Source organism: Stenella coeruleoalba (assembly GCF_951394435.1).
Source record: "Stenella coeruleoalba genome assembly, chromosome: 3".
Lineage (NCBI taxonomy): Eukaryota > Metazoa > Chordata > Mammalia > Artiodactyla > Delphinidae > Stenella > Stenella coeruleoalba.
Genome location: NC_137148.1, coordinates 171116876 through 171170269, shown reverse-complemented (window position 1 = coordinate 171170269; position 53394 = coordinate 171116876). Strand labels below are relative to the sequence as shown.

The 53394-nt window shown below is 56.1% G+C and overlaps 3 protein-coding genes across 4 annotated transcripts; 1 reads left to right on the top strand and 2 right to left on the bottom strand.

The window, feature by feature from the left end:
- Positions 1 to 9921: 9921 nt before the first annotated feature.
- Positions 9922 to 14263, top strand: NMRK2 (nicotinamide riboside kinase 2; the record flags this gene model as incomplete). The annotated part of the gene is given in 8 exon segments (XM_079917494.1): positions 9922 to 9957; positions 9960 to 10045; positions 11822 to 11912; positions 12479 to 12527; positions 12612 to 12768; positions 13120 to 13191; positions 13566 to 13672; positions 13945 to 14263. Coding segments are annotated over 8 exon segments (684 nt in total). The 3' UTR covers positions 14031 to 14263.
- An 11182-nt stretch (positions 14264 to 25445) lies between these two features.
- On the bottom strand, positions 25446 to 40566 carry DAPK3 (death associated protein kinase 3). 2 transcript variants are annotated; one of them, XM_079916289.1, is made up of 9 exons: positions 40444 to 40566; positions 39290 to 39447; positions 32408 to 32768; positions 31993 to 32122; positions 31698 to 31746; positions 31034 to 31060; positions 29767 to 29919; positions 28778 to 28823; positions 25446 to 28304 (listed from the first exon to the last, which is right to left on the bottom strand). In XM_079916289.1, exons 2-9 carry the CDS (start codon positions 39349 to 39351, stop codon positions 27768 to 27770), a joined length of 1365 nt encoding a protein of 454 aa, XP_079772415.1. In that variant the 5' UTR covers positions 39352 to 39447; positions 40444 to 40566; the 3' UTR covers positions 25446 to 27767. The 2 variants fall into 2 exon arrangements, with proteins under 2 accessions (XP_079772415.1, XP_079772416.1); XM_079916290.1 differs by having other exon boundaries at positions 40428 to 40541.
- Positions 40567 to 43228: 2662 nt separating this feature from the next.
- Positions 43229 to 52917, bottom strand: EEF2 (eukaryotic translation elongation factor 2). Its single transcript, XM_079917516.1, has 15 exons — positions 52786 to 52917; positions 51563 to 51777; positions 50472 to 50653; positions 50169 to 50380; positions 49490 to 49668; positions 49290 to 49395; positions 48664 to 48777; positions 48276 to 48414; positions 47961 to 48156; positions 47065 to 47323; positions 46512 to 46619; positions 45359 to 45712; positions 44939 to 45121; positions 44724 to 44856; positions 43229 to 43953 (listed from the first exon to the last, which is right to left on the bottom strand). The coding sequence occupies exons 1-15, from the start codon at positions 52786 to 52788 to the stop codon at positions 43760 to 43762; spliced, it is 2577 nt and encodes an 858-aa protein (XP_079773642.1). The 5' UTR covers positions 52789 to 52917; the 3' UTR covers positions 43229 to 43759.
- Between the last annotated feature and the right edge of the window lie 477 nt (positions 52918 to 53394).

Sequence of the window (53394 nt, the reverse complement as noted above, 5' to 3'; positions counted from 1 at the left end):
TGGCCGGGTCTGGATTCCTTCTTGTGCCTTTCCTGCCAGAACGGCCCCCGCAGCCCTGGGCATCTGGCCTGGAAACTCAACCCCCACCCCCAGCAGCGCCGTGCCCCCCGAGCACTGCCCAGCCTTTGAACTCACAGCTTTTCCTTTGAATAGCCCTCCCCTTGCCTCTTATAACTTCCACCTTCTTAGGGAGCATCGGAGCCCACAGCGCCAGTGAGGGCCGCTGATAATCATCCTTGTTCTACAGTTGTGAACCTGCATCCCCCTCAATCTAGAACATTCTCAAGCCCCTTGAACGCAGAGGCCACGCCACAGGGCAATCCCGATCAATACCTCCTACCGAGGGAATGAGCCTCCCCACTTCCCTAATCTCCCCAACAACATGGGGTTGGGATGTGCCCCCTTGGGCTCCCACCAGGAACAGAGGCCGAGAAACCAGTGCTGAAATAAGCTCATCCCAGAAACGCAGATCGAGAAAAAGGAAGATACAGGGTACTGAACGTTCGAGTGTTACAAAGGTCACTGGGGAGAATTAAAACCAGTGGCCTGGATGCTACGACCACCTGCATTCAAAGGAAGAAGATATCCTTAGGACAAAAAAAAAATTTTTCTAATGCAGTTGAAACGCCAGTCAGCTCGGAGCTAAAGGGAGTGAGTTCCCCATCTCTAGAGGCATTCAAGAAAAGGCTGGACGGTACTTGCACAAAGTGGCCCTCTGCGGTCCCCTCCAACCCTGAGAGTCTCTGTTTCTATGAATCTGAGCAAAAGTTGAGCAGGTGCATCGTCCGGCCCCTCTTGCTGGCTCTGTAGCTGGCTTCTTAGCGGGTGTCATCCAGGTTTGGTTGACCCTCCCTCCCCCAATAATTTCCCAGTAGGAGATTCTTGGCCTCAAAGGAGATGTTGAATGCTTCTCCACCTGGGATCTCAAGGGGGTGCGTTTGGGGTTATCCCAATGGCAGGAGGGAGCCAGTGGCGTTCAGTGCTGAGCGAAAGGGACAGCAGTGCTTCCTGCATGTCAAGGAATTGTCCCACCCCAAATGCCAGTGGCTCCTGCCTTGGAAAATTCGGGGTTTCTAAGCAGCCTTGGACCTGCATCTTCTGGAACCCAGCACTGCTCCGGTGAGGCCAGGGCATTTGGGCGTCTGGTGGGGTTTTTAAATTTGTGTTTCTGCTCTGTTTCCCAAATGTCTAATAAAGGACCGGGACCATGTTCCAGGCGCAGATGAGTTACCTGGAGGCTGAGGCAGGAGAGGCTGGTGGATGGGCCTCTGCAGGCTGCCCTCCGAAAGGCCACTCCATCCTGGGCCAGCTTGTCCCCCACCCCTGCCCAGAGCGCCTCCTTTTCTAAAAGGTGCCTGGGCATCTGCCAGGTCACCTCGAACTCCAGGTTCAGGTGACTGGCTCTGCTCAGCTGAGAGGGACACGTGACCCGCGAGGCCCGCAAGTCCACAGTAGATGCAATAACTCCTGGAAAGCCAGTGTTCCACTGGAAGAGAAAAAGGAGCCCGGAACAGGAACAGATGCATTCCATCTAACCCGACAATTACTGAGCGGCTGCAGAGGCGACAGAAGGACGAAAGAGGCAGACCCATCCCACCCTCAAGGAGCCTGCAGCATATAACAAGAGATTCCAGCACGGACCCCCTGGTTCACCGTGGCCCACCGACCACCCCCTCCGGACCACCAGCAGCCATAGACAACGGGCAAGTGGAACCAAGGACCCCAACCCAACCTCACAGCCCCTCCAGAATAGAGAGAGACCCCCGGGGTGGCTGTCTCCAGGTCGGCCACCTGTCCACAGGTGTGTGAAGTTCTGAGGCACAGCTCCGTCCATACGGGGCCACTGTGTCCTCGGTAGCACCTAGGGCTGCTACCCACACCCTCTGAAATCGGCTTTGAGAAAGATTTGTATCTGCGGGGCAGTTTTTGGCTGAAATGCAACGGATGTCGAGCCCTCCTTGTAAAGGAACATTGAGTTTTCCTCTTGTGACACATGGGATGCATCATAAGTCCCTCCCCCAAGTCGTAGTTCACACACCCATCCTTCCGACGACGGCGCGAGTTTTGTGGTTTTTAAAAACAAAAACAATTCATTCTGATTACTGTCGTGATATGAAGGCATCATTTCCATGAGCTTTGGGGGATTTTTATGTGAAATAAATAAACTATCACTGAGAAGGGAGGTTTGTGACTTTTGTCCACGTCCAAGGGATGTGGCACTGGTCTTGGTCGCGGTGCAGAGGAAGGAGCTTTCACGGGATGGGAGGGGGCACAGCTCAATGCCAAGCGACCTTGGGCAACCTTGGGTGACTTTGGGCCATGGCCTATATCCCCTTGTTTCTATCTCCCATCTGCAGCATGGGAGCCCCGGCTGGGTTTTTCCCGAGGCCCCTTTTGGCTCTGCCTGTCTGTGATTCAGGTTCCTTTCCTGTCCCCATTCTTCTCTGGAATCAAACTTAGTCAACAGTTAATAATATTAATTACTAGTCTTAAGCAATTCTCTAATCCCCGGCAGACACGAGCTGGGTATCCTACAATTTATCTCAATCCTAACACTACCGGTTCGGGCAGACCTTACAGGCTAAGGGTTCAGCCCCACAAGACGGCCCCGACTTCAGACACCAGTCAATCTCAGGTCCTAGAATAGGGTACAATTCAGCAATAGTCAGATGGAAGAGATGCACAAGGCGAGGTGTGGGGAAGGGGGTGGAGCTTCCACGCCCCCTCTGGGCGCCACCCTCCCAGCACCTCCCTGTGTCCGCCTAGTGGAAGCTCTACAAAAAATGTTTAGGGATTTTCATAGAGGCATGATGGATTACACCACTGGCCATTGATGAAAGTTCCATCCCTCTAATCCCAGGGTCAGTGAGGTCCCCTGGCCACCAGCCCCGATCCTGTGGTTATAGGGCGTTTCCAAAAGTCACCTCGTAGCATAAACTCAGGTGTGGTTGAAAGAGCTTGTTATGAAAGCAAAGGATGCTTCCTTCATCTTTACTATCTGGAGCCATTTCAGGCACAGAGGACGTAAGACCAAATGTTATCATAAAAGGGACTTCCCTGGTAGGCCAGTGGTTAGAACTCCACGCTTCCATGGCAGGGGGCACGGGTTAGATCCCTGGTCGGGGAAGTTCCACATGCTGTGCAGTGTGACAAAGAAAAGAAATTTCCCAAAAAAAAAATGTATATATTATAACAAAAGATGTTCCCTCTTCTGACGTAGGAAATTACAAGGGTTTTAGGGGCTGTGTGCCGGGAACTGGGAACTAAGTCCAACTATGTTTCTTATTATAAATCATAATATCACAATAATAATAACAGTAGCAGTAATAATAATAGTCTGAGTCCAACCTAGCACAGGCCCCATGTTACTGAGAGGGGGGTCTGAGGCAGAGAGAGGGTATGTGGCTCACCTGGGGTCACCCGGACCCTGAGTGATTGGTCTGAGGTCTGATTCTGTGCCACCCCCGGCCACCCCATTGCTCGGCTGGAGACCCACAACCCTCTGCCAGCTGCAGGACATTGGGGGCTGTGCCCCTCAAAGGGTCAGAGTGGACCCTCCCATGTCAGGTACAAGAGGAGTCCTCCCGTTGTCCCCGCCCAGGATTTTGGGACCTGCTGGTGGCAGGGATGCCAGGACAGGTGTGAGGTCCACACAAAAGTCACCATCAGTTTGATGGCGGGAGCTGGCAGGTGCCAGCCCACCTGCCTCTGCCATCCTGCCCCTCTGATGTCCAGTGAGGTGCCCTTCACAGAGAAGGTCGCTTCACGGGGGCTGGGAGGGGGCCTCAAGCAGAGGGGGCGAGCTGGCACGAAGGCGGCGAGGAAGGGGTGTTGAAGATGGCAGAGCTGGCTCTGGGATCAGGGGATGCCCTCTTTGGAGGGGATGGACCCGCCCCTCTTTCCCACCCCACCAAGTCTCTGATTATCCTAAGGAGGGTCTTGCGACCCTCATTCATCCATTCGTTCATCCATTTGCTGAGCACTGGGGATCCCACAGGGCCCAAGCACCCCTTATGCTGCTCCCAGCCCAGTGGGGGAGTTTGACACAGGGAACCAGGGCCTCACTGGAGACCAGGAGGAAAGTCCAGGAAGGGTCCCTGGAGGGAGGGTCCACGGTGACTGGAGACCAGAGAGAGAAGTAGCAGTTAGCTAGGCCAACGGGCGGGCGGAGAGGTGTCCCCGGCGGAGGGCTCGGCAAGGGCAAAGTCCTGGAGGCCAGACAGAGCTGGGTGAACCAGAAGCAGGAAAATGAAGGGCGGCGGGAGTGCAGGGCGGGCGCCGGGGGGAGATTTTTACTATTAGTGGCATCCAGCACATTCACAATGTTGTGCAGCCATTACCTCCGGTCCAGAGCTTTTCCATCCCCACAAAAGGAGACCCCATCCCCATTAGCAATCACCCCCCCCACCCCTCCCCTAGCCCCTGACAACCAGGAATCCACTCTCTGTCTCTGTGGATTTGCCTGTTCTGGACGTTTCATACTATGGGACAGGATGGTCACTTTTTTTTTTTTTTTGCAGTACGCAGGCCTCTCACTGCTGTGGCCTCTCCCGTTGCGGAGCACAGGCTCCAGACGCGCAGGCTCAGCGGCCATGGCTCACGGGCCCAGCCGCTCCGCGGCATGTGGGATCTTCCCGGACCGGGGCACGAACCCGTGTCCCCTGCATCGGCAGGCGGACTTTCAACCACTGCACCACCAGGGGAGCCCAGGATGGTCGCTTTTAATAACCTTGGACCAGTGGGCTGTTTGAGGATCAGCAGGTCTGCACTGGGAGCCCATGTGCCAGGGTGAGCCGACCAGGAGGCCTCCCAGCAGTGCCCTGCCAGGGCCTCTATCTGGGCATGTCACCATCACCCATGGCTTGGGTGATGAATTTCCCAGGAAATTCTTGCCACTGAAATTGCCCAGGAAATTCTTGCCACTGAAACTGAGCCGGAGGTCACACCCAGAGCTGGCTTTCCCCTGCCTACGGGGCAGCTGATGGAGCTCAGTGGCACAGGGCCCGCCACGCTGAGTTGCCAAGAGAGGCAACTGAGACCCAGAAGGGGCTGGACGGGGGAGAAGGGGGTGGGAGCCAGTGGACAAGACCCCTGTCTTGGCCATTTGCTCACTCTGCCCCTGGTGGCCACCTTTGAAGTGAGGGTCACTGCTCCCAGTGATCTCTCCTGACTTCTGTGCCAGGTGAGTCCTGCCTGAGGCCACTAGGTGAGTCCATTAACCAGTTATCAACAAGGTCCATCACTTTCTGTCTCCACCGCTGGTTGGTCCTCAGCAGCTATCTTGGCCACAGCGGGTCCTGCCGGTGGAATCGGGGGGGTGTGGTGGTGAGGGAGGTCATGGCGGTCCAGACAGGGCAGGGCCTGGGCATGAGGACAGTGGGCTTCTTTTCTTTTCTTTTCTTTATTTATTTTTAGTTGTGGCACGCAGGATCTTTTTCTTTAGTTGCAGCATGCAGGATCTAGTTCCCTGACCAGGGATCGAACCCGGGGGCTCCCTGCATTGAAAGCGTGGAGTCTTAACCACCAGACCACCAGGGAAGTCCCTGTGCTTCTTTTAAATGCAAATAAGAATGGGGAGGCATGTGGCAAAGGAGAGTTGAAACAGAGGAAAGACAGCCCCTGGTCTGGGTTTTTACAAAGCTCCTCCCTCTGGCCATCATACAGAGGTAGTTGGTTTAAAGGAAAACCAGTGCCAGACAGTTCAAGCTGTAAAACCGATTGTACTCAGGAGCCACTGCAATGGCTCCATTCCTAGCAGCACAGGCAAGCAGGTTCACAGCGAAGGAGCCGGTGGGGTCGGTGGACAGAGAATCACTAGGAGGAGACATGAGGGGTAAGGGGGGGATTCTGGCTACACTGAATTAGCAGATTCTTGCTGAAACACCCTCGTGTTTCACCTGGCGGCTGGATTCAAAGATCTCCTGCCCCTCCCTGTTTCATTCATTCCCTCTGCTACCATTTAGGGAGCCTCTGCCTTTTGTGGACCCACCCTTGTTAGGCACCCGGGACACATCAGAGAACAAGACACATCTGGCCCTGCCTGCCCCGGAGGGAACTCACAGTGTGGAGGGAGGGAATGGGGATCCAGAAAGGCTTCCTGGAGGAGGGAACTGATGTCCAAGGTGACACAGGATGGCTTAGTCAAAGTTAGCCCAGGGGAGGAGGATTGGGTAAGAGGAGAGGGGTTCCTGGAAGAGAGAACAGCATATACAAAGGCCCTGTGGCAGCAGCTCTGGGTGCTGAGGGACAGGTAAGTGATGGGTAGGGCAGGGCATCCTCCCTTCATAAAGCCTCTGGAGGTGGAAGCCCAAAACCAAAGAGAGCCTCCCTCCCTTGGTTGGGGCCAGCAGCCTCCCTTTATAAAGATAAGAACAGATGAGGCACAGAGATGCAAGGGTGGGGCCCGAGCTCCCCCAGGTGGCAAGTGGCAGAACCAAGATTCAAATGCAGGATTCTTAACCAGGGCTTCTTAAAGTGTGTCCAGTTTGGGTGAGGGTGGTGGTTGCTGACACCCTTTCAGGGGGTCTTCAAGGTCAAAATCACACATGAGCAAAAGATCCATTCAAAGTGCAAAGACAGGGACTTCCCTGGCGGACCAATGGTTAACATTCTGTGCTCCCAATGCAGGGGAGCACGGGTTGGATCCCTGGTCGGGGAACTAAGATTCCACATGCCGCACGGTGTGGCCAAAAATTAAAATTAAAATAAAATAAAACAAAGTGCAAAGATAGACGAATGGCCTTTAATGGAGCAGAGAATGAAAGAGAACAGGCCACCTTCATAAACCTCTACCTGTCCAGTTCGGGTGTAGGACAAAGAAGACTACCCATGATGTCCTAAAAAGGCTAAAAATCCTCCTCTCTCTGTGTGAAGCTGGGTTTTCTTCCTATATATCAACCAAGACAACTATGGAAGTGGGCTGAATGACAAGCAGATGTGAGAATCCTTCTAAACCAGATATTAAAGAGACTTGCAAAAATGTAGAATATCACTCTTTTACCGAAAAATTTTTTTTAAATTTCAACAAGATGAATTTATTCTCTGACAGTTCTGGAGGTGAGGAGTCTGACACGGGTCTCACGGGGCTAAGATCAAGATGTGGGCAGGTGGGCTTCCCTGGTGGCGCAGTGGTTGAGAGTCCGCCTGCCGATGCAGGGGACACGGGTTCGTGCCCCGGTCCAGGAGGATCCCACATGCCACGGAGCGGCTGGACCCGTGAGCCATGGCCGCTGAGCCTGCGCGTCCGGAGCCTGTGCTCCGCAACGGGAGAGGCCACAACAGTGAGAGGCCCGTGTACCGCAAAAAAAAAAAAAAAAAAAAAAAAAAAAAAAAGATGTGGGCAGGGCTGGTTCCTTCCAGAGGCTGCACGGGAGCATCAGTTCCCGCCTTTTCCAGCTTCTAGAGGTGCCGCATCCTTGGCTCACAGCCCCATCCTCCATCCTCACAGGCAGCAGCAGGGTATCTTTCTGAACCTTCTGCTGTAGCTACATGTCCCTTCCCTGTGATTGTAGCTGGAAAGGTTCTCAGTTTTTTTTGTTAATTGAGGTGAAATTCACATAATACACAACTAGCCATTATTGTAAAGTATACGATTCAGTGACATTTAGTGCATTCACAATGCTGTGCAACCATCACCTCTAATTCCAGAACATTCTCATCACCCCAGAAGAACACCATATAAGTAATTACTCCCTATTTTCCCACTCCCAGCCCCTGACAACCAGGAACCCACTCTCTGTGTCTGTGGATCTGCCTGTTCTGAACGTTTCCCGTCAATGGATCCACACACTGTGTGTCCTTCTGTGTCTGGCTTCTCTCACTGAGCATCGTGTTCTCAAGGTCCATCCATGTTGCAGCGACTGTCAGTGCTTCACCCCTTTTCATGGCTGAATAATATTCCATGTGCGGATGGAACACAGTTTGTGTATCCATCATCTGTGGATGGACACTTGAGTTGTTTCTACCTTTTGGCGCCTGTGAATTATGCTGCTGTAAACATTCACGTACAAGCTTCTGTGGGCACATATGTTTTCATTTCTCTTGGGTAGACACTTTGAAGTGAAATTGGGTCATAAAACCGCCAACTGTTTTCCACAGCAACTGTTCCATTTTCCATCCCCACCAGCAACACACAGGGTCGCCGTATCTCCCCATTCTCACCAACACTCTTTATCGTCCATCTCTTTGACTATGGCTACCCTAGTAGGCATGAGTGTTCTCTCACTGTGGTTTTGATTTGCATTTCCCTGATAATCAGTGATGCTGAGCATCTTTTCATGTGTTTGTTGGCCATGAGTATATCTTCTTTGGAGAAATGTCGATTCAGATTCTTTGCCCATTTTTAAATTGGGTCGTTTGTCTTTTTGTTGTTGACTTGTAAGAGTTCTTTATATATTCTGGCTAGTAACCCCTTACCATATATCAATATATGACTTGTAAAAATTTTCTCCCACACCCTGCTTTGTCTTTTCACTTCCTTAATAACGTCATTCAATGCACAAGACATTTTTAATTTGATCAAGCCCACTCCCTTTTTTTATTTTAAAAAAATGTTATTATTTTTCATTAAAAATATTATATTTGGGGCTTCCCTGGTGGCGCAGTGGTTAAGAATCCGCCTGCCAATGCAGGGGACACAGGTTCGATCCCTGGTCCGTGAAGATCCCACACGCCGTGGAGCAACTAAGCCCGTGAGCCACAACTACTGAGCCCTTGTGCCACAACTACTGAAGTCTGCGCGCCTACAGCCCATGCTCTACAACAAGAGAAGCCACCGCAATAAGAAGCACGTGCACTGCAACAAAGAGTAGCCCCCGCTCCGTGCAACTAGAGAAAGCCCGTGTGCAGCAACGAAGACGCAACACAGCCGAACATAAATAAATTAAAAATATATGTATTATGTTTATGTGACCATGTAGTGATCAGTTGTCCTTTTTTTTTTTAGTTGCAGCATGTGAACTCTTAGTTGCAGCATGCGGGATCTAGTTCCCCCACCAGGGATGGAACCCAGGCCCCCTGCATTGGGAATGTGGAGTCTTACCCACTGGACCACGAGGGAAGACACTGGTTGTCATTTTTTAAAGTTAACAAACCTTTAATTTTTCTCAGTTTTAATGTATAACGTGGTAAATATTATCCGTGACGATAATCTATTTAAAGAAAAGCTCCCCGGGGCCTCAGTCCTTTTCAAGAGTGGAAAAGGGGTCCTGAAACCAAAAGGTCTCCTCTGGTGGGGAGGCGGGGTGGGGCATGTGGTCCCATCCGGTCAGTAAGGGGGCGGGGATCAGCAGGGCCCTGCCTACACCACCCCCTAGCTGCTGAGAGGCCTGAAGCCAAACGCAGTGACGCTAGCCCTCACGTGGGCGCCCGCTGAACAGCCACTGGTGTCACGCTGAGATTTCCTGGCGGCCAGGGTCACGAGAACAAAGCTTAAGTTCATCTTGGCATCAACCCCCTTGGAAAAGGAAGTCCCCTGTCGTGTGGTACCTCTGGGACTGGCCCGCTGCTGTCGCTGGAGACGGGGAAGGGGGGGTGAGTTCCTTTTTTCAGCCCCCAGAACCGGCCTTAATGTCAGGGTCAGGCGAGGGTACACACCGGGCTGGATATTTTTAGGGAGGGAGGAGGTGTGGCTGGTTATCTGCCCCGTGGGCAGTCTGGCTAGGAGGGGGCAGGCGGGGAGGAGGGGGGAAGAGGCAGCGGGGTGACTTCCACCCGCACCCCCCTGCCCGGCCGACCCGTGACTAATTTAGGCAAAAGACAGCGTGAAGCTATTTCCATCCAGTGGGAACAGGTGCGGCGTCCCCAGCGCTCCCCCCCCAACACTTCATCGCGCCGCCGGCCGCGCTCCCCATAGGCCGTGGGCCGCCTCCCTGGGGGCGGCCTCCGGGCTGCTCCAGCCTATAAAGGCGCAGGGTTTTCTCAATGAAGCCGGGACGCACTGCGGGGTCGGGCCCAGCCGGGTACCAGGGAGTCGGGAGTTGGCCTGCCAACAGCGGTCCCCGCCGCCCCTCCGCGCGGAGATGAAGTACATTGTGGGCATCGGAGGGTGAGCGTCCAGGGCCCCGGGCGGACCGCCCCGCGGGGGCAAAGGCGCCGAGCTCTCGGGAGAGGCCGGCCGGGTGCTCTCCTGTGCGGGCCGAGGTGGCCTGGGCAGGAGGCCGGGGAATGAATGGAGGGCTGCCTGGCGACTGGTGTCGCAGGGACCCGATGCCCAAGGTCGGAGTGCGGGGAGGGGTCTCTGCCCTCTGTTCGGCACAGGGCCGGGTGCGGGGCCCAATTAAAAAATTCCAAATGTAAGTCACTTCCCCATGCCGCACCCCTGACTAGATCCAGGGGGGGAATAGAAGACTTTATAAAGCCCAGGCCGACCTTCCTTAAGGCGCGCGGGGGGGTGGGGGGCGAAGGGGAGGAAGGTGGGGAAACTCCGACCCCAGGGAGGCACGTGGGCAGGTGCTGCGGGGTCCCCAGAATGGCACTCCCCTGGCTGTGTGGCACCTGCCTTTGCAGCCACTTCTGCTGACCCCAGGCAGGGGCCTTGCCTTCCCAGAGATTTATTACCAGTAACCAGGCCTTTTTAAGATGATGCTCGAGAAGCATTTAGCATAAGCAGGGCTGGCTTGGCGCTCCCACCCGGGAGGTCGCCCTGGGTCCTCCCCCTCTTGGTTTAATGCTCCATCACCCTCTTTAAATTCCTAATAGAGACCAGGGCCCTCCATTTCTGCACATTCTGTAGCCGGTCCTGAGAGCACCGTGTGTCTTTCAGCAGCAAGTCAAATTAACATCAGGCATGTTCTAACCTGCTCCCCTTAATGTATGGGGGTCACCTTTCCCATTGGCCCTTTTAAACGGCTGCAGGTCCCCCCCCTTCCACACCCAGCTTTCCACCCCTGATTCCTAGGAGAGGGACAACCAGGTCAAGGGGACACTCATTCCCAGAAAGGCCTGACAGCCAGCCTTCTCTGTCCTTCAGCGGCCCCAGTCCAGAGTCCTTAGGGTGACCATCCGTCCTGCTCTTCCTGGGACTGAAGGGTCCCCAGGATTTGTGACTTTGAGCACTAAAACCAGAGACATCCCGGGCACACCAGGATGAGGTGGTCACCCGGCTTTGCCCATTACTTTTTTTAATAATCCTTTCCCTTTGTCATAAGGTGATTATCTCTTCCCAGTTTTGCAGTGAACTGCCGGTTTTCCTACCACAAATATCTTTTTCTCCCCCAGTTTGCACTTGCTTTAACAATGTGGCTTTTTTTAAAGCCCTGCTGAGGCTAAGTCACACGTGGGCCTCAGTTTCCTCGAGCTCCGGGCACCACCTCCTGGGTTTGCAGTAACACTGGACGAGTCTGAACACAGAAAACAGTGCTTCCATGACCCCAGCCAAGGCTGTGTTCACTTTTTTGGTTGTTTGTTTTCATACCCTCTGCCCCCTTTCTCTGTTTCGTCAGGCAGGTGAGCACAGGCCTGTGCCTGGCCCCAGCGGGCAGTGGGCAGTAGTGGGCCAGGCAGCCCAGATCGGCTGATTAGAAAACCTCCTCTGACCTAACATGAATAGAAATACCCTCTTAGCTCTACTGTTTTACAGGCCTGTGTTTGTTTTGCTTTGTTTTGTTTTTGGCCACGCAGCTTGGCTTGCGGGATCTTAGTTCCCAACCAGGGATCGAATCACGCCCCCTGCAGTGGAAGCGCAGCGTCCTAACCACTGGACCACCAGGAAAGTCCCTACAGGCCTGTGTTTTAGATTTGAGTCTGATCCTGGGGGCCCCTCAGACCCAGAGAGGTCCAGAGAGGGGACCCAGGCAGCCTCACGTGTATGCTCTCTCCACAGCATGACCAACGGCGGCAAGACCACACTGACCAACAGCCTCCTTAAGTCACTGCCCAACTGCTGTGTGATCCACCAGGATGACTTCTTCAAGGTAGCTGCCCTGGCTGGGGACGGGGGGTGGCAGCCCCGAGAAGGAGACTCAGGGGAGCAGACCCCTCCCGGGGCACCCTGGGCTAACCCGAGTCGGGAGATCGAGGGACCGGCGATCTCGGTTACTGAGCACCTACTGCGTGCCTGGCACGTTCTCACAGCACACCCGTTCCCCATGGGACAGATGGGGAAACTGCAGTTCCCAGAGGGTGCGTGCCACCTGGGTGGTACCCTTTATCCTCTGCAACTCCACTTTCCCATCTGCAAAATGGGCTCTGAGCCCGCCCTTGATGCTTTGTGGAGGGTGAGGGGGTAACTAGATCATAGATGCAAAATCCCCCCGCCCCGGTCCCAACAGTCACAAGGTTGGGGAGGGGTTCTGAATGCCAGCCTGGAGCCCCCCACCCCCGCCTGGGACCTCGAAGCCTATGACTATCAGCTGCAGGGGGCCGAGGCAGGCAGGGGCACCCAGACCCTCACTGGGGGCTCTCCAGGCGCTGTCACCCCAGGGTGGGGTAAGGTGGGAAGGCGGGCACTGAGCCCGCGGCTTGGGCTCCTCTGTTTCAGCCCCAAGACCAAATAGCAGTTGGGGAGGACGGCTTCAAACAGTGGGACGGTAAGGACGGACGGCAGCCCCGCGCCCCCTGCCCTCACTGCCCCATGGCCCCCACCCCACCAACACTCGCTTTCCCGCCCCCAGTGCTGGAGTCCCTGGACATGGAGGCCATGCTGAGCACCGTGCAGGCCTGGATGAGCAGCCCCCAGAAGTTCGCCCGTGCCCACGGGGTCAGTGTCCAGCTGGATGCCTCAGACACCCACATCCTCATCCTGGAAGGCTTCCTTCTCTACAGCTACAAGTGAGCATCTCCAGGTCTGGGCCCCGGACAATCCGGGCCCTCCCAGGTCACCAAGTCTCTATTTTGACAGACAACCTTGCTGGGTGACCCTGGGCAGGCCATCGTACCACTCTGGGCCCATCCAAATTGGGAGAGAGGGAGGATTCCATCCTCAGGGTGGGGGGCTAATGCGGGCATAGTAGGAGGCTGGCCGATGCTGGTCCCCTCACTCATCCCTAACCGAATCAGCCCAGACAAACCGCCCCCCCCACAACCAGTCCTCATCACCCAGGAATGTCCCTGGAGGCCAAGGCCATGGGGGGTTGTGTACTTTGACCCACGGGCGCTGACCGGGTCCCCTACCCCTGCCAGGCCCCTGGTGGACTTGTATAGCCGACGGTACTTCCTTACCGTCCCGTACGAAGAGTGCAAGTGGAGGAGAAGGTGAGCCTGGGGGCCCTGTCTGCATTCCCAGGTGGGACCAGGAAACTGGGTAATGCCTGCTGGACATGACCACCCTGAAGCTGCAGGCTGACGGGCAGCAGGCACCTGGGTGGTCAGTGCTGGGTTCCAGAGGCCCATAGCCTGCGGCCTGGAGAGCATGGCCCACCCATGCCCTACCCTGGGCATCTCCCAGGCCCACCGGGGAAAATGCTGGAAGGTGGGGCACCCAGGCCCCAGCACGGGGCCCCGGAATCAGTGGGGTCCCTGTTCTCAGTGGTGCCACCCCGACCTAGTTCCCTCACCCCAGGCTCTGCTTGTGGCATCACCCTTGGGCGACATGGGTGTTGCTCATTCTTGCCCATCTCCCTCCCCAGTACTCGACGCTACATGGTCCCCGACCCCCCCGGCCTCTTCGACGGCCACGTGTGGCCTATGTACCAGAAGTATAAGCGGGAGATGGAGGCCAATGGCGTGGAAGTGGGTACGTCCCTGAGTAAGATGAGGCCAGCTCCTCCCCACTGGGACCATTTGGGAAACCTGAAAGTTCCTCCTCGAGTCTCACCACCAGTCTCTCTCGCTTTGGGCCCCAGAGGCTGGTCTGTTCCCGCAGGCTGACTCTGCAGGCCAGCTTCCTCCTGACCTGCAGTCCTCTAGTCCTCTGTGAGCTGGCCCCCCGCCTCCTGGCAGCAGCCCCAGTGACCCGGGCCACGGTTGGACCCCCAGGGCCCCTGACTGTGGCCTTTCTGATTTCAGTGTACCTGGACGGCATGAAGTCCCGCGAGGAGCTCTTCCACCAAGTCCTGGAAGACATTCAGAACTCGCTTCTGAACCGCTCCTAGGTGTGGCTGGAGAGGAGGGGCCCAGCCCCCAATGCAGGGACCCAGACACAATTCCGGCCACAGTAAGGCCAGGCTGGCGGCATCCCAGCCAGACACTGCGTGACCATTTCCCTTTGGGGAAGTCTGTACATATGAGAGTGGAGGCCCCACTCACAGCCCAGCATCTCAGGGCCCAGGCATTCTGTCCCGAGATGCTTCTGTAACCTCGATGGCGGCTTACGTACTAAACCTGATCCTGTTTTTTAATCATTGGGGTCCAGCCTGTTGTGTTCGAGGTGCTGAGAGGGACCCTCCTGCCCCATCTCCTTGGTGCATTGGTGGCATCGGGGGTGGGGGGCGACACCGAGGGCTCTGGGCAGTTACAGTCTCCACCCGTTGGATCCATGGCAATGTGACCCTGGGTGGCTGCTTGAGGGTCTTTGGGTCTAGCTTCCTCAAAAGGGAGACTTCCTGCCAGCTTTCAGAAAACAGCGCAGCATGGCCCAGAGCAGGGGCTGGGAGGTCAGTCAAGCCTGCGGGTGCCCCTGACTCTTAGCTGAGCCCCGCTGTCACTGCACCCCAGCGCCTCCTCCGTGACTGGAGCTGACACCTACTTCTCATGACCCAGGATGCTCGTAAGGACACACTCCCTGTCCCAGGAACCACATCTCCCTGAGCCTTCCCTAGAATGTTGGTGAGGCAGTTTATCATATACACCCATTTCACACATGGGAAGACTGAGGCTCAGATATGGTCAGTGGCTTGGGAGCTGGTATTTGAACTCAGGTCTCCTCAGACCCTGTTCTTTTTGCCCAAAGGAGGTTGGAAGGCTCCCGTGGAGCCTGAAGACAGGGCGGGGAGGGGGAGGGTGGACGGAGTAGGGGCAGACAGGAGGAGGACAGGGTACCCCTTGACCTGAGGGTGATACCCCAGGGCCAGCCGTGGAACTGTAGCCACCCACCCCACTCAGTCCAGAAGGGCAGGAAAAACCTAAAGTGTAGACAGTTTTGGACAAAGCCATTGAACATTTGGAAATTATGGGGGGGAAGAAAAAATTACCAATTAGCAATTCCACTCCTAGAGAAGATAACCAAAAGGATTGAAAACAGGTGTTCAAACAAAAACTTGTACATGAATGATTCAAAGTAGCACTATTCACAGTAGCCAAAAGGTGAGAGCAACCTAAAAAGTCCATCAAATGATGGATGGGTAAACAAAACGTGGTCCATCCACACACGGCCTTAGGAAGAAGGAAAGTCTGACACTCAGTACAACATGGATGAACCTTGAGGACATGATGCTCAGTAAAATAAGCCAGACACAGAAGGACAAATACTGCCTGATTCCACGTATATGAAATGTCCAGAACCGGCAAATCCACAGAGATAGAAAGTAGACTCATGGTTGCCAGGGGCTGGGCTTCGGGGGAAGGCGGGGTGCGGGAGTGACTGATGATAGGGACAAGGTTTCTTTTTGGGGTGATGGAATGTTCTGGAATTAGAGGTGATGGATGGTTGCACAACGTTGTGAATGCACCAACTGTCACTGAATTGTTCACTTAAAATGATTAATTGTATGTTATGGAAATTTCACCTCAATAAAAAGAAAAGGAAGGGATGCAGGGAGGGAGGATCAGGGCACAGGGGCAGTGAGGGTTCCGTGTGCTTTCATGTTTGTCGGTGGCAAGAAGGCTGTGGGGCGAGGAGTGTGGGCGTCCAGAACCCTGCCCCTCACTTGCCACACAACACTCCCACTGTCCTCTGAGCTTCCTGCAGTGGCATCCATGGAGTGGGGTCTCCGTGTGCCCCAAGGCTCCCTGCCCTTCACCACAGAACGGGCTGGGCAGCAGGTCGGCGCTACACGTCCTGTCCTGCCCTGGACTCGGGGTCCCAGGCTCCTGGGAAACTGCTCACTTCCTGTGCCCCAGCTGCAGGGAGCCTCCTACTCAGCTGCTGTCCCTTCTAAACACAGCCTTCCTGCCAACAGAAATCACCTAGCGGTGCAATCACCACTGCCCTTTGCCCCTGTGGCCTCACAATACAGCACAGAGCAAAACACAAAGGAGAGAGTGGTAAGCAGATGGACAGATGGACGGCAGCAGAGCCGGGAGGCCCCGCTGGGCCTGGGGCTCATCCCTGGCACTAGCTTCAGCTAAGGCCTCATGCAGCCCCTTCCCCACCAACCTGAAGACCCAGTGCAGATCACTGGTAGGGTGACCAACTGTCCCTATTTTCCAAATACTTTCCCTTTACTTTTTTTTTTTTTTTTAAATACGTTGCCTGCCTTGCGGTATCTTAGCTCCCCGACCAGGAATTTGAACCTGCGCCCTTGGCAGGGAAAGCACGGAGTCCTAACCACTGGACTGCCAGGGAATTCCCATCCCTTTACTTTAGCATGGAAAGTCCTGTTTCCCCAGAAATCCCTCAGAACCAACCAACCGAGATGGTTGGGCACCGTATCTGCTAGTCTGCTGGGGGCTGCAGAACAGAGGTGAAAGGGCCCACAGGCCGAGAGTCAGGAGGGGCTGGGTTCCCATCCCTCCCAGGCCATTGACAAGCTGTGTACCTTATGGCTCAGAACACCATGTCCTGGTATGTTTGAGCAGGATTTGAATCTGTTAAGACTCTCCTTGCTTCAAACAAACAAAACCAAAAAGCAAACGACACTATTATGGGCTGAATTGTGTACACTTAAATTGGTATGTTGAAGCCCCTGACCCTTAGGACCTCAGAGTATGACTGCATTTGGAGGTCACTAAGTTAAAGTGGGGTCATGAGGGTGGGCCTTAATCCCGTATGACTGGTGTCCATATAAGAAGTTGGGACACACCGAGGGAAGACCATGTGAGGACACAGGGAGAAGATGCCCACCTGTAAGCCGGGGGGAAAAGAGGCCTCGGGAGGACGAACCTTGCAAATCCAGAGAGACAGAAAGCAGACTCGTGGTTGCCAGGGGCTGGGGAGGGGTGGGGGGTGGCTCCTAGTGGGGATAAAACATTCTCAAGTTTTTTTTTTCTTTTTTCGGCCATGCCACGCGGCTTGTGGGATCTTAGTTCCCGGACCAGGGGTTGAACCTGCCCCCTCGGCAGTGACAGTGCAGAGACCTAACCGCTGGACCGCCAGGGAATTCCCAAAATATTCTCAAGCTTATCGTAGTTGATGGTTGTACAACCCTGTGAATACACCCCAAAAACTGAAGTTTACACATTAAATGGATAAATTGAACGGTATGTTAATTCTATGTCAATAAAGCTGTTTTTTAAAGTCCTCTGGGCCGGGAATTCCGTGGTAGTCCAGAAGGACTCAATGCTTTCTCTGCCGAGGGCCTGGGTTCAATCCCTGGTTGGGGAACTAAGATCCCACAAGCCTCGAAGCCCCCCCCCCCAAAAAAAATCACCCAATGTGACTTTTATTTTATTCGGTGGCATTTCCAACACTTGTGACTTTAATAAAAAATGTACAAAAAAAATGTACAAATGACCATATACTCGCTAACAGCACGTAACTGTCACGCTAATAAATTAGTGCCTGCTTTAACGGGGCACTAAACATTATTCACTCAACAAATGTTTATTGGGTGTGTAGTACTTGGGGCAGCAAAGTATGGCCCATGGGCTAAATCCAGCCCACTGCATGTTTTGGTATAGCCCTTGAGCTAAGAATGGCTTCACATTTTTAAATGGTCATGGGAAAAAATAACAAGAAGAATTAAATTTCGTGACAGATGCAAGTTACATGGAATTCAAATTTCAGCATCTATAAATAAAGTTGTCTTGGCTGGCAGCCACACCTACTTGAGTACGTGTCAGCTGTGGCTGCTTTCAAGCTACACGGCTGAGCTGGGGGGCTGGCGTAGAGACCCTCATGTCTGCACGGCTGAAATCACTCATTTCCTGCAGCGTCTGCTGATGGCTGCAGTGTATGCAAGGTCTGGGGTGGAGGGTGGCGGGAAGAGCCCACTGTGTGTCCTGGAGGGCAGGTGGGAGCTGGTGCAGGGCGTGGAGGGAGCCTCGGACAGCCTGCCAAGGCCTGCCCTTTGTCACAGTCACGGAGCACAGTGAGGCTGATCCTCTGGTCACCAGGCCCGAAATAGTCCAGGATGGGATAGGGACACGGGAGAGGCGGCTCCGGGGCAGCCAGAGCCCTGCCTGGCCACCAGACACCTCGGTCGCTATAAGAACAGTAGCGGGATGGGGGACCACCGCATCCTGATTGCACAGCACTTTCCCAGTTTCAGCACTGAAAGTTCCCCAACCTGGGAAAGGCCGGGCCCAGGCAAACTGAGACAGTTTGTCACCCTGATCGGGGCTGACCACCTTGAGTGGTCGGATTATTCTATGACCCGCCTCTCTAGGGCTCAGAGAGGAAAGGGACCTGCCCAAGGTCACTCAGCGGAGCTGAGATCTGAACACGTCTGTCAAATGCTGACCCAGGACCGTCTCCAGCCAAGGAGGTGTGCCAGGCGGCTCACCCTCGCCCCATCCGCCTTCAGTACCCGTATCCCGGGAAGATTCTCTCACTCCTCTCACAGCCACCTGATGCGCCCAGTGAATCCGGCCCCACCTGCCCCTGGCTGGGCAGCTCTGGGCACAGTGTGGACTCCAGCTGGGCTAACCTGTGCGTTTCCTGCAGCCCCTGCCCTCCCCAGACAGAACCCCAAGACTAACCTGATGTGCCCCTGTCACATCCACCAAGCACCTCCTAGGTCAGTGCCTGGCGGTCTTCCCAGGCCCCAGGACGGGACACCCTAAGACCGGGCAGCCTAGAGCGTGAGTGGGCGGCCCCAGAACCCGGCCGCCTCAGTCCCTTCCTAGAGAGAGATCCCGGGGCAGGTAACGTGCCACCTGTGCCTCAGTGTCCTCCCCTGGGCTTCGGATGCCCGTTGCTGCTGGGTTTTTGTGGCAGGTGTTGCCACTCACTGGGACAAGGAGCTCAAGGCCCGCCCCCCCCGCCCCAGGCCGGCCCCCAACCCCGGTGAGGGCACTCACACCTGCTGGACCCCTGTCCGGTGTTCGGGATGGGGGCTGGGAATTGTCTCCCATGCTCCTGTGACCAGTACAACCTACTCCTTTTCCGCAGATGAGGAAACTGAGGCTCCCGGAGGTGGAGTCCCTTAGCTGCAGGCCACAAAGGAAGGAGACAGGGTTCCAGGCCAGGCTGGTGCGCCTGGGACGCAGCTGTGCCCACTGTCCTGCCTGGGCTGGCGGCAGGACCAGTCACCGCCAGGCTCCCCTGCGACCCCAGGCCCAGAGGAGGCCCCCCAGCTCCCGATGCCCCCAGCGCCTCCCTCCGAGGTCCCTTCTGAGGCCATTCGTTCTCCTCCCACCCTCGTGACAGGGCTGGGGCCGCAGACTCCCCCATAACTACTATGGTATTTATTAGTTTTCTTTATGAGTCTCGCTCATTTTATTGATTTTAACTAAATTCATTGGAAGAGGAAACTTCATGGCCTTGCTGTGGATGGGAAACCTTGAATTTCCTGAAAGCATGTCGCTACAAACACTAAGAATGCCTGCCCCCCATCCCTCCCCTAAAATCATCCCGGGGAGGCCCAGGGATAAGCACTCCACCTTCCCGGAACGCTGAAGGCTAAGAACAACCTCAGGTCAGTGCTTCTCACCTGGGGGCGACTCTGCCCCCCGCCCAGGGGACACTGGGCAACGTCTGGGGACATCTGTGGTTGTCACACTGCGGGACTCCTGGCATCAAGGGGGTGGGGGCCAGGGATGCTGCTCCACACCCCGCAGCGCCCAGGACAGGCCCACAGCCAAGAACAATCCAGCCCGAATGTCAGCGGTGCCGAGGGGAGACACCCTGGACTAAGGGCAGAGAATTGGCTCAAACCCCCATCCCTCTGGGACTCCCCTGGTGGCGCAGTGGTTAAGAATCTTGCAGGGGACACGGGTTCGAGCCCTGGTCCGGGAAGATCCCACATGCTGCAGAGCAACTAAGCCCGTGAGCCACAACTATTGAGCCCTCGTGCCACAACTACTGAGGCCTGCGTGCTTAGAGCCCGTGCTCTGCCACAAGAGAAGTCACCGCAAAGAGAAGCCCGCGCACCACAACGAAGAGGAGCCTCCGCTCACCGCAACTAGAGAAAGCCCACGTGAAGCAATGAAGACCTAAGGCAGACAAAAACAAATTAAAAAACAAATTAAAAAAAAAAAACGCCCCCTGGAGGCGCCCCGAGTGGGACTCGATGTGCAGAGAAGGCTGAGAGCCCAGGATTGGACAGACCCTGACACACACCCAGGTGACACACACACACTCACGTGCCAGTCATCCTGTGGCTGACACCTTGCTGGGCCAAGTCATTCCCCAGCCCCGGGAAGTGGGCCTGGCCTGCCCACACCAGAGAGCTCACTCCGTGGGGGAGTAGGTGTGGCCTCGGGACTGCTGGGGGCCCAGGCAGGAAGGCGGGACCCCACGGGCCTCTCGCTGGAACCTGGCTCCTCTGAGGCCACCCCAATTCGGAAGCCTTGCCAGGGAGACCCTACCCCACCCCAGCTCACCGCATACAGACAGGCCACCTTCCATGCGAAGCGTCCTCACATGGGCCCCTGGACAGTCCCCCCACCAGAGATCGGCCCTGGGGCCCTTCCCCAAATGTCCTAACAGCCATCGGGGGAGAAAGATGGAGGGAGAGGCTCCAGGCGGTGGGGCAAGGCTGCAGAGCCGGCTCCCGGGGCCCTTCTTTCCTCATTCTATTTCAGGACCCCCCCAACCCCAAGCACTTGCCACTCACGTCAAGTAGCACTCAGGGGCCATCTTAATCAGCAGTTACTCTGCCTGCCCTACCCACGTCCCAACAGGGCCAGGGCGGTCACCTCCAAAGGCTGCCTCCACCTCAGGTGCCGTCTGCCAGGCCCCCGAGGGGGCATCGTTGGGGCAGACTAGGGGGCCAGCCGGTGCCTGGGGGAGGAGCAGGCTGACCGGCACAGACAGGGGCAGCCATATGCCCTCCGCTGCCACTCAGGAGCCCCCCCCCAAGTCCTCCCAGCACATTCTGGAGGGAGCCTGGGGCACCCAAGAAATGTCCTCATCACCTCCCCGTTCCCTTTAAGTTTCTCTTCAACAAGCCCGGGAGGGGAGGGGGCGCAGAGGCAACTTTCAATCATGCAAACAGGGCTCACTTCCGCAGGGGTCTGGAAGTCCTCCCATACAGGGACCCTCAAAAATGCAAAACCCCGAGGGGTGGGGTGGGGGACACCGGGGGAGTCGGGGTGGCAGGGGGAGGAAGCCACGCACTCCCCGAGGGGAGCCGGCACCACGGCCATCACTGCAAGACACACATGCATCCTGGGGTCACCTGGCCAGGGCAGGGGTCCCCGGCTCTCTCCCCTCCAGGACAAGGAGAATCAGGGAGGAGAAGTCCCAGCCCCCTCCTCCTCCTCCCCGCCCCTCACTGCCCTCCTCCCACCTGGGCCGGTTAAGTGCCCCCTAGGCTGTGTTTCAGACGTCCTTTGCATGGGGTATGTCTTTCACCACTGTTCTGTGTCTCACTTTTCAGGCCACAGAGTGGGGCCAGACAGAGGGACAAGGGGATGGTTTCGGTACTTACTTTTCTTTTTCTCTCTGTACAACAGGGGGGCTAAAGGTCTCGGGGGCTGAAGGAGCCTCTCAGGGCTGGTGGGTCTGGCTTTATAGACCACCCCGTGCCCTGGCAGCCCCGCTGGTTATTAATAGCGGCCACCGCCTCTTGCCCAAATATGGTCAGGAGCACAGCAGCTGTGGGTGTGCAGCCCCTGGGCAGGACAGGTGGCGCGAGGACAGCCCTCTGCCCTACGAGAGGCGGGCAGCGCTGCAGGGGACCGAGCATGGCCTGGTGACTCCTGCGCCCGAGCCCCCGAATCTAACAAGACACGCTTAGTGAGGGGGCGCCCAGAGTGTGCTAGACCCTGACACACCCTTGCCTCCAACCCTCGCTGCCACCTTAGAAATCACTGTCCCCAAGGACAAAGCTGGCACACACACAGAGGTGCCGTGTCTGCCAAGAGCCAGGAGCCCAACTGGGCTGCACCGAACCCAGGCCTGTCTGACTCATTTTGCAAACGGCGCGTGACTAACGTGAGCTGTGGTGAAGGCCTTGATTGAGGGTGAATCTCACATGCTAGGAAAACACGGAGGGTCCCCCACAGCTGCCACCGATGAGGTCGGAGAGCCCAAGGCCCTCCTTCTCGAGGGACCGAGGGACCGGCTGGGCTCCTGCTGTCACTGCCCTGCCAGCCCGCAGAATGATTCAAGCAAGTCAGCGACATCCTCCCACAGAACGGGAGGCCACCTCATCCTCTTGTCACTAAAGGCTGCCTGCACACTCTGCTCCTGACTGCGCCCCAAGTGCCCTGTAGGGCCTGCGGCGTCCTTCTCCCCAGGGCTGTCGGTCCTTGTGCCTAATAAAGAGCCGTCTACTCATCTGTCCGTGTCAGACGTCCTGCATCCAGCCACCCCTTTCCCCGCAGTGGGACTCCCGCCCTCTCTAACTGGTGACAAGGAGGCAGTTGAAACACAAGTCACTGGGAATCCTCGGGTGGACCAGTGGTTAGGACTCGGCACTTTCACTGCTGTGGCCCGGGTTCGATCCCTGGTCGAGGAACTAAGATCTCGCATGCCATGCAGTGCGGCCAAAAAAAAAAAAAATACAAGTCACTGACCCAAGAGCCTCTGGCTCAGCAGCCCAACCATGACCAGCAGGTCTGTCCCTGCCCAGCCCGGGAGGGCATTTTGCCACAGCCCCAGGCTGCCTCACCAGTGATGCACCCCGGCCTGAGGGAGGGGATGTAAGCAGATATGGTACGGGTCCGAGAAACAGAATCAGACGCGGCTTTCTTGACATCAGAGAAGCCATTTTTTGGCCTAAGCCATTTTGGGATCTAAGCCTGGCCACAGTGTTTGTCCTTGAACAGATCTTAATAACTAGTGAGCTTAAGGAAACAAAAGAATGCAGGGATGAAAGACTGTTATCAGACAAGAAAAGGAACAACAGCGAAGATAATAAATCAGTTGTAAAGACTCGCCAGAAGCACCTTCTTGAGCTGTTCTGCCAAATTTATTTATTTACTGCCTGCCGCAGCATGCGGGGATCTCAGTTCCCCGACCTGGGATGGAACCCGTGCCCCCTGCATTGACAGCATGAAGTCTTAAGCACTGGACCGCCAGGGAAGTCCCTGTTTTGCCAAATTTAAGCCCCCTCAAGAGCTCAGCCACCAGATCAAGCTGGAACCTAAGCGATAATGATGTTGACCTTCTCTGACCCTTGTGATTTCAATCTAATAAAGCTTGGACTCTGCCGACCGCCCAAAATCTGAGCCCTCCCAGACCCTCTCCCCTCCCCAGCGGCGGGGGTGTAGGGCTGAGTGTGTCTAGAGGCACGATCGTGACCCCTGTGCCCGCTGCTGTCTCTCTCTGCAGCTGGTGTCACAATGTCCACTTGGAGAACTTGACCTACCCGGGGACACGAGCTCTGCTGGTCTGAGGTCTCATCCCTCTGACCTGATCAGCTTCCACAGTGCTCTCCAGGTTCCCGGTTACTCCTCATAGCGTCTCGGGGGGGCGGGGGGGACAGGCGGGGGAGCACCACCACTGTGCGGCAGGCAGGGAGGGGTATCACCGCAGTTTCGGGGCGGAGCCGGCGGTGATAGCTCAGCCTCCCTCACTCGCCATCCTCTGCGCAAGCTTTGCTCTGAGATAAACACGGGCTTTCAACACCTTCCTTGCAACGAGCTTCATGCACATGGCAGCCAAACCCTAAGCGAACCTCGGGGCAGGTCCAGCCTGACTCTCGCCAGCTGCAGGGACAGGGTTCACGGCTCCCCCCGCATTCGTCTCAAGAAGCAGGCAAGAAGACATTTCCACTTTGCATAAGAGCAAAACCAGATGCAGGGGGGACTTCCCTGGTGGTGCAGTGGATAGGACTCCGTCCTCCCAATCCAGGGGGCCCGGGTTCAACCCTGGTCAGGGAACTAGATCCCACATGCATGCAGCAACTAAGAGTTCGCATGCCACAACTAAGGAGCCCGTGTGCTGCAACTGAGCCCACGTGCTGCAACTAAGACCTGGTGCAACCAAATAAATATTTAAAAAACAAACAAACAAAAAAGAGATGTGGGGAGCCTTCGCTCTGCAGACCTGCTGGGAGCCCTCTCTCCTCAGAGCAGAAGGTGCTAACATGCAGCCCCCCCAATCACACCCCTGAAAGAAAAGGGGCGGAGGGCGTGGCAGAGGGACAGGGTACCAAAAGAGGGGAAGCGAGAGTTGAATTGCTCAGTGAACCTGTAAGTGGATGCAGCACACCTTCATCAGCATGACTCAGCTACTGCTGTGTAACAAAGCACCACAAACCTAGTGCCTTAAAGCAATACGCGTTATCATCTCACAGTTGTGGGTCAGGAGTCTTGATTGGCTTACCTGGGTCCTGTGCTCAGGGTCCCTCAGGAGGCTGCAATCCAGGTTGTCAGTCCAGGCTGGGTTTTATCCAAAGGCTCGACTAGGGAGGGGCCCACTGTTAGGACCCCTCACGTGGTCGGTGGGCTTCGCTGCTTGCTGGCTGTTCCTTGCCACGTGGGCCTGTCCAACATGACGGCTCACTGCATCAAAGCCAGCAAGGGAGTCAGCTGGCAAGATGGAAATCATAGGCTGTGCAGCCTAACCACGGAAGTGACTCCATCACTTTCCCAGAGTTCTGTTGGTCAGAACCTGCCACGAGGCCAGCCTGCTCTCCAGGGGGTGGGGAGCAGGAGGCGGGGCTACATGGGGGCCACTCTGGGGCCTGCCTGCCACAGACAACATTAATAACAGCACGTCAGCCCCAGGGGCTCTACAAAGAGACAGCACTATTTGTAAGTGCTTGCATGGGCCAGATACACTGGGAGGTGCTTTATGACCACAAAGTGTGGTTCCCTGTGCCCTTAACTGACAGATTGAGGATGCCGAGGCTGCACTGAGCAAGATAACCCGGGTCAGGGGGCAGAGGTAATCTCCAAAGCAAAGACACCTGCTCATGTTACCCACTGAAGACTCTGGGGAATTTGCCCTCAGCACAGAGGTGCTTTGGATACTGAAAGGGCAGGTGTGAGTCCAAAGGGAAACGTGGTTTCTACCCATTAGTCTCCATCAGAAAGGCTGGATGGGTGAGGGCCCCGCCCCTGCCCCTATCGGGACAGACCATCGTATCCACCTCCTACCGCCATCTCCCAGGGCCTGACGTGGGGCCCACAGAACTGGCATGACTGGGGAAATGACGGCTGGATGAATGCTATTCACTGGTCCCCTGAGGCCTTCAGGGAGCCTCCGGCTCACCCCCCTCGGGGTCTGGAGACCCTCTAGCACTGCACGGAAGCTCCTCCCTTCCCGTCAGAGGCACCCAGACCACAGCCTACTGATGTTATACAACTATCCATGCTGGGTGCCCCTTTCCTGCCGTGGGCCGACCGCGCTTTGCAACGCACCATCAGGGGATCTGCTGCTCAGAGCCCTGCCTTGAAGGCCTAATAACCAGGTGACAGCTGTGGAGGAATCACAGACCAACTGGAGAAACCTGAGTGGGTCCAACCATTCGACAAACTGAAATTTACTGAGATTTTAAAAGTGGAAGTTGTTGGTCAAAAACAGACAAATGAAAAGGGATGAATTGTACAGTAAGCATTATCTCAATTTTTCTAAATTTAGTTTTAAAAAACCGGTGCGGGGAGGGATGCATGGAACGAGGCAACAGAAGGTCGAGCAGGCTGCTGGGAAGGAGGAAGAGGGTCAGAAGGGCCTTCTTTGGAACCACGTTCCAGACCCAGAGGCCGAGGCGAGTGGGAGCAGGAGCGGCAAGGACATCTCCCCCGGGAGGGCCCAGCGCGGTGCAGGGCAGCCCACATGTGATCCAGCAGCGTCTCAGGAGGAGCCAAGGGACAGGAAACCCCTCCAAACTCACTCTAGCTGCCTGGACGCCTCCACCTCACGGCAACAACAAGAGGCCCAGTCCACCTGAGCCCCAAGGTTGGAGCAGCCTCCAAGGCCCCCCAGGGCTGTGGGAGCAGGCAGTGACAGAGAGGGGGAGACACAAGAGGGCGGAGAGGCCGTGGCACCAGGTGACTGCCAAGGCTGGCCGCCCCTGCCCGGGCCCAAGCAGAGACGAGCAGGACGCCAGGGAAGCCACGCTTCACTTCCTCTAAGCTGACACACACGCCTCCGAGCAGCACACATACGCTTAAGAGGTGTGTGTGTCATGCAGTGGAGCTCACGAGGGGCGTACAGCGGGCCCACCCCCACCCACGCCAAGCCCACATCTAGGTCCCAAGGCCTCCTCGTCCCCGCAGGGTCCTGGGCCTGAGCCCCAGCCAGGGCCACAGGTGGAGTACCTGCCCGCCTGCCCAGCTCCTCCCTGCACTCAGCCTGGGCTGGCCTCTGTCCTGAGGATTCCTCTCGGGCCAAGGGGGGCTGCACAGGGGTCCCTCAATTAACACAACCAGCAGCAGAGAACTCCGAGCTCAGAGTGGCCACCAGCCGGAGACCCACGTTCCACTGAAGCCTGGCTCTCAGGGCACTCTCTCTGGGGCGCAAGAACCCGCTCCAGGGCAGCACCTAGTGGCGCACAGCGGCACTGCCCGCTGAAACCCTCTTAACCCTGCGGTCCAGGCCAGCACTCGCCAAGGCTCCACCTCCAAGGCTCCACCTCCACCGGAGAGGGAGTCCCTGAAAACACCAGGCCAGCAGAGGCAGTCAAATAGGCGGCACGGAGCATGGGGTGGGGCGTTTGTAAGGGGCCCTGGGGCTCTCCAGGGAGGGGACGCTGGGAACACGGGCCTCCAGCAGCTACTCCGTGGGGCCCACCCGAGAGGTGCTGTCCTGAAGGCAGCACTGGGGGAGGGAGTGACACGGGGCAGGGCAGTGGGTGGGACCCCCGCTGAAGAGTCAGCGCTGTGCGTTGACAGGGAGCTGGAGAGGAGGGGATGGTTCCACAGCCTGCCGCTGCAGGAGGCTCCAGGCGGCCACAGCTCTTCCCCCCTTCCCGGCCCCCAGCGGGCCTGCCTCAGGGAGAGAGTGGAGACTCAGCTTTGCAGATGTTTCCTTTACTGCATCCAGGCGCTGTGCCCTGCCACACACTGCCCCCAGTACAACCCCTAGACCCACATCTCCTCGAGGGCTGCGTCATCTCCTCAGCTCTGGCCCTGGTGCCCAGCCCCAGGCTGGGGGCCCTGCGAGGGGCTGGGGTATCTGAAGAGCTGGGCTCAGAGACCACCTCCACCACGGACCCTGGAGGAGCAGCCATCCGTCTCCAGAACAGGAGGAGCCGGGGTGTCGAGCAGAGGCCCCTCCAAGTCTGAGCCCCAGGGGCGAGCCCAGGGCACTCAGACACCCCCGTCCCCACACCAAGGCTCCAAGCACTCAGACCACATGGAGGTCCTGCAGCCGCTGACCCAGGCCCTGCACATGGAGGCTGCCACCCCTACACCCTGCCACGTGTGAGGCATCTGTGTCCACCACGGCCAGAGCTGCCTTGGTGGTGTCAACCTCTTGCAGAGTTCCTGTGGTGATGCTGTCCCAGAAGCCCCCAGAGTCGAGATGCAGGAGGGAGGGGCTGAGCTGGGGCCTGTGGGGGGAAGACTCGGGTTGCACAGAGAAGGCCCACATCAGCCACATCCTCCTGGTGCAGAGCCGGGCCGAAGCCCTCCCCTCAGCCGTGGACTCCTGGGCCATGTGGAGCGCATCCAGGGCCACACCAGGGTGACGGGGGGCTCCCCCCGGGGTGCAGGACACTGTGCCCCGAGCGGCCCTAGCGGAGGCTGCACTCCCCCCCCTGCAGCTTCTCCTGCTCCATGGCGCGCACCAAATCCTGCACAAATAGCATCTCGGAGGCCACCTGCTTGGCCAGCGCCTCGTAGCGGTTCTCGAGGCGGCTGAAGCGGCGCCTGAGCCCGCTGGCCCCCAGCAGGGCGCCCTTGGCCTCCTCCTGGGCCTGCCGCTGGAGCGCCTCCGTCTTGTGCAGCTCCTGGCGCAGCCGCCGCAGGTCCTGGCCGATGCTCTCGTTCTCCTCGCGGTACCAGGCCTCCTTCTCCTCGTAGATTGCCGTCAGCGCCTCGATGTCCTCGTGGAACAGGCGCCGGCTGTGCTCGAGCCCACGCAGGCCCTCCTCGGCCACTGCCACCTCCTCCAGCACCTTGGAGAAGCGCTCGAAGTTGACGTAGGTGTTGTTGGGGGGCATGCTCGAGTGCGACTTGATGGTGTACTCCTTGAGGCGGGCCGTCTTCAGGCGCCGCCGCTCCGGCTTGCGGCCACTGTCCTCCCGCCGCACGTTCCGCCGCCGGATCGCCTGCAGCGGGAGGGGAGGGTGCCTTGGACTGGGGGGCCGGCAGGGGGAGACCCCCCCGGCCCACGCCCGGCCCTCCGCTCGCTTTTCGTCGGCACTCAGCCCTGCCCATTCACGTACACGTGCTCCTGGTGCTTCCACGCTCTGACAGCCGAGCCGAGAATGGATGGCAGACTACCTGGCCGTGCCACAGACCACAGAGCCAAAAGCATTTACTCTCTGGCTCTTTACAGAGGTTGCCAACCCTAACCCGGGCCTGGAGGTGACCCCTTTCTGGGAAGTTCTGGGGAGGGAGCTCTGCTACGTGCAGAGGGGCCGTGGACTCCAGCCGGCGCCTCCGTGAGATGGCTCCAACACCACGTCCATGCACACCTCGCACCCCACACCGTCCGGGTCCGCTCCCCTGGGGACCCTCCCCCATGCCAGGGGCTGCTCACACCTGCCATGCCTACGTGGGGGCAGCCCCACTGCCTCACCTTGATCCAGGAATGCTCCAGGCTCTGGGCAATGGTCATTCTCCTCCTGGAAGAGCCCCCAACCTTAGTTAGTTGCACGTGGGCCACTTTACCATCCTCCCCAACGCAGACAGCAGGAAGGGGTGAGCCATACTCTCCCTGCTGCAGCTCTGGCTCTCAGCCCCACCTGTGGCTGACTCAGGCACCCACCCCTGGGGACCCTCCCAAGTCCCTAAAGTCACCCTCCAGCCCAGCAGCAAGTCCCTGAAATGACCGTGAAAATACAGGCACCATGAAGAGCTTCCACTCTGCTTGGCCAACCACAAGGAGCCCATCAAGGGGACTGGGGGTGCGGACTCCAGGGTCTCCATGTTTTCTGAGGGGTTTCATTCACAGTGTTGACACCTAACACTGGGGTCTCACAACTCAGGCACCTATAGGAGGAGGCTGGGGAGGACTGTGGCCCACGGGAGCACCTCTGTGTGAATGAAGGCTCCGTGCTGCCAGCACAATTAGATTTTTTTTCTAGGAAAAAAAACAAATAGTAATCTGGAATCTTATAAAAAACCTCCTATCTCAAACGTTGGCCACACATTCAAAGCTTAAGGACAGCTTCTTAAGAGGCCCGACCGGGCTTCCCTGGTGGTGCAGTGGTTGGGAGTCCGCCTGCCAATGCAGGGGACAAGGGTTCGTGCCCCGGTCCGGGAAGATCCCACGTGCCGTGGAGCGGCTGGGCCCGTGAGCCGTGGCCGCTGGGCCTGCACGTCCAGAGCCTGTGCTCTGCAACTGGAGAGGCCACAACAGAGAGAGGCCCACGTACCCGCAAAAAAAAAAAAAAAAAAAAGGGCCGACCTAACTCCTCTGTGCTATCTCCAGCCCAAAGCAGAAGCCGCGCCCAATTCCCAATAACAGGAAGGTGGCGGCTCGGACGGATGTGTTACTTGTCCTCGGCCAGAGCGCCCATCCTGGGGGCCTTGCCAGGCCCTCCCTGCCCAGCCCAGCGCTCCTACTTGGGGTCTTTGACGAGCAGCCGGCGGATGAAGTCCTTGGCCAGCTCGCTGGTGTTGCTGAAGTACTCCTCGTCAAAGTCGTAGTTCACGGCCGAGATGTTGGTCAGGGTCTCCTGCTTGGTCTCTCCCAGGAATGGTGACGCGCCACTCAAACTGGAAGGCGGACACCGGGCTCAGTGGGGCCGGACATCCCTGCAGTCACCCCACAACAAGGCCACTGCCCAGGCCACCACCCGACTCCGCCATGCCCATAAAGGGGGCAGACGTGGAGGAAGGGCGATGCCGGGCCCCGGGCCACCAACCACAACTGTGCCCAGCCTCCAACCAGAGGCAGTGAAAATCCACTGCCCAGCCAGTGAGGGGTGCTGAAACGAGTGGGCAAAATCTCTGCAGAATCTCAAGGCAGCTACGTAGACGCACAGCCTCGAAGCACTTCCCTGAAGCGTGTAGTAGTTAGAGGGAAAACGGCTAACTTTGGGGGGAGGTGGCGGGGAGTCCTGGCCGACACTGCAGACGTCACGTGTCTTCCAGACATGCTGCACTGAGGCCACAGCACCACACTGTGAGGTTATGGGTACGTGATGCTGTGACTTAGGGTGACAAATGTATATGTGGTCTTCACTCCAATCCTCAGTACACAGATCCAAAAACCCTTGTCATTTCCTAAAACCCAAGGTGGCAGCATCTTCTGTTGTAATATTTGGTCTTTGTTCCCTTTCCTAAAACAGCTCGGGGTTTGAGATGAAAGGAGTGTTTTTGTTGTTCACAACAAGCCCCCTCCAACCACACCTGAGTTGATGCCACTGAGGTGACTTTGGAACGGCCCTAAGGAGGGGGCCGGTGGCCAGGGAACCAGCAAGTGGGGTTACAGTGATGGAACTTTCATCCTCACCCCTGACCTCCAGGAAGGGGAGGGGCTGGAGGCTGAGTTACTCTCCAACAGGCCCGTGACTGAGTCCACCATGCCTAGGAGCTGCCAGCCGGAGGATGACGGGGACATGCCGTCCCGGCCCAGGGCCTTGCACGGTTGTTTCACACAATGAGGCCCTACCTTCTGAACTCTCCTGAACACACCTCTCTCTCCTGCACAAATTCATTCATTCACTCATGCATTCGTCCATCCATCCAGAGTTCCCAAGTGCCGCGACACGTCAGAGAACTGAGGGTGCTGCCTTCCACTTGCTGTCCCCACACAGAAGCCTCCCTACCCTCCTCTTGACCCAGCAGGGCCCCGGGAGGGGGCAGGAAGTGCCGAGCAGGTACTCACAGGATGTAGGTGATGACGCCAATGCTCCTGGAAGAGAACACACAGAAGAGATGGGGGTCAGCTCAGCCAGGGGCACAGCACCCCAACCCCAGAGCCCCAAGGGGGCTGGGGGGCCCAGAGCCCAGTCGGCAGCAGGCCCATCAGCCCCAGGGACCCTCTCCCTCCAGGGGCTGCACAGCCCCCAGCAAGGCCCTCGCTCTGCTCAGAGGGTCTCAGGACTGGACACGGAAGCACCTTTGACCACACCTGCCTGTTCAGGCTCAAACTGGCCGGGGTCGGGGCGGTGTGGACAGAGCCCAAAGGCACCACAGACGTGGGGCCCTCGACGGGGCTGCTGTGGCCGAGGGTAGGGCTGGCAAACTCCTTCTCTAAAGGGCGAGACGCTGAGCGGGGCTTTGGGGGCCACAGATGGTCTCTGCCACACGTTTGTGTGTTTTTAACACCCTCCAGAAACGTGAGAACCATTCCGAGCTCATGGGCCTGGGTCGTCGGCCAACCCTGTTCTAAGGCAGCAGTCTGTCCTGCCCCTGCCCCACAGCTCCAAGACCAGGAGAACAGGCTACACCCCGGCCTGCGGCTGTGACCAGCAGCTCCTGGGGACAGATGGGGGATGCCCTGAGGAGAAGCAACAAGGGCAGCCCTGGGCCCGCCGCCCCCCACTCACCACATGTCCGCCTCCAGACCCAAGGGCTCGTAGTTGACAATCTCGGGAGCTGCAGAGACAGGGAGACAGGGTCAGGTGCCGGGTATGGCTAAGGGGGAACCAGCGGACAGTGCCCACTCAGGCAAGGCTGGCCCTCGGCAGGGAAAGCCGGGACGGTGACAGCACCAACGCCAGGCCTTAAGTTCCCCGTGTCCAGCGCCAGGGCCAGGAAGGGAAACCTGAGGCCAGTGGGCGTGCCTCACCCCATGCCAGCTGGAAATCCTCCAGTGCCCCCAAGGCCCACACCGGGCCTTACCCACGAACTCCGGGGTGCCAAAGATGTTCTTGAACTCGTTCCCTGCTTCGATTTTGTGGGCGATGCCAAAGTCGATGAGCTTGATCCGCGGGTTGGGCACATTTTTGTCCAGGAGCATGATGTTCTCTGGCTGGAGGCAGGGCGGGAAGGCAGGGTGCTGGGCGGGAGGCAGTGCTGCTGCTGGCCCGCCACCTCAGGGAACAGCACCAGGTTGTCCCTGAGCACCTCCCAATCCCAGCATGCAGGGTTTGTGCAGGCTGACCCCGCACAGGTCCAGGCCTGAGCCAGTCCGTCTCCCCAGTGCCCCAGGCAAGGACATCCTGTGCCGAGGGGAGGTGGACCCTCTCGGCCCCCATCCTCACCCTCCCTGGTCAGGCTGGTCCCCAGCTTCGTCCTGAGGGCCCAGCGGGGCTACCTTGAGGTCGAAGTGGGCGATACGCTTGGAGTGCAGGTAATGGACGCCGTCCAGGATCTGCTTGAGGAACTGGGTGGCCTCGTCCTCTGTCAGCGACTCCTTCTCCGCCAGGAAATCGAAGAGCTCCCCGCCCGAGACCAGCTCCAGGATGAGCACCACGTCGGTCTTGTTCTCAAAGATGTCGTGCAGCGTGATGATGTTGGGGTGCCGGATCTCCCGCAGGATGTTCACCTCCCGCTCGATCTCCTCCCGGCTGACCCCCCGGCGGCTGGACGACAAGCGGCGCTTCTTGATGAACTTGGCCGCGTACTCCTTCCCGGTGCCCTTCTGCCGGCATTTCCGCACAATCGCAAACTGGCCGCTGCAGGGACAGAGGGGGAGGGGAGAGTGGGGAGTGGGCGCCGAGAGGGACACAGGACTCTTGGGACCAGGCCGCGCTCGGATGACGCAACCTCCTGGGACAGTTCGTCCCAGCTCCTGGCGCCATGCTGAGGTGCACCCCACCAGCTGGAGAATGCACCCCACCCAGCAGGGGTGCTCCCACGCGAGTGCAAATTGGTGCATAATACAGTGGCTACCTGGCGTTTCTGCAGCAGTGAAAGAACAGAAACAGCTCCACGTTTATCAAAAGGGAGCTGGACTCCCATCATGGTAAGTCAGGCAGAATTTTCGCAGTCTTGGAAAAGAACGACTCTCCACGTGCTGACCAGAAAGACACCCATGGACTTCCTGGGTGGTGCAGTGGTTAAGAATCCACCTGCCAATGCAGGGGGCATGGGTTCAAGCCCTGGTCTGGGAAGATCCCAAATGCCGCACAGCAACTACGCCCGTGCGCCACAACTACTAAGCCTGCGCTCTAGAGCCCGCGAGCCACAACTACTGAGCCCGTGTGCCACAACTACTGAAGTCCGCGTGCCTAGAGCCCGTGCTCTGCAACAAGAAGAGCCATGGCAATGTGAAGGCTGTGCACCGCAACGAAGAGTAGCCCCTGCTCACTGCAACTAGAGAAAGCCCATGCACAGCAACGAAGACCCAACACAGCCAAAGATAAATAGTTAAAATAATAAAATAATTTTAAAAAAAGAAAAGAAAAGACAGATACCCATGAAGACCGGCTCAGTGAAGACAACTGCAGGATAACACAAGGAACAAGATTTTTCTGGGTAAAAAAGGTACATGCTGTACCCACCTATACAGGTATGTTTATGTGTGTAGATGCCGGAAAAGAGGTCTGAAGGACACACACCAAGCTGTGAGCAAGAGACATCTCTGAGGAGCGCGACTGAGGGCAGTGAAAAGGGGTTTTTACTTTTTATTTGATATGACTCTATAAGATTCAACTTCTCACAGCGTTATTTCATCATTGTTTAAAATCTAAGAAAAGATAAAAAATCACTGAGTTCAAAAGAGCTTCTTATTCAGGGACTTCCCTGGAGCGCAAGTGTTTAAGACTCCATGCTCCCAGTGCAGGGGGCACGGGGCCAATCCCTAGTCGGGGAACTAAGATCCCGCATGCCATGCGGCTCTGCCAAAAAATAAATAAATAAAAGGATGTCTATCACTTTAAAAAAAAAAGAGCTTCTTATTCAATAGGCAGAGTGAAAGAAGTACACACATTTTCACAACAAGAGAGAAGAGTGAGGATGTGGAGAAACCGGAACCCAGGTGCATGGCTGGCAGGAGTGTGAGACGGGGCAGCCGCAGTGGAAAACAGTCTGGCGGTTCCTCAAAAGGTGAAACATGGAGTTACCATCGGACCCAGGAACATCGCTCCACAGAAACTTGCACACAAATGTGCACAGCACCATTATTCACAGTAGCCATAAGATGGAAATAACCCAAATGTCCCTCAACGGATGATGGATACACAAAATGTGGTCCCTCCACACACGGGCACATCACTCAGCCATGAAGAGGAGAGAGGCACTGACACTCGCTGCAACGTGGATGGACCCTGAGAACACAATGCTCAGTGAGAGAAACCAGACACAGAAGGACACACAGGGTGTGATTCCATTGGTGGGAAACGTCCAGAACAGGCAAATCCACAGACACAGGAGGTGGATTCCTGGTTGTTGGGCTGGGGGAGGGAATGGGGGTGTGCCTGCTCATGGGGATGAGGTTTCCTTTTGGAGTGATGGAAACGTTCTGAAAGTATTTAATGGTGATGGTTGTAAGACCCTGTGAATGTACGAAAGATCATTAAATTGTACACTTTAAATGAGTAAATTGTATGGTGTGTGACTTGTATCTCAAGACCCCTGGTATCTGAAGAGAAAGAGAAACTCTCTTTACTGCACTCCAGGGAGCTGTCCAATGTCCGTATTCTTTCGTTATCTAGGAACTTACGTTAACTTGCTTTCACTCAAGAACTGAGTGAAAAAGGCCAGAGGGTAAATATTTTAAGCTTTACGGGCTATGTGGTCTCTGTCACAATTCTTGTGTGTTTTTATAACCCTTTAAACAAGGAAAAAACCATCCTACGTTTGTGGGCGGGCCATACTGAACTAGGTGAGGGCCGGATGTGGCCCAAAGGCCATGGGTCGTGCACCCCAGCCTCCAGAGGATACATGAACACACACGTGAGCAGAGAAACTAACTCTAAGACAGAAGGCACACATTCCAGACAAGAAACATCAACCAGGCGCCACTGGGGGTCAAGGGAAAGGAGACTAGGTGACTACGTGACATCTTATGGAAATGGGGGACGAGCACGCAGAGGAAGGAATTGTGCAGACGGGCCTTGGGGACAGGAGGGGTCTCTTAAGTTGGTGACAGCACAGGGAGGACAGGCCAGACAGAACGAGAAACGAGTGAGGGGCGCCTCTGCCAAGCCAGCAGGGCCCTCAGAAAAGCCAAGGGACCCAACTGGGTGTGTCCCAGTAAGTGGACCTCACTGGGATGCCCAGGACCACCTGCAGCCAGCAAACACCTGAAGCGCTGCCCTCGTGAGCATCAAGACACAAAGGCGCCCACGGCAGACCACTGCAGACATGCTCCGAGCACACTCAGGCAGGTGAGGATCAAGGTGGGGAGTGCAAATTATTACCAACCAAGGTAGGCTAAGTAAGGGTCCACATCCGAATCCCCAGAACCTGTGGACACGTCATCTCATGGGGCAGAGGGCCTTTACAGACAGAATTAAGTTAAGGCCCCTGAGATGGGGATGACCTTGGATTCCCTGGGGGGCCCAGTGTCATCACAGGGTCCTTGTAAGAGGGAGGCGGGAGGATCAGAGGCAGAGCGAGATGGGAGATGCTGCGCTGCTGGCTGTGAGGATGCAGGAGAGGCTGCGAGCCAGGGATGCGGCGCCTCTAGAAGCTGGAAAAGGCAGGAACCAATGCTGCCCTGGAGCCTCCGGAAGGACCAGCCCTGCAGGTCCATTTTAGACTCCTGACTCCCAGACCTTTATGATAATAAATGGGTGTTCTTCTAAGCCACTAAGTTCTGGTAATTTGTTACAGCAGCAACAAGACACTCAAACACTAGTATAAAAGCCAAGAGCACAGGTCAGACGAGAAGTGTCAAGTGTCCCTGATCAAGCCTCGCCCCCCGCTCAGAAATCCACGCTATGCTCTTGCCCCCACCTCCACATCTTAGCTAACATTCCCCACACCTGAAAGGCCTTTCCCCCTCCCCTCTGCCGACATCAACCAAGCAAGTTCTTCCAGGTCCACCTTCCATCCCACGATGACGCCTGACGGTAATAACTTCGAGGGCTGAGTGTTCGCCACGTGCCAGGAACGCTGCTAAGCACTGGACGTGTGGCCTAATTCTCAAATACAAGGATTTTTCTCCCCTCTAGCTTTATTCCAAGCTGAACTAACAAAAAAACTAACAAAGAAAGAGTTCATGGGAAGAGGGACAAAGACACTGTTAGGTGCTGAATTGTGTCCCCCAAAATCCTAACCCCCAGAACCTCAAAATGTGAGGTAATTAAGTACAAATGAGATCACTGGCGTGGGTCCTAATCCAGTATGACTGGTGTCCTTATAAGGAGATTATAATAGGGACAGGAGATTAGGATACAGACATGCACAGAGGAAGAAAATGTGAGGACATGGGGAGAAGGCAGCCGTCTACACACCAAGGAGAGAGGCCTCAGAGGGAACCAAGCCTGCTGACACCTCGACCTTGGACGTCCAGCCTTCAGCACCATGAGAGAATCAACCTCCACTGTTCAGGCCCTCCAGTCTGAGGCACTTTGCTACAGCAGCCCGAGCTGACGAATACAGACACACACAGCTCTCCATGACGTGGAAGCCAGGCTGGAGGTCTACAATGACCAACAACAGATTCATTTACTTCCCAAGACTGTCCAGGTGACTTGAATTAGGAGGAAAGAACCCTCCATACACATCTGCACAGGCGCACAAAGAAACTCACTCCCAGTTCATTCAGCCCGTGACTCTTGGGACAAGGAAACATGACCGTGCTTTGCTCGAGACAGGCAGAAGAAGCTGGACGCCCACCTCTGGTTCCAGCACTGGCTCCAGCACGCCTGGGCTTTGCAGCCGGCAGGGCGTGGCCTCAAGGTCTGAATCCTGCCTGGCCACTTTTAGTCTGTATAGCCTTGGGCAAGACGCTTCCCTGCTCTCAGCCTCAGTTTCTTTATCTATAAAATGAGGATAATAACAGTACCTGCCTGGCAGGGCCTTTCACAGATGAATGGAAATGTAACAAAAAAACAGCCCAGGACTCAGATGTCCAAACATCTGTAATTTATACAAATTGAAGCACAGTATGCACAGTGTTCTGTGGCATTAATCCTTCACCTCATGTGTCTCCAAGAATGTTCCGGATCATTACATAGGGCAGCGCTGTCCAAGATGGCAGCTACTGGCCACATGGAAGCTGTCCAGCCCATTCGAATTGACATGTGCTGTGAGTGTACAAGACACACCAGATTTCAAAGGTGCACATCAATAAAAGGCAGTAAACTATTTCATTAGTAATTTCTATAATGATCACAAGCAAAATGATAACAGTTTGACATATTGGGTTAAATAAAATACATTATTAAAATCATTAAAATTAGAACTTCCCTGGAGGTCCAGTGGGTAAGACTCCACGCTCCCAATGTAGGGGGCCTGGGTTCGATCTCCAGTCAGGCAACTAGATCCCTCATGCACGCCACAACTAAGAAGTCCGCAAGCCACAACTGAAGACCCCACATGCCGCAACAAAGATCCCACGTGCCGCAACCAAGACCCAGTGCAGCCAAATAAATAAATTTTTAAAATTTAATTTAAAAAAGGTTAATTATTAAAAAAATTATTAAAATTGACACAGCTACTAGAAAATTTAAATAAACTCCCTACAAGGCTTGCATTATACAAGTTGCTGGGCTCTTTTTTTTATTTAACATTTTCATTGGAGTATAATTGCTTTACAATGGTGTGTTAGTTTCTACTGTATAATAAAGTGAATCAGCTATACATATACATATATCCCCATATCCCCTCCCTCTTGCGTCTCCCTCCCACCCTCCCTATCCCACTGTTCTAGGTGGTCACAAAGCACCGAGCTGATCTCCCTGTGCTATGCGGCTGCTTCCCACTAGCTATCTATTTTACATTCAGTAGTATACATAAGGCCATGCTACTCTCTCACTTCGTCCCAGCTTCCCCTTCCCCTCCCCGTGTCCTCAAGTCCATTCTCTATGTCTGCGTCTTTATTCCTGTCCTGCCCCTAGGTTCTTCAGAACCATTTTTTTTTTTTTTTAGATTCCATATATCTGTGTTAGCATACAGCATTTGTTTTTCTCTTTCTGACTTACTTCACTCTGTGACAGACTCTAGGTCCATCCACCTCACTACAGATAACTCAATTTTGTTTCTTTTCAGGCTCTTTTTAATGGCTGCGTAATATTCCATCGATGAGGCTATGGTGCTGTGACAGGCACTGAAGAGGCTTCCTGTCTTTTGCTCACAGAAAGTCCTTATAGCAACTCTCCCTGTCCCTAGATCCTTAGGTCCATGTACGTACTACTTCCACGGAATTAACTCCTAGCAGCAGAATCAGTGGGTTAAAGGGAACATACATGGTATTTTTGCTGACTTTTGCCAAACTACTCTCAGCAGCAGGTCCTAATACATTTTCAACAACAGAGTCTGAGACTTTTTTGGGGGTGGGGAGACGGCCTGCATTCTCTACCACTCTATCGGAGGAAATTCCTAAAGGAGGGACTTCAGAATCCTAAATGAGCCCCACACACTCTCTCAGCAAAGGCCTGATGAACAGCTCAGTTATGGCTCAGTTATTTACATTCCATTCTGGTGACATCATGGGGCTGGCCAGCAACAAACTCACCAAATAAGGTCTGAAGCTCTGTGGGGTGGGGGGGAGGATGGTGCCTGGCAGGTCTGAGGGGAGTGGGGGGAGGGGGCACTCCCAGGGGACGCTCCAAGGCCCAGCCCAGCAGGAAATCAGCTGCTGGCTGGATCGGGAAACCTCCGCTCTTTCCCACAAGAATGCCAACCATTGGCAAGGGTGTAGGCCCAGACGGGAGGCCTTCCCTGGAAACGTAGGAGAGCCGGGGAGACTCAACTGCCCTCCCACAAGAGAGGATTAAAGAGAGGGACAGACCCTCACCAACAAAACCTGCCAACATCTACTGCTCTCACGCCAATTCCAAGCACCGTATTAGGTGCCATTTGTGCTCAGTTATGTTTCTCCCCAAAGGAAATGCACAGAGGATGTCAGAGCAAGAATTCCAGGCCCAGACTGACTGACTCCAAAGCCCAAACTCGTCCCACAGCACATGATATCGACTCATCCCTTCTTGGAGAGTGGGATAAAGGACAGGAGAGGAGATACACCCAGAAAACCCCACAGCGGGTCTCTCCCCTGGTCGGAGCCCTATCAGAGGGGAGAACTCACCTGCCCAGCTCCTCCCCCATCTCATAGTGGTCTTCCACATCTTCCTGCCTGAATGTGGACATAGCGGCCGGTCTGCCTTCCAGCACCTTCCACTCCAGTGCAAACCCAGTCACAGTGGCCCGGGGGACAGGACCTCAGGGAGTCCTCTAGCCGTGACCCTGGAGAAGGAGACAGGGAAATAAGAAAGGAGTGAGATGCCAGCCATTACTTCTAGGTCAATGGAGTGACCTGCTCCCCCAAAAGAGGTTTCAAACATCACACCATGCTGAAATTCCACGGTCATTGTAGAAAGCACTTGCAATTGGTGGGCGGGTCAATTCCATGTGTCGGCTCATTTAGATACCACACCACCCCGAGGTCAGTGTTAGCCCAGCTGTGCCACCTCCACCCCCATAGCTCCCAGCCACAGATCTCTGCTTCCGCACACAGCACCGCAGTCGTCTTCTGCCTCCCCCTCCTAGGCTTCTCCCAACCTGCTTGTCCAGAGCCCCACACACTCCTGCAAGTTCCCCACACTCTTCACACCCCCAAACGCTGGGGCTCCCTGATTCCCTGCCAGACCTCCAACACGCTTCCATCTCCCTACCCATCAGCGGCCTCAACCCCTCTTTCCCTTACCCACTAACCCCTCCTCCTCGGCTGGTCTCTTAAGACCCTCTGCAGCGCTGTGGGTAATCTCTTGCTCCCCCCAATCCTGAATTCCCCAGGAACTGGACAATAGTTTCCAAGCTCCTCCAAAGGCCCCGACCCGCTCTTGCTTCCCCTGACCTCCACCGTTCTAGCAAAGCTAACTTCTTCCTCCCCCCGTCCCCGAAGGCACCCCTCCAGGTTTCAAAGGCCCCACCCCGGTCTCCACACTCCCAACGGGCCTCCTCAAAGGGCCACAGCTGAGAGTCTCCTCCACCGTCCTTCTCCCCCGACCTTCTCCCAAGCTCCAAGGCAGACCCCGACGGCTTCCTTCAGAGACGCCTCAAAGATCTCCCCAGTCCCTGACGTCCCTGCTTCAGCGTCCCAGAGACCGCCACGCCCCTCACAGGCCCCGGCCCAGCTTCTTCTCCCGCCCAGTCATCCCACGGGTCCCCAAACGTACCCCCCCGCTAAGATCCCCAAAGGCCCCCCCAACCCGCCAGCCACGGACCGAGCCCGCTCCGCACCCTCCTCGGCCCCGCGCCGCGAACCGGCCCCTCAGCCGCGCTGCCCGCCGCCGCGTCCTCAGGCCCCGCAGCCTTGGCTGCCTCGACGCGCCGACCCGTGCGACGTCACCGAGCCCTCCAGGGCCCGCCCCCAAGAGGTGGAGCCCACCACCCATTGGTCAGTGCGCCCGCCGCTCGTGAAGCCCGCCCACCGCCGCCTTCCAGGCCCAGGCCCTCGCGCGTCCCGCCCTCCTCACCAAAATGCTGCCTCGCCTTTGGCACAGGCTAGGCTTCCCGCAGGTGATTGGCTGTAATGAACGCCTGTCAAGCTTACGGAAGTTGGCTTTCCGACTTCCGGCCCCTGGACCGCCCCGCCCGTTCTCCTCTGACCGGGGTCCTGAAGCTGGGAGGCGGGATGCTGAAATCCTGCATCCCTATTCCTGCCTACCTTGGGCATGAGATAACGCGAATCCAAGGCCCAGCTCCGGCATGACAGCCGTGAGGTTAACCCTTGGCCTGCTTTAGTCCCTGAGTGGCAGTTTACTTCTCTGTAAAATGCTAACCATATTCCAAATACATAAAGATGCAAATTAGGAGATTGGTCTGGTGTTGCCATTAATGCTTGAGATATTTTTTTCAATTTTTATTTATGTATTTATTTTTGGCTGTGTTGGGTCTTCGTTGCTAAGTGCGGACTTTCTCTAGTGGTGGCGAGCAGGGGCTACTCTTCGTTGCGGTGCGCGGGCTTCTCATTGCGGTGGCTTCTCTTGTTGCGGAGCACAGGCTCTAAGCGCGCGGGCTTCAGTAGTTGTGGCACGCAGGCTCAGTAGTTGTGGCGCAAGAGCTTAGTTGCTCCGCGGCATGTGGGATCTTCCCAGACCAGGGCTCGAACCCGTGTCCTCTGCATTGGCAGGCGGATTCTTTGTTTTGTCTTTTTGCGGTACGCACGCCTCTCACTGTCGTGGCCTCTCCCGTTGCGGAGCACAGGCTCCGGACGCGCAGGCTCAGCGGCCATGGCTCACAGGCCCAGCCGCTCCGCGGCATGTGGGATCCTCCCAGACCGGGGCACGAACCCGTGTCCCCTGCATCAGCAGGCAGACTCTCAACCACTGCACCACCAGGGAAGCCCTGGCAGGTGGATTTTTAACCACTGAGCCAACCAGGGAAGCCCCTTGAGGATTGTTTTGTGACTCCTTTTAAGCTCAAGATACATGGTAACAGCTAGCATTGATTGAGCCTTACTGCGTACCAATCAACAACCCGAGGAGGTAAAATACATTAATATTTTACCCATTCTATAGTTAGGGAAACAAGACCCCAGAGAGGTTAGGTAACCCTCCCGGAGTCACACAGCTGGCAAAGGCGTAACTGAGATTCATTCCCAGAGAGGCCCGAACCCAAAGCCCACGCTGAACTAGCTCAGGTACCATCTGACACGGACCTGTGTCTTTTGGTCCTTGCTGGCCACCCTAACCTCGTGCAACCCCCCCCCGCCCGCCCTTTTTCACTCCAACACCATTTGCCTTCTCGCCTCAAGCATCTCATTGAGATGGCACCAGCTCTTTCCTCCTCCTACCTGGGAACCGCCTTCCTCCACTCTTAACTCCTAAGCACACTTCAGTGCACAGCTAAAGCAGCACTTTCTCCCATATCCAGTTTCCCCTATTACATCTTGTATTTGTCACCATTAATGAACCAAGAGTGATACGTTATTAACCAGTCTGTACTTTATTCAGAGTTCCTTGTTTTTCCCTAATGTCCTTCTCCTGTTTGAGGATCCCGCGTCACATTTAGTTATGTCTCCTTAGGTTCCTCTGAGCTTTGAGCTTCTCACACTTCCCAGTTTTTGATGACTTAGACAGTTTTGAGGATTGGTCTACTCCCTCAATTGGGATTTGTCTTTCTTGTGGTTAAAGAGGGGTGACGGGTTTTAGGAAGACCATACAGTGCCATTTTCATCACTCCTTATCAAGGGTCCATAGTATCATCCTGACTTATCACTGATGTTGACTTTGGTCATCTGGCTCTAGGCAACGTTCATCAGGTTTCTACAGCTCTTTTCCTCCCCTTTCCATACCTTAACAAGACACATATTAGTGGAGGTATAGGTCTGGGCAGCCTGGGAGCACAATGGCCACCCTCCTGGCCTGGAACCCCACACCAGCACCTCATTGTCCCCATCCGCCTTCCTGAGGACAGGCATGTAGAGTGATAACCCACGCATAACGTTACAAATCTTTAGGGTAAAGTTTGAATAGACAAATCCAGAGAATCCTACAAAGGAATCCTTGCTGTTTGTTCAAAGAGCGGCTCCTAGCATGGAAGTTAGACTGAGGCTCCTCCCACAACCCAGGCACAAGTCAGCCCCCAGGGTGCTAGTCAGCACTGCAGTAACCACAGGGAAGTTTTGATGGGACAAAGCTGAGCACATGGGCAATTTTCCCAGCCTGCACTGACTGCTAAGACAGCACCAGCGTCATGAAACTATGGAAATATGTTTACAGCTAAAAGTAACGGTCCTGGGCTTGCACTACCCCCATTTCAAATGCTCAGTAGACACATGAGGCCAGTGGCTGCCCCTGCAAACAGCACAGATGTAGGACAGTTCCACCAGCTGGCCCCACGTGACAGGTGGACAACTGGACTCGCCTGGATCACGTGAAGTCTCACGGACCTCTGCCTCAGCCCTGGACATTTGGAGGTGATACTGAACACTGTGTATTGGAGCGTAAACAATGGCCTTGCTCACCGGCACAGGGAGTTCATTCTAGCCTGAGCGGATGGAGAAGGACCATGGACACGCATGCACGATCACCACCATATCAAATTTATTATTCCAATGGCACTAATACAGCTGGAGGTGCTCATGGTGACACTGCACAGGATTTCCTGCCTTCTAGCTTCTGTCCAAAGAGAACATCTACCCGCCTGTTCCTTCCCCCTTTCCGGAGGAAAATCCACTGCAGGCCATTTACCCAAATAAACCTCTTAATGCGTTTATTTTTAACTTTTTTTGGACACGTGAATTTCCCTCTTAACAAAAAAGCTTTGGGTGTCCCATCTCCTCCCCCATCCCTACCGGCCAGATAAGTCCCTGCCGTGAGGGCACTTCTGTTGCGTCTGAAATCTAGAAATAAATATCGAAAGAAACGGCATCAAGTGTTCATGTTGAGCGATGGCACGGAGTGGGCCCCAGAAACTTGTCAGGCAGAGCGTTACTGGGTCTGGACAGCCTCAAGGTGTCGTGGAGAATGTGGGGCTGTTGCTGTGGTCACCTGTCCCTGGGTGCAGGGGCTGCGCCCGAGTCCCACCAGGCAGCGGGCTGCGGGGAGGCTGCCTACAACTTGTCCAGGAAGTTGTCCAGGGCCGGGATGCCTTCCTTCAGGCCTTTGCGCTTGCGCGTCTCTGCCACCACCTGGCTGGGGCGGCTGGTGCTGTCGAAGGGGTCACCGGGCAGGATCTGCCAGTGGTCGAACACACACTGGGGAAAGGCCTGGCCGCCCGTGTTGGACCTCAGGTCAGCGGTGAAGCCTGTAGGAGGCACAGAAACGGCGCTCACCGGGCAGCCCAGGCAGCCTCACGGCTCCCTGGCGGAGGCCAGGAGGGGAAGGTGGGAACACAGGCCCACACCACACCAGAAGATCACTGAGTCTGGACTACCTGGCTCATGTCAGATGTCAGGCCCATTATCCTATCCCTCACCCAAAGGCTCCCTCAAAGGCTACTGATTAATAAGTGGGGCAAGGCTGGCCCTTCCTGGGCCTCTGGTCTCCACCTGCTCCTTCTCAGGATGAACCAGGGGCTCCAGCACAGCTTCTCTGCAGGCTTTGCTCTTAGATTTACAGGCCCAAGGACCTTCCCCCTAATTCAACAGTCCAGAGGCCCAAATGAGAAACAGGCACCTCCTCCTCCACAACTGCGATGCAGAAAGCAACAGCTCCCATCAGACCCACCCTGTGCCATGCACAACAAGAAAGAACTGGGCCCCTGGGACTTCCCTTGGTGGCGCAGTGGTTAAGACTCTGCGCTCCCAATGCAGCGGGCCCAGGTTCAATCCCTGGTCAGGGAACTAGAGAGCCCACATGAATGCCACAACTACGAGTTCGCATGCCACAACTAAGGAGCCCGTGAGCTACAACTAAGGAGCAAGCCTACCGCAACTAAGATCCAGCATGACCAAATAAATAATAAAAAAAAAAGAAAAGAAATGCGTCCCGTCCTAGACCAGATGGGCTGAATGTCTGCTGGGCTCCACCCCAAAGGCAGCAGGCATCTGAGGACCACATCAGACTGGCACTTACCAAAGGACTCATTGACAGGCAGGTAGGCCTTCACAACAAACATGGGGGTGCCGGCCACCTGGGTCTCCTCAAAGACGTGGCCCCGCTTCCTGTTCAGCACACCGTAGATACCACCAACCACTTGTTCTGGACACTGTCAGGCAAAGAAGGGCTATTAGCAGCTGTTGGGCAGGGTGGGACCGGGAGCAGCAGCTGGGGGGGCCAGGCATCCCCACCTGGATCTCCACAAGGTAGATGGGCTCCATGAGCCGGGGCTGGGCAGTCAGCACGCTGGCGTACAGGCAGCGCCGGGCTGTGGGGATGATCTGGCCGCCACCGCGGTGAATGGCGTCCGCGTGCAGTGTCACATCGTGGACGTCGAAGCGCACGCCCCGCATGTTCTCCTCACACAGCGCCCCCTATGGAGGAAGGGGAACACCATCAAGAAACCGCCTCTATTGCAGCTCCTGAGAACAGGTCAGCCAGAACTGTCTGTGCCAGCTCCTCTAGGTCTCACCGACAGGGACCATCTCAGCCTCCCTAGGGTCCCCTTCCCAGGAGGCAGGACCACAGCCCCACCCTGCCAACAGGGAAACAAGGACAGGAGGACGCCCCAGTGACAAACCCACCAGAGCTGTGCCTGAGCAGCCCCTCACCTCCTTGGTGGCCCACTGGAAGCCGGCCACCACACTGTCCTTGATCTCGTTGAGGTACTGCACGCCCTTGGTGATGTCAGTGAGGATGTTGGGGCCGGTGCCATCAGGGCCAAAGCACCAGATTTTGCGGGCCTCGGCCACGTCCCACTCGTACTTCTCAGCTAGGTAGCGGGCCCGCTGCTTGAGCTCCTGGCGGGAAGACACCTCGCCCTTGTCGATGTCCTCGGCCAGGCCGTCGGGGAAGGGCCGTGCCTTCATGTACAGCCTGTTGTGCTTATTGGGGGACTTGGACAGGCAGAGCACGTTAGACTCCTCACTGACGGTCTCTCGGTACGAGACAACTGGGTCGGATTTCTGCAAAAGGAGCATGCAGGTCAGGTCTGCCACAGGAACCAGACACCTGAGAGGCATCTTAACAGACGGTCTTCCTAATAACGAGGCCCACTTAACAGTGGCAGTGGCACAGAAAACAGAGCGAGTTTGATCTGGCGGCACAGAGCCATGCACGTCTTCTGTGTAAACATGAGGTGTGCAGGTACTCCCTTGTAGAAGGAAGCCCGCTGCCAAGAGGGCTGGTGAAACAGTGAAACTCCACATATGCGGTATTAACTGGGAAAAAAAATCTCAAAAGATACAAGTGCTAGGCCTAACCCCACACCCCAGCATATTAGTTTTCTAATATAGAGAATAATGGGGAAAAGCTGTCACCGTACCTGAAAAAAGAAAATTTCATTCCTATAAGTAGAGAAACAAAAAGAAGCTTAACAAAGAGAACCACACGTAAAGAAACCCAAATCCACGTCTGAGAACAAACACAGATCTGCGCTCAGTTCTGTGGGGAAAAAAAAGGAGAATGGAAACCAGAACGCACCAGCTGGGCGTGGGGCCGGCTACATAAGCCTCAGTGTCTGCACTTCCCAAGAGCTTTTTAAAAAATTTGTAAGAAGCAGACCGCTCACACTCCAGCCTTGCCAACGCATCTAAGCTGGTGTCACGACAGCACATATCAGCTGGCAGTAACGGATGGAAGGACAGAGAATTGAGTGGCCCAGTCAATGGGCCCCTCAGAGCCCAGCCTGGACCCAGGGCCCTGCCTTGCCCTCCGTCCTGAGGACAGCGGGCCTCCAGCCACCAGAGCAGCGCCAGGCCTCACCTTGATAGGAATGCAGGCGTGGTCCTCCTCCAGGTCCTTGAGGCAGATCTCCAGATGCAGCTCCCCAGCACCCGCAATAATGTGCTCCCCGGACTCCTCAATGATGCACTGAAAAGGGCCACGTGTCAGCCTGAGCACAGACCCCGGGACAAATGCGGGAAACCCAAGGGATTCTAGGGACAGGTAGAAAGCGGGCTCCAAGCTTTCCTCCAGATGGAAAAGGCAGACTCCCAAAATGGGGTTTTGGGGGGAAGACAGCAGGATCCTCTTTACTCGTTTTCAACATTAACCTTCTGTAAGGACCCTCCGTGCACAACCAGCCTGTAAAGACCCAAGCAGCCTACGAAAGAAATCGGGTTCCTGGGTGGAAAACCACCATTTAAATTAAGGGCAGCACCTCTACCAGGGCAGGTGTACCCAGCACAGCTGGTTTTCTCAACACGGAATCTCTACTTGTGTGAGAAGCCAGCGGAATCTTTCGGCTCAGCCACACGGCATAAGCCAACAAACCACCACTGCCGCAGGTGTCCGCCTCCAGCCGGGGCCCACCCACCTGCACCATGGGGTCCGACTTGGCCAGCCGCTTCAGGCCTTCCACCAGCTTGGGCAGGTCGGCCGGGTTCTTGGCCTCCACAGCCACCCTGACGACAGGGCTCACGCTGAACTTCATCACCCGCATGTTGTGGGCATGCTCGAAGGTGGTGATGGTGCCTGTCTTTACCAGGAACTGGTCCACGCCCACCAGGCCCACGATGTTGCCACAAGGCACGTCCTCGATGGGCTCGACGTAGCGGCCCATCATCAGGATTGTCCTGGGGGAGACACAAAAGGCCACAATGCATCGGCACTGGGGTGGCAGATCCCCAAATGACCAAAGACAAGCCTCCTTTGTCTTGGAGCCTGCGGCTGTCTTCCTGTCTGAAGGGGCAGTGCCACCCCCCCCGGGCCAAGCTCTGAACTTATCTTGCGACCCAGGTCTCAATGACAGTTTTGGCTCCTGCACACCAGGACAGAGCCACCTGCTCACTAACACGTGCACTGTGCAGGACTCTGCACCCTGACCCAGGCCAGACATGCGTGCCACAGGGAAACCGGCGGCACTCGCAGGTCGCAATACAGTCAGGGCCCCGAGGAACGAGCAGGAATGGAGGCTCTTCCCACTACCCACACCTGGACTGGGTGGCCACCCGCCACATGACATCTCTAGGGTCAGAGCCTATTCTCTGGGTATTTTAAAATGTATGCTGCCACCATAATTTCAGCCTAACTGCTTCCCAACTCCGGGCTGTGTCTCACTGTGAATCCCTAGTGGGGAGAAGGAGACACTATTTCCTGGTGGGCCTCCCCTGGCCAAGTCTACATTCAGATAACCCTCACCCTTCCCCCTTCACTGGCTTGAGGGACGAAAGGGAGGCTGCTGGGCACCCTCTGCCTCACGGAGCACCTCACCTCTGGATTGGCTTCAGGTATAGGTCTTCCTTCTTCCCAGGCGTGTAGTTGGGCCCCATGATCCTGACCTTCAGGCCGGTGGACACCAGCCCTGAGAAGACCCGGCCGAAGGCATAGAACCGACCTTTGTCAGAGGTCGGCACCATTTTGGAAATGTACATCATAAGAGGGCCTTTGGGGTCACAGCTTTTAATGCCTGAGGAGAGAGAAAGGAACCCCCCACAGGGGAAACTGATTCCCTGGCAGCTCAGCTTTCCAGAATTCTGCAGCTCTGCCCGGCGTTCTAACCCCAGGATGCAGGCACACCCCACGTACCCATGGCGGCCTCGTCGTCTGGGGGCCCCTCGTACAGGAGCTCACAGCGGTACTTCTGGGCCGTCACAGGGGAGGGCAGGTGGATGGTAATCATCTGCAGCAGGGCATCCCCGGCAGGTAGCCAGCGGCGCATCACTGCCTAAAAGTAGGGGATGTGAAAGAGGGACAAAAAAAATGACTTGAGAAAGAATCTAGAAGAACAGTGTAAAACAGCTGATGTCTCCTACCCATCCCTGCTGGTGACAGAGCTCCTGCTGGTGATACTTCTAATATAAGCCTGGGCCCAGCATGGAGCCCTGACTGAAACCCTTACAGCCAGCTGTCTGATTACCTGAGAAAATGGCACTCAAGCTGGGATGGGGACTCACAGGATGGTCGCTCCACTCACCTTCAGAAGTGGCTTGCCTTCTTTGTCTTTATCTTCACTGTCCAACTTGATATCCAGTTTTTCAATTAGTTTTGCCGTCTCCTCTTTCTTGAAATTCATGATTGCATCAAACACCTGACACCCAAGAGACATGGCAAAGTGGGTTTGGGAACATACTGGAAGCCTGAAGCTACCTGCTTCCTGCTCTGGAGCTTTAAAGGCCATCTTCACTTACCGCCAAAGGCCTGACCCAATTAAGCAAATCACGGGGACACTTCTCGACAGATTGTTAAAAGAAAAAAAAACCCTTCCTATTTTCAGATATTGAGCATACACTCACTAAACTCACAGGCTTGCAAACCCTAGACCCTCCTACCTCATCTCACCTGCTGCCCAGTCAGGGAGGCTGATGGTCCCCCTGATGATGAAGCCCAGGGGGCAGGGAGACTTCCCTGTCAGGGTGGAACCCTGAGGGCGTTCTGACCTCATGCTGCCTCATCCTTGTCCCAGGAGCTGCCTCTGCAGCCTGGCCCTGCCTTGCCCCACGGCATCTTGCTACTGGCTGCAGCAGGTTGGGTACCAGATTCTCAGGGAACCCAAGGACAGCCCTAGAGACACCTACCTATATCAAGCACACGCCAGCTCACCTTAAAGATGGGGTCCAGGATGAGCTGGCAGAATGTCCGCGGCAGCTTCTTGCCATCTGGGCTGTTGGCTGACTTGCTGAATTTGCCGTTGGCTGGATCAAAGTACCTGTCAGACAAGACTCAACCCAAGTTAGGGGAATCTGGGGGGATGCAGGTGTGAAGGACCCCACGGACACTTGGGCTGTGTCTCCAGCACTCACCGGTCTCCCCATAGCTTCTTCATCATGTCCTCCACCTTCTTGGCCCGCTCGGCAGGCCCCAGCTGACCCTCACCCTTGGCAGCAAACTTGGCCACGTACATCTCTGCAAACTGCTTCAGAGTGAAGGCCCAGCCGTGGAGACCAGACCCGAAGCCAACAGTACCGAGGACAGGGTCAATCTGAGAGAGCAGGAGAAAGCTGTGAGTTGGGACAGTTGGACACAAACCACATCAATGAAGCCCCCAAGCACCCCGGCCCTCAGACACTGGATTTCTTCAACAGTCGTCAGGTCAAAGTGAAGAAATTTTAGTCATCATGTACAGGGTGCCCAGCTCTGCCCCCATCACGACAGGGTGTGCGATGATGCCACAGGCACTGCCCCATGCCCCTCTGTTAGCAGGCTGAGCTGCTACCCCACAGCCTCCACCGAAGTCCAGCCTTCTTGCCATTCCAAGGTTCCTGGCAACCTCACCTTCCAACCTCCCAAGAATCCCCAGGAGGCCATGGCTTCACAACAGTGGTTTCCCAAGGGCAGCCCTGAAGGAGAAAACCACAACCCTTCCAATCTGCATGAGGAATGCTGCCCACCCGGTGGGAGAAGCGGGAGGGGGTACTAGGAACACAGCAGGAGACGGCGATCCGCCAAGGGACCCCGACTTCAGCAGTCAGGCAATCTTACCATGATGTTGCCCATGGGGCCGCTCTCGCCCTCCCCGTAGGTGGAAATGATGACGTTGACATTCTCCACGATGCGCTGGAAGGTCTGGTAGAGCTCCTCGGGCTCCAGCTGCAGCTCAAGCAGGGCCCGGTCCATCTTGTTCATCATCAGCACAGGCTTGATGCGCTCGGCAATGGCCTGGCGCAGCACCGTCTCTGTCTGCACGCACACGCCTGTGGACCAGCAGGGGATGAGGCGTCTCCGTCGGCCAAAGAGGGGACAGCCCCAGGTTCCCCGCCATCCGTGGGGAAGCCTGCTGCTTACCCGACACGCAGTCCACCACCACCAAGGCACCATCGGTGACACGGAGGGCGGCTGTCACCTCTGAGGAGAAGTCCACGTGCCCAGGGGAGTCAATGAGGTTGATGAGGAAGCCAGAGCCATCCTTGCTCTGCTTGATGAAGTTCAAGTCATTCTCTGAGAGCTCGTAGAAGAGGGAAATGGCCCTGAGAGATTGCGACAGGTTACCAGGATGGAGGCACACCTCAGCCTGGCTCCTAACCTGTTCCCACTAGCCCTGTGGTCCATCAGGTTCCTGCCCACGGGAGTCAGGGTGGATGCTCTTGATCCTGAAGTGAGGCTGTAATCCACTAAAAAGCCAGACAGATGCTGCAACCTGTCTCCTCCCCCTGCATTACTCATCCCTAGAGATGAACGGCAGACTTCCCACACAAGAGCTATCCTATCCAGGGACATTTACCTCTGCAGCACCCTCTGCCGGGAACCACCACCTCCCTGGTACAGGTGCAATGGTACCAGAGTCCACCTGGTTCCTCTCAGGCTCAACACACCTGATTTCAAAGAGCTGCTACACAATCAGGCAAGATCCAGAAACCCCAAAGACTACCTTTCACCCTTCCCTCCCCAGCTGAAAGGAGTCTCAGAGCCAATGACCAAGGAGATGTTACCAGATGAAAACAACTGTTGTTACAGCCTCTTTTTTTTCTTTTTTTTGCGGGGGAGGGGGGTTTTCTCACCCTCTTAACATCTGGGGCCAGAAAACTCACAGGGAGCCACCATAGGTAAGGCAAGACCTTTACCAGCATCCTTGGATGCCAGCAGCACCCACCCAGACTTCTCCAGACAATGCCAAGAGCCCCTCGGCCCCCCTCCTCTCCAAATCCCCTTAATACCACCCATCACTGTGCCTCTCCCACAGGAGACAAAGGTTCCCATCTCACTAGCTGAAGCCCCATTGTCTCTCACAGTCCAAAAACCCAGCCCCAATGTGCTCATCTCCCCAGAAACCTGTCAGGAAAGGGATGGCTACTGGCTGTCCTCCCTACCCACCGCCCAAGGACTCAGAGTAAGCACCTCCCCCCTCCCTGTCCAGAGGGTGCCAAGGCTTTGCTCACGTCGACTTGATGGTGATGCAACGCTCCTGCTCGTCCTTCCGGGTGTCAGTGAAGCGGGTCTCCCCAGCCCGGGCGGAGGCTATGATACCCGCCTTGCACACCAGGGAATCCGTCAGCGTGGACTTGCCATGGTCCACGTGGGCGATGACGGACATGTTTCGGATGTTGGCCTTCTTGTCCATGATGGCCCGGATCTGGTCTACTGTGAAGTTCACCTGGGCGGGGGGGAGCGGGGGGACGACTCAGGATGGCCCGGCACTCCAGGAATGAGGCTTGGCACTGAGACCTTGATCAATAGAGACTGCTAGGCCATGGCCAGAGGGAGCTGGTCCTGGCGCTGCCTCAACTCCCACCCAGATCCCCCTTTCTCTGTTGACACCCCTTTAAAAGTGCAATTCACCCCGTCCCTGAAAAGCCAGACGCTGGTTGTCACAACCCAGAATGAGTACTGGGGAGTAAGTCTCAAAGAATGACAGCAGATTTCCTTTATAGTATATTGACGTATCTAGGGTCCAGCTGAAGTTCCCCCCACTGTGTTGCCACTGGTTATACCCCCAGCCTTCCCCCAACCAAAGGGCCTCTTTAAAATCCAAGGTCACCTCTCGCTGTGCAGGGTGGGGGTCAATCAGGTAGAGCCACGCACCCTGCCCCTGATTCTTAAATATGCCACCCCCGGTCGGGTGGGAGGCTTGCGCAGCCCTAACAGGCACGAGCCTCCACCTCGTAGTTCTGGAATCAGGTGTTCACAACTGGGAGGTACAGGGAGGACCAAGGTTACACAACGTCAGAAGACGAGACGCTTCTAAAGGTCTTACTCTTCTCTCCTTTTGCCATTTCCTTGCCTCCCCCGGCTCCCGACAGAAAATCGGACTCAAACTCCCAGCCCACGGGTTACATAAGGCGGCTCCCCTCTCCCCGCTCGCACCGCGGCGCCCGCCATTACAGCGTCTGCCACATCATCATACCCCCCGCCCCGCCTCCGCCCCAGCTCCAGCCGGGCCCGGGGTCCTGGAGGCGGCGGCGCCCCCGGAAGCGGAGCTCGGCTAGCAGTGCATCGCGCAGACATGGCGGCAGCCGCTTCCCCAGCCCCGAGCCCGCCGGCCCCGCCGCCGCCGCCATGTCTCCTCTCAGTCAGGGAGGCCACAGTTCTCCAGGCCTGGTAGGGCCGGCCCTACGGAGGCCCCGCCGCCGATTCAGGCCGCCCGTTGAACAGCGCTGCTCACCATGGTGGCGGATGGCGGTGGATTCTCCCAGGCAGATCCGAGTGTAACTAGCCGCGCCGAGGATGGCGGCGACGACGGCGGAAGAGAACGCTGACGTCAACACCCGAGCTTTTATAGGCCGACGCCGGTTGGGCGGGTCATCTGACCCCGCTTCTGGGGCGGGGCGAAGCGACGCCCCGCGCAGGCGCATGGACGGCCTCCCACAGGGTAACCCTTGTGCGTCGGCGCCGCTGCTCTAATATAGAGGGTCTGCGTTCCACACTTGGATTTTCCCTGGGGCGTGGTCCGCCCGGTGCAGGGTGCACGCCTCCCGGATGCAATGCTTAGGTGCAAAAAGCGAAGAGCCGTTTTAGCTGAGAATATTAACCATATCATAGCAACTACATCAGTCTGCAAACTGCCAAGCACTCCTATTAAAAGCAGATTACAATATTAATAGGGTCTGTAGATTGCACCAAGGTTAATTTCCTCGGCTTGATGTTAGGTAAGATGACAGTACAGGGGTAAGAGTACTAAGGACCTCTCAGTACCATTTTTGCAACTACCTGTCTATTTACAAGAAAAAAAAAGCTTTTTTAAAGGCAGGTATTAATCACTCATTTATTCCAC

Bases quoted from the DNA above. Each gene is read 5' to 3' on its own strand.
- DAPK3 (XM_079916289.1), bottom strand. From the start codon at position 39,351: ATGTCCACATTCAGGCAGGAAGATGTGGAAGACCACTATGAGATGGGG. The intron at 31,061-31,697 runs GTGAGTGGGGGG...GTTCTCTTCCAG, and splicing joins GGTCTGGAGGCGGACATGTG to GAGCATTGGCGTCATCACCT. The intron at 28,305-28,777 runs GTGAGGCAGTGG...CTCCCGCTGCAG, and splicing joins TGGAGCATTCCTGGATCAAG to GCGATCCGGCGGCGGAACGT.
- EEF2 (XM_079917516.1), bottom strand. The intron at 46,620-47,064 runs GTGGGTGGGCCC...GGCCCTTTTCAG, and splicing joins AGTCGGACCCCATGGTGCAG to TGCATCATTGAGGAGTCCGG. The intron at 44,857-44,938 runs GTGGGGATGCCT...TTTGCCTGACAG, and splicing joins TCTACCTTGTGGAGATCCAG to TGTCCAGAACAAGTGGTTGG.